General features: G+C 48.5%; 4 protein-coding genes and 2 long non-coding RNA genes across 6 annotated transcripts in view; 2 read left to right on the forward strand and 4 right to left on the reverse strand.

Moving 5' to 3' along the window:
• Positions 1-14,011: 14,011 nt before the first annotated feature.
• LOC117843034 (serine carboxypeptidase 24) lies at positions 14,012-15,073 on the reverse strand. Its single transcript, XM_034723592.2, has 4 exons — positions 14,963-15,073; positions 14,767-14,862; positions 14,545-14,653; positions 14,012-14,459 (listed from the first exon to the last, which is right to left on the reverse strand). The coding sequence occupies exons 2-4, from the start codon at positions 14,820-14,822 to the stop codon at positions 14,298-14,300; spliced, it is 327 nt and encodes a 108-aa protein (XP_034579483.2). The 5' UTR covers positions 14,823-14,862; positions 14,963-15,073; the 3' UTR covers positions 14,012-14,297.
• LOC140221915 (putative serine carboxypeptidase-like 30) lies at positions 14,959-15,439 on the reverse strand. Its single transcript, XM_072291870.1, has 2 exons — positions 15,299-15,439; positions 14,959-15,072 (listed from the first exon to the last, which is right to left on the reverse strand). Exons 1-2 carry the CDS (start codon positions 15,437-15,439, stop codon positions 14,959-14,961), a joined length of 255 nt encoding a protein of 84 aa, XP_072147971.1.
• Positions 15,440-15,539: 100 nt separating this feature from the next.
• On the reverse strand, positions 15,540-16,661 carry LOC140222069 (serine carboxypeptidase 1-like). Its single transcript, XM_072292248.1, has 3 exons — positions 16,155-16,661; positions 15,958-16,065; positions 15,540-15,853 (listed from the first exon to the last, which is right to left on the reverse strand). Exons 1-3 carry the CDS (start codon positions 16,549-16,551, stop codon positions 15,567-15,569), a joined length of 792 nt encoding a protein of 263 aa, XP_072148349.1. The 5' UTR covers positions 16,552-16,661; the 3' UTR covers positions 15,540-15,566.
• A 6,589-nt stretch (positions 16,662-23,250) lies between these two features.
• Positions 23,251-28,773, forward strand: LOC140222070 (uncharacterized). Its single transcript, XR_011897656.1, has 3 exons — positions 23,251-23,753; positions 25,652-25,729; positions 27,187-28,773. It is a non-coding gene; the product is annotated as an uncharacterized lncRNA (long non-coding RNA).
• Positions 28,774-50,298: 21,525 nt separating this feature from the next.
• LOC117842080 (uncharacterized) lies at positions 50,299-53,749 on the forward strand. The gene is made up of 10 exons (XM_034722429.2): positions 50,299-50,456; positions 50,525-50,647; positions 50,734-50,850; positions 50,951-51,424; positions 51,523-51,914; positions 52,084-52,183; positions 52,681-52,740; positions 52,850-52,933; positions 53,058-53,177; positions 53,276-53,749. Exons 2-10 carry the CDS (start codon positions 50,528-50,530, stop codon positions 53,582-53,584), a joined length of 1,776 nt encoding a protein of 591 aa, XP_034578320.1. The 5' UTR covers positions 50,299-50,456; positions 50,525-50,527; the 3' UTR covers positions 53,585-53,749.
• Positions 53,750-66,095: 12,346 nt separating this feature from the next.
• The window catches only part of LOC117842882 (uncharacterized), a 5,591-nt gene continuing 1,221 nt past the window's right edge, over positions 66,096-70,465 (reverse strand). Inside the window, exons 1-2 of the long non-coding RNA XR_004637578.2 lie at positions 70,411-70,465; positions 66,096-66,466 (exon numbers count right to left, since the gene is read on the reverse strand). The exon at positions 70,411-70,465 is cut by the window's right edge and continues 1,221 nt beyond it. This is a non-coding gene — a long non-coding RNA (uncharacterized lncRNA). The remainder of the gene's footprint in view (positions 66,467-70,410) is intronic.

A 70,465-nucleotide genomic window follows, 5' to 3' on the forward strand; every position in this document is an offset into this window, starting at 1 on the left:
GGTTCCTTGGCTCCTTTGCTTGCGCAATTGCCCCATTATTATCACAGTAGAGATTCAATGGGCTGGACGCATTCGGGAACACACCAAGCTTAATGAGGAAATTCCTTATCCAAACACCTTCTGTCGTAGAATCGGCCACCGTCTCCTGCTTGGAACTCTTCCAACTAACAGCACCACCATTCAGCGTGAACACAAATCCTGATTGTGACTTTGAATCATCTCTATCGGTATGGAAACTAGCATCGGTGTAACCTGTTACAACGAGCTCCTCCTCACCTCCATAGACGAGGAACATATGTTTAGTCCTTCTCAAGTACTTAAGAATGTTTTTCACCGCTGTCCAGTGACTCTCACCTGGATCAGATTGGTGTCTGCTTGTCATACTTAGCGCATATGAAACATCTGGGCGAGTACTTATCATTGCATCCATGATAGATCCAATAGCCGAGGCATATGACACTCTACTCATGCGATCCCGCTCATCAGCAGTCGAAGGACACTGAGTCTTGCTGAGATGTATGTCATGTGACATAGGCAAGAAACATTTCTTTGACTCTTCCATGCTGAACCGCTTCAACACTTTGTCAATGTAAGTATCTTGGCTTAAACCTATAAGCCTTCTCGATCTATCTCTATAGATCTTAATGCCCAGAATATATGCCGCTTCCCCTAAGTCCTTCATCGAAAAACTATTTTTCAGTGAAGTCTTTACGGACTCAAGCATAGGAATGTTATTTCCAATCAGTAATATGTCATCCACATATAAGATTAGAAATACTACAGAGCTCCCACTAACCTTCTTGTAAACACAAGACTCTTCTTCGTTCTTGGTGAAGTCAAACCCTTTGACCACTTCATCAAAAAGAATGGTCCAACTCCTAGATGCTTGCTTCAATCCATAAATGGATCTCTGAAGCTTGCATACCTTTCCAGCATTTTTCGGATCGACAAAACCCTCGGGCTGTATCATATACACGTCCTCAGCTAGGTTTCCATTCAGGAAAGCTGTCTTGACATCCATCTGCCATATCTCATAATCGAAATATGCAGCTATAGTTAGAATAATCCGAATGGACTTAAGCATCACTACGGACGAGAAGGTCTCGTCGTAGTCAACTCCTTGAACTTGTCGAAAACCTTTTGCGACAAGTCGTGCTTTATAGATGTGAACATTTCCATTCATGTCCTTTTTCTTCTTATAGATCCACTTGCACTCTATGGCTTTAACACCATCAGGCGGGTCAACCAAGTTCCAAACTTGATTGTCTCCCATGGACTCTATTTCGGATTGCATGGCATTCTGCCATTTTTCGGAGTCTGGGTCCATCATTGCTTCTGCATATGTCGCAGGCTCATCATTGTCCAACAATAATATTTCCCGCATTTCGCGGAGCCTTGCCGACCTTCGTGGTTGTGGCGATGCTTCTCTTGCCATTGGTATCTCAACTTGTTCTGCTACGTTAGCATCACTCATTGATTCTTGCCCGATCGGCTCATCTTGAACTTCTTCAAGATGCACTGTCTTTCCACTCTTTTCTCCTTTGAGAAACTCTTTCTCTAGGAAAACCCCATTCCGAGCGACAAACACTTTGCCTTCTGATCGGTTGTAGAAATAATATCCCAAAGTTTTCTTTGGATATCCCACGAAAATGCATTTATCCGACTTGGGTGTGATCTTGTCCGACTGAAGTCGCTTGACAAACACTTCACATCCCCAAATCTTTAGAAAAGACAAACTAGGAACCTTTCCAGTCCATATCTCATATGGTGTCTTAACTACGGATTTAGATGGTACCCTATTAAGTGTGAAAGCTGGTGTTTCTAGAGCGTATCCCCAAAATGACAACGGTAGGTCCGACTGGCTCATCATTGATCGAACCATGTCTAACAAAGTTCGATTACGTCGCTCGGACACACCATTTCTCTGAGGTGTTCCAGGCGGCGTAAGTTGTGGAACAATTCCGCAACTCTTTAGATGATTGCTAAACTCGTGGCTCAAATACTCGCCTCCACGATCAGATCGTAAGGCCTTAATTTTCTTGCCACGCTGATTTTCAACTTCATTCTGAAATTCCTTAAACTTTTCAAAGGTTTCAGACTTGTGCCTCATCAAGTAGACATAGCCATATCTACTAAAATCATCAGTGAAAGTTATGAAGTATTGGAATCCTCCTCTAGCCGTCGTGCTCATTGGTCCGCATACATCACTATGTACGAGTTCCAACAAGTCTACTGCTCTCTCAGGAAATCCTGTGAAAGGCGTCTTGGTCATCTTGCCTAGCAAGCAAGCCTCACATGTCTCGTATGATTCAAAATCAAACGAAGTTAGAAGTCCATCAGAATGGAGCTTCTTCATGCGCTTTTCACTTATATGACCCAAACGACAATGCCACAAGTAGGTAGGACTCAAATCATTAGGCCGAGGCCTTTTAGCACTTACATTACAGACAGGTGAACCATCAAGATTTAAAACAAATAATCCATTCACAATGGGTGCAAAAGCCATAAACATATTATTCTTAGAGATCACACAACCATTGTTTTCACTCGCAAATGAATAACCATCCTTCATCAAGCATGAAGGAGACAAAATGTTTCGACTTAAACTAGGAACAAAATAACAATTATTCAACTCCATAATAAATCCTGACGGGAGGTGGAGTTGCATCGTCCCGACGGTCAACGCAGCAACTCTTGCATTATTGCCCACGCGGAAATCAACTTCTCCTCTTTCCACGCTTCTACTTCTTATCATTCCCTGCATCGAATTGCAAATATGAGCAACCGATCCGGTATCAAATACCCAAGAATTAATAATTGTATCAGCGAGAAATATGTTGTCTATAACATTAACAACAAGCGTACCTGAGGTAGAAGTACTCTTACTTCCGCTGTTCTTCAACGAAGCTAGGTACTGCTTGCAGTTTCTCTTCCAGTGACCAAGTTCATGACAGTAAAAGCACTCTTTGTCTGGAGCAGGTCCAGGTCCAGCTTTAACCTTGGGCGCTGGGTTTGGCTTGGACGTTCCAGCCTTGCCCTTCTTCTTCCAATAATTGTCCTTCTTCTTAAAGCTAGGCTTGTTCTATATAGCCATCACATGGCTGGTACTAGCGCTTTTCTTGATGTCTACCTCTGCTGTCTTGAGCATACCACACAGTTCATTCAAACCCTTCTCCGTCCCATGCATATGGTAGTTCAAGATGAAGTTCCCATAGCTAGGCGGAAGAGATGAAAGAATGAAGTCAGTGGCCAACTCTTTGCCCATTGGGAAGCCCAGCTTCTCCCAATCGCTGAGTGTAACCAACCATCTTGATTACATGTGGTCCTACTGCTGCGCCTTCCGCTAACTTGCACTCCAGAAAGGCTTTGGACACATTGAACCTTTCGGTCCTAGCCTATTTCTGGAACATGTCCTTGAGCGCCACGATCATATCGTGTGCCTCATGATTTGTTTCGAACTGCATCTGCAGCTCGGGTTCCATGCAAGCAAGCATAAGGCAGCTTACCTCAAGATTAGCATCAAATGCCTTCTTGTAAACAGCCTTAACGGCAGCAGATGCATCATCAGCAGGTACTGGTGGTAGTGGGGTGTCTAGAACATCTTCCTTTTTATCGGCCCTGAGAACAATTCTTAGGTTACAGATCCAATCCGAGTAGTTTGTTCCATTCAACTTGTCCTTCTCAAGGACCGAACGCAAAGCAAACAGAGTTAGGCGTCCTAACGTTCCAAACTTCGGAGGCCCGAAACTCCATCTTCCAAGCTGAATTTGGGAAATCTAATTTCGCCGAAAACGGCAAAGCGGTTGAATTTCATGTGTAACTTTTTCTGTAGATCAATTTTCGTATAAAATTCGTCCCGATCCGAGATCGTACCGAAAAGTTACGGCTGATTTACCGAAGCATACGCATACGGCAAAAATCCCGACCCCGGCAGTAGATCCCATCTACTATTGCACATCTAATGCGCCTGGCGTATGATCCTGGATTTCGATTCGACCAATCATATTGATCTTCGCTCACTGCAACTGGATTTACGTGTATCACTTAACTCCGATGGCGAAAACCGACCGGTAGGAGTATGTCGTTACACTACCATTGCAGCAAGGGCACGAAAACATGACAGATCAAACGGAAAACTCGCATATCTCCATATGCACACATCCCGAATCAAAAGCTAAACAGCTACGGCTCATGATACCACTGTTGGGATACGAGGTAGGCTACACTAGCGCAATACAAAAAAATCTACCACGTATAACCAGGAATAACTGCCGTATAAGGATCACGGGATTATCACTCGACGCACTACTGGTGCGGAAGATGTAGATATGCGTCGATGCAGTGAAGACGATCACGTAGTCGTACGTAGTCGATCACGTCAAGCAACTCCTCAGCAGCTCGTCCACGTGCAGCAAGATCGCCTCCGGTGCCGCGGCTCGTCATCGGCTCGTCGTGGCTCGTCGACGGCTCGTCGGCGGCTCGTCCAAGTGTTGCAGGCGCAACACCTCCAAGGTATCCACACGTGCAGGGAGGAAGCGTCGCAAGCCGGACTGCTAGATCCACGAGTTGCAACAGGCGAGGGCGTGGGAGGCGCGGCAGGTGTGTTTCGCCAAAAAGGTGTAAACCCTAGGGCGCCCCCACCCCTCTATTTATAGAGGTTCCTGACGGGGCTCTGGATCCGAGGCCCATTAGTACTTCTAAACCTAATCCAACTCGGATCAGATCCGAATTGGGCTTCCAGCCCCTTAAGTGTGTGACCCTATGGGTTCGGATACGTATAGACATGGCCCGAGTACTCCTACTGGCCCAATAGTCGGTAGCGGCCTCTAGCAAGACGTGCCAACTCCTATACGCACACGAAGATCATATCAGATGAACCATCACAACATAATATACATGTTATTCCCTTTGCCTCACGATATTTGGTCTAGCTTCAAGCCGACCGCTCTTTCTCGATTCTGTGATCCGGAATCCCTTTGTAGGTTAACTCTTAACCGTACGTAGCATGGCCATGCATTTTCGGATCCGATCACTCGAGGGGCCCAGAGATATCACTCTCAATCAGAGAGGGGCAAATCCCATCTTGATTGACCATGTCTCATAGCATGCTTCTTGACAAACCCGAAAGCTACCTTTATAACTACCCTGTTACGGCGTAGCGTTTGATAGCCCCTAAGTAGGTCGATCCACATCTAGAATACATGCGACAATCTCAGGTCTAAGGACAAAGCGTATATGTTGTTTAAAGAGAGAACTACTTCTCGTGTTGGGTCAGTCCTAGCACATGTCTCCACATGTGTCCACATTATTAGTTCAACATCTCCATGTCCATGACTTGTGAAACATAGTCATCAACTAATACATGTGCTAGTCTAATATTCATGTGTGTCCTCACATGAACTCCGACTAGGGACAAAACTTTAGAATAACCATACAAGTAAAGAGTTTCACATACAATTCACATAATTGCAAATCAATTCAAGTAGCCTTTAATGGATATTCAATGAACACAATATACAAATCATGGATACAAATGGAATATCATCATCTCTATGATTGCCTCTAGGGCATACCTCCAACATTGTGCCGATGTTCTTAGAATCGAATAGAAGGATCGTTGTTCGAAAGATTTGAAGATTAAGAGTTTCAAGAGAACAAGAGCTGAAGAGCAGTAAGAGTAACTTTTCGTTGGAGCAAGGCAAGTGTCCTTAACCAACCTTTTACCTACGCTTTGTTAATAATATCATGATAATGTTAATTGGAACATGGAAAACTACCCAGGAAAACCATGCTACCACAAGAATAAATAGCTCTGGTCTTGGCTGAATAATTAGAAACTCTAGTCTGGGGTAATCTTACCGAAAGGGCAAGAGGGGAGGCGTTGATGGGGTATAGCACTTGTTCTCTTGGGAAGTGGGCTTTGCTAAGACACTGTACCCACAAGGGGACTGTTGTGCTCTAGTTCGGCCTGAAGCCTTAGCGGGTTACCACTTACTAGCGAATCTTTGTAAAGGCCTCGTAGCGTCCCTATGCAATCACACCTCGGAAGTGTGGTATGGTGCCTAGCTAGCACCGCATGGTTGGGTCCAAAGTTCTTTGAACTTTTACGCGACTTGTGGGTAAAGATGTGCAACCTTTGCAAAGTGTAAAACTGATCGATCAGCCGTGCTCACGGTTAAGCGCGGCCTGGACCCTCACATAATTAATTAAACTTGAATATGGACTCAAATCGTTATTCTAGTTATTTCTAGTAGGCTTGCTGAGTACCAACCATAAGTGTACTCACCCTTACTTACTGCTGCTCAGAAGGTGTGTGAAGTATTCTAGAGACAATGCTGAGTTCTAGGTGTACCCAACCCCCAGTCGATTGCCTGTGAAGTTTGGGACCTCCGTTTCCAGGATTAAGCTGTGTATCTCTGATGGTTTCGTAAGTCTTCATTTGTGTTCTTTTACGTGATATTGTTCTTGTTATTCACTGATAATGTCACTATATGTATGAAACTAGATCCTGGCATACATATAGGTAGCACTTGGTTTTGTCCTTAAAATCGGGTGTGACATAAACTTTAGCAGCTAAACTTTGTTAAACTTGAGTTGCTAAACTTTAGCCATGGCTGTTTGGATCCATGAGTAAAACAACCTTTAATGAGGTGTAGAAAGACATGTCTGCTCTTATTTAATGCGAGGGGGGAGAGAGAGGGTCCAGAAGAGGATGTCCAGCGCCAAGTTTAGCAAGGTTTAGCAACCAAAAAGTTGCTAAAGGGCTAAAGTTTAGCAAAGTTTAGCAAGGATGTTCGGCAAATTTGTTGCTAAACATTGTTAAACTTTAGCTACTAAAGTTTAGCAAGGGGTATCCAAACACCCCCTTATATTAGATTACTTCCTTCTAGATCCGGGATCTCCAAGCATTTTCCTGAAAACCTCATCTGTCTGTCTGGCATAACCGCCATTCAAACACTGCTATGGATACCAACACGCAAAGCTAATTTAACCCGCGCTCACCCCTTTTCTTCTCAGCGCTCAATCCGACCGGTCGCCTCCCCACGTGTGTGGACCCCACAGTCTTTACTCCGCAGAACCCAGCAACCTCATCCACCACTCGTTCATCTTATCTCTTTTCTCCTCATGAAAACAGAAGCACACCCAACCGGCGAGCGGCAGCACATAGGCCGACAGTGGCTTGGTCGCGTGCGCGGGAAGTGAGGTTCCCCTTGCCCTTCCCTTTCTCCACCGGGAAGTGGCTCGGGCTCCGCCCGCTGCGCGCTGCCGTGTGCGAGAAGCAGATGCGCGAGGGTGGCACCAGGCGATGCCACACTTCGGGTGAAGGAGATCTCCAGCGACGAATCGAGTGACGGCGGCACAACGAAGGTTGGGCGCGGCGGCGGATCCGTTGGGAAGGAGTTTCTCTGACGGCGGATCTAGGCGGAGCTTTTTGATAGCGGTGGGAGGAGTTATACAACGAGTTTTCTTAATTTTTGCTCTTTTTTTTTGCTGATTTTGCTTCCTGGTATTTCTTTCCAAAAGTTAGGAATACAACTTTTTCTCCTAACTTTTGCCCACAATTTTTGTTTTCCTTCGAATCTGATTCCAAAGTTCTATCTATAACTTTTTATTTTTTGAATTATGTTCCTAACTTTTGTTCATAATTTATGTTTCCTTCAAATTTGGTTCCAAAGTTGTCTCTATAACTTTTGTTTTTAGAATCATGTTCCTAACTTTTGCTTCTATTTTTTTCTAAATTTTGTTTCTCATATTTTTCAAAGAGTTGTTACCTAAAAAACAATTTGTCTACAAATTTCTTATACAAATTATGTGTGCATAATTTTTTTTAAAAAATGTTGTGTATATAACTTCTACACGTATGTTTTTGTCCATATTTATAGTATTTTTTTTATAAGGGCTACTTTGGAAGGACGTGGCTGATTAGCCCAGGGCACCCTTCCACCAGAGAGATTTGCTGCCCCCTCCCCCCGGTTGCTATTTGGAAGCTCTGACATGGGGCATGCACCACAGGGAGGGAATATATATCTAGCGGGAGGAATAATAATAGCAAGAGATACAAATAGTAGTGACGATATATACTTTGATGATGATATAGTGATAAATCAACCAAACTTTAGTCCACACAAATGGTACAATATCATAATACATCCAGCTCATGTAAAAGATAAAAAGTTGCAAATTTCTCGGCATGTTTAGTCACAAAACTACACTCTTTAACTTAACCATTGATACGATACGAGTTTTTTTAGTAAAAGAAGCTAAGGATTTTCCCCCAATCATTCTCTTCTTGCCTCTTGGTTCTCCTCAACACTCATAAATTCTGTCAAATAAACAATAAAATAAAAATTGAGATTAGTGTTGAGTAGATGCAACCAGGTGCAAAGTATGTTACACATATTTCTTATTCAACGCTCCATCAGTTTCTACAAAACCATGTGGAGCTATCAAAGCCATAAAACTAGGCGGTACAAACAGTTCCATACTTCTTGAATAGCATAAGTACCACAACAGAAGGTGAAGCAATACATGCTTTGAATCTACGTATTAGAAGGAGTAGCAAAACTAGAACAAAAGGTTGGTCATGGACGGCTAGGCTGATATTAGAAAGCAGATAGCAGATTACCAAAGAAAGGAAAAAAATATGTGAATCATCTCTAATCTATGCAGAATTGTTCGGTATGGTAGTGCAACCACTAAATAACAAGTATGGTAGTGTAGAACAAAGAAAAGTGCAACACTTCACCAAAGTATTCAAGCAAAGCACAAACAAGTCACTAGAATACGACTAAGTTACCTTGTTGAAATATAAACGGTGGCTACCAACCGGAAACAAAGGCCATTTTGGGTAAAAGAAAATATGAATTATTTGCACACACAAAATATGCATTGGAATTCAAGCACACATAAAAAAATATGTCAAAGTTCAGACTCAAAAGTCACGAAATGTCATGGCTGCTGTTGGAACCATAGTTCCTTTCATTCTTCAAAAGTTCTGTTTTGTTTCTTCTAAATGAAAGTTTTCTCCCACCAAAAGAAAAGAGAGTTTTCCAAAGGACTAAAGTATACTTTCTCAAATGTGCTTACAGTATGCTATGAACTGACAAAAGAGAAAGCAGTACTCTCTCACAGAGGATAAAAGGATGCATACCAATTGTCATGAGGTATCTATGTTCAGAGTTAACATTTGATTCAATAACTAAGAGAGAACTTGTTTGACAATATAGTGATTAGTGAGAGTGAGTGTAAATAAAACCACAAGCCAACAACACAGAGATAGCTACTATAATTACAAGCAAGTTTACAATAGTGTACTCACAGTCGCTGCTTATCTAGCAACATAGTTACTGTGTCAGATCTAGTATACTAATCTGCAAAGAAAGAATTCCACATTATACACTCCATGTGCTTGGATTTTTTATGTAATCAGTAGAACATCCAGTTCAGCTGGAGGTTTGTTCAAATTACTTGAGCACCTGGATGTACCTATGCTTAATCAATAGAACAGTGTGCTCTAGATGTACCTGTGTTCCAGAGAATAATTTAACCAACAGGTAGCAATAGGTTAAGAGGACTGACATGAGCATCCAAATTAAAACATTGATGCTTGCAGGCAAGTAAACATGGTTTATACATACCGCAAGATTACACATAATTCAAAAACAGGTGGCAATAGATTATACGCATGCAGATAGTGGGTAGAGCAGCCACATAATTAAAAAAATCCAATAATAAGTATATGAAGCAGACAAGGACATGATTTATACATACTGCAAGAGTATACAATTGTTGACAATAGCTTTAAAAAAAGAATAGCCACATGCAACATTCATAGGCTGACCTAAGTATCTTCAAATTACCTAAGCAGATAAAACAATATTGACTTCAAGTCTGAGCTAAAGTGACAAACCATTAAAGCACTTGGATATACTGATTACTGAACCATTAAAACACTTGCATGTGAAATGGATGGAATCTGCCTGCAGCACAGGTGAAAGAATGGAGATGTACTGAAAATCTGAACTTCTGCTAAAATAATTGCACATTCAAACTGTTATAATACTTTATTTTGCAGTAATTTGTGGACCTGAATTCCTTCTAGAATCGGTGGCACACAAATATGGAAAAACAGGGTGTACCGAATGTCTAAACTTCTGCTAAAATGATTTTGCACATTCAAACTAGTAATACTTTGCATCAGTTTGGACACATTGAAATGCGCTCTCGAACAGAAGTAAGCTTCATATTCAAGTAACCCTCTACATGCATGTGAAACAAATAAGACCCTGCAAACTCAAATCACAAGGACACAAGTTAAGAAACATCACAACAGATGTGCATTCCCATCTGCGAATGCAAGTGGTCTCTACATTAGGGAGGTGCAGCACAACTAGAATTCAAATCAAAGTTCCGACACAAGAATGGAGATGCTAACTTCAAGAAGTCACAACGTAGGCACGACGAGTACAAATCCTAGGCAAACCCAAGGCAACAGTTGAGGAGGAAGCAGAGAGAACTCACATCATGGATGCGGAGGCGGCGGCTGAGCTAGAGATCTCGTAGGTCAAGATGTCCACGGTGGCCGTGACAAGACGGCAAGAGACGGAGCCGCATGGCTAGGACGGAGACACGGTGCGGCCAAGACGGAGGATGCACGGAGTGGCTGGGACGGAGATGGAGCGCACGGCCAGGATAAAGATGGAGTGCACGGTCAGGACAGAGATGGAGCGGCGCGGCCTTGACGGACGTGGTTGGGACGACGGAAGCAGAACGACGGAGGCGGAGCGGTGCGGCCAGGATAGAGCGGCGCGGAGGTGGAGCAGAAGGGAGCCGCTCAGGGAAGAGACGCCCAGACTCGAGAGGTGGGAAAGTGCTGCCCCGAGGAAAATGTGTGGATAGGGTTCTCGTACCCTCGGGTGTGGACTTCTAAAGGGAGTGTTGATTTAGTCCGTGCCCAATTTTCCGCGTGGGCTTTCAGCCTAGGGAAAAGGTCGGATTTCTCGCGGGATCTGGGTTCCCAAATTAGACCTAAAGGGTACGGAGGGGGACGAGTGGTCCCGACATCCTGTCTCAAAACGTTTGTTATGCCTGATTAGTCCTCCCGATACCGACAACAATTTGTCTCTGCCAACGCCGTCTATGCCAAGGCTACGTGACATCTCTCGGGAACAATAATCCAAACGGATTTGATCGATGATCTGGAGATCCATGAGGTCATATTTTTATCAAATTCCGTTTTCCAAATAAGGATGGTGGGTTCCAATGGATTTTATTTGTGCGTTTGTTATGGGGCCACGGTACCTAAATTTAACGAAAGTTTTGTGAAATTTGTCCAAATTTATGTTATTTTTGTCATAGATAAGTGACGTTTTGGAATTATATTGAGTTAACCATCTCGAACTTATAGATTACTATCTTCTTTTATTTGCTTTTTTTTACTGAACACACAGGATACATGCCAACGCTAACAAAACACGCATGCATATTAACCCTATCTCTATTGGCAGTGGAATTTGTGGTGTGATACCTTTTATGGAGACGAAACCAGCTATTTTCATTACTTAATCAAAATAATAACATTGTTTGTATATAAAAAACTAATAAATAATTAATATTATGATTTTACTTTTTATTTTGAAACTAAAGGTAGGAGCACTGCCGCATCATTTAAGAACAAGTTGCCCCATATCAATTGAAATGAGGCCAAACCATATAGAGCTCAATTAATTAGGGAAATTGAGAAAAAACCACACACAACGCTTGCAACACCTGGTCCTTGTTTACTTCGCGAATTTGGGAGGTGCCAAATTACTGTAGCAACACTGTAGCATTTCGTTTGTATTTGTGAATTATTGTCCAAATATTGACTAATTAGGCTTAAAAGATTCGTCTCGCAAAGTACAACAAAACTGTGCAAATAGTTTTTGATTTCGTCTACATTTAGTACTTCATGCATGTACCGCAAGTTTGATGTGATGGGGAATCTTCTTTTTGCATAGTGTCAAAGTTGGGAGTTTGGAGGTAAGAGAACAAGGGCCTGGCTAAACTAGGCCTAGCACCGCAGTAGAAGACTTAACTACCTAGCTGAACTAGGCCTACAATGGTCGAAATCGTAGTCGAATCCAAACAAAACAATACAATGTCGGATCAAAGCTTGCAGCCGCGCAACCACCAACATGTATGGTTGGATCTCCAAAGCAATGTCTTCAAGAAGAACACGACGTAAATAGCGTCATCGTCGCCCGTCCGGCGAACCAAAGTAGATTTTCATCTGGAGAACCACCAGGCCATACAGAAGCACCACGACAACACCTTCAAGAAGGGAAATGACGCCCAAGGGCGTCGCCGTCGCCGACGCCAGCACGAGGCAAGCAAGGCTTTCGCCAGGCGCTCCAGCATGGGTGGGTGCTCACGCCCCAAGAGCAAGCCACGAGCGGCAGCATCGACGAAGCGCCGCTCGCCGCCTACTACGAAGCGACGCTCGCCGCCTACTGCTTGGCAGCGTCAGGCCAAGGCGCATGCCGACCCTCCCACCCCCCCTAGACCGCCTGTGGCGGCCACCATGGAGGGGGCGCTACACCAAGCTAGCGCCATGCCCATGGGTAAGCACAGTAGGGCCGGATCCGGCTCAGCTCGGGCGAAATCCGGCAATCTCGAAGCACCACAAGGCGAAGTATCGATGGACACCGAGAGGAGGCGCCCAACCACACAAGCAGCTGCAGACTGCACCCATGCCGTAGACCTGAAGCGCCAGTGCGAGCAAGTGCCACCGCAACAATGGAGAGCAGCTCGAGATCTGGATCTGCGAAATACAAGATGGAGAGGAGAAGGAAGATGGGAGAGGGAAAAGAGGAGGGAGGGAGCGGGAGAAGGGGAGGGCTGCCGCCACTGCCCAGGGCTGGCGACGACGGCGGCCTGCTAGGCTGCTGCTTGGGGGGCGGGCTGCAGGCGGTGGGTTTGCCCCCGAGTCGCCTCGATGGAGACGACACGGGGGAGAGGTAGGGGCTGTTTGGGAGGCATAGGCTAAACTTTAGCTCCTGTCACATCGGATGTTTGGACACTAATTAGGAGTATTAAACATAGACTAATTACAAAACTAATTACATAACCCCTAGGCTAAATCACGAGACGAATCTATTAAGCCTAATTAGTCCATGATTTGACAATGTAGTGCTACAGTAACCATTTGCTAATGGTGGATTAATTAGGCTTAATAGATTCGTCTCGCGATTTAGCCTAGGGGTTCTGCTATTATTTTTATAATTAGCTCATGTTTAGTCCTCCTAATTATCATCCGAACGTCCGATGTGACAGGACTAAACTTTAGCCCCTGCTATCCTAACACTCCCGTAGAGTCTCCGCCACTCCGCCCCTTCTTTCTCCTCCAATATGCAATGCTATGATTTTACTCCTTAGCCCTTAGGGTTTCAGGAAGTCCTAAGTCCATCAGGTCCATTTCGCTAGGTGGCATTTCAAAGCTTTGTTGCCACTTGTTTTGCCAGGAAAGGAAAAACGTGTTTGCTTTTCTTGTCGTGTTCTCTCGGGGCCTGCTCAAGCGACTTGTTGCTTGCTGCAGCGGGTGAACCAAATTGGCTCTCTGCGGCATGCAAGGCAAAGTTCACTTGTTAAAGCAAGGCGAGGCAAGGATTGCTTTGTAACCGAACATGTCGTTAGTTGTGAGTAGTGTTTTAGATTTTGATTTATATTTTTTTCTTTCACAATAAAGACCAAATCTTGTGAAATTTCATAAAAAAACCTTTGATCCGCGTTTCTAACTGTTTGTTGAGTATTTTCAATCTTGGCAAATGCTTAGCATGAACATAAGATGGGAGTGCTCCATTGGAAATAAAGTAGTACAAATGTTTTGTTAAAAAAAACACTCGTCCTATACTTAAGCTAGAACCTTCGCACCGTGAGTTGCTTTTTTATATATTTTTTTCTCAAGCAGCCGACAATTTTTTATTTACTTCGGTTATTCCTAGGGTGAATGTAAATTAGCACAAAGAAATCTCCGACCAACATTTTCCAACCATAAAAGATCGCAAGCTCTTCTCAGTTCTCTCGTCATTTGGGAAATAAATAGCTGTCGAGAAATGTCCCAATTTCATCTAAAAAAATCCTAGCTTGGTCATTTGAGAAAAGTACAAAGAAATTCAATAACCACCAACCATGACCATTCTCTAAAAAACACTTTGGAGATCATGTACTGTAAGTGCGTAGCGGAATTTTATTTGTATCTCCTCTTGGGATGTGGACTTCGAGCGAGCCTTGACTTTTTTTTAGAAAGCCAGCTCTTCTCACGACTGCGATAGTGAAACTGCAGGTGGCAGCATGCCTTTCAGGAAGGAGTAGAAGAGAACTAACGATCTCTTAGGCTGGAAACTGGGTACCAGGTGACCAGCTCCCCTCACCGACGCAAACGTGAATCCTCCCTTGTATTGCTGAACGTAGCCTCCAACCTGTGTGACAAATAAACCATCAAAGTTCATCAGCACATAGCGATCCTATTCCATCTTCATTCTCAGAGCTGAATCCTCGTGTTACCTCGTTGGCAGGGGTGTACCAGGGGCGCCATGGCTTTGTGACGGTAAGATTTAGATCGTTGACGGAGTACCTCGTCGCCGTAATCGGGCACACATCGTCCATGTCGCCACTGACAATGAATTAGCCACGGTATTGTGAAAAAGCAAAATCGAACCTTCCGATTTTTCTTCTTTTATGGTTCGAGTTGCATAGTGTGACAGAAGTGCAGACGATGGAGGTTACCTGTACAACCACACTCGCAACCCGGTTTTGACAAGCCACGAGAGCGTTGGCACCATGGTCACCGGCGCCGCTTCCCAGTCCCAGGACAGGTTACCACTGACCAAATGGCGGCACAAGGTTTAAGGCATACGGGCAGAGTTTGGTTTGACCAAGTCGGGTTGGCCAAAATCCTTATGGGACATATTACAGTACTCACGCGCAAGTGGACCAAGGTGTGTTGATCCGAGCATGGACGGCATTCTGCACCTCAAGCCTATTGAAGTAGTTTGGGACGTAGAACTCGATGCACGGATCGTAGCCAGGTAACTGTCTCAATTTCAGCAGCCAGCATGTCACCGAGATGGACCAAATTTATCAACCGTGGGTGCCTGGATTCTACTAAGAACTTGAGGGAAGAACACATCTTTACATACTAGTAGGATATGGTACTTACATAACCACTGGAGTAGGTCGTCCCATTGGGGGCCTGGATGCATATCGGAGCGTAAATGTTGTAAGGATCGATTTGGCCGGCGGTAGTAAAGAAGTTTACCGGGTCGAACGGCGACTTCGCCTCGTCGCACAGAACGCCGTCGGACGGGCCGAAGCTGCAGTGCTCGTTAATGTTGGCCCACATCTCGTCGGACATCACGCCGTGGTTCCACAAGAACTCGAGAGAGCCCTTGTCGTTCATGTAGTTATCAAGGAACGGGTTGCCAACCTGAAACCGATTGATCGAGAAGCGGCGCAAATAACTAGTATTGTCTTGCTTGTTGAATGAGCTGCAGCTGAAGTTTGCCTAAGTTGCCATAGTTATCGTCTTATCGACTTACGAAGATTCCCTTGAGGCTCGTGGGGTTTTTGCCAGTGAATTCGCGGACGGCCACGATGACGGCGGCAAGCTGCGGGGCGTAGTGCCCGGCGTAGCTCTCGCCGGCGATGTAGAAGTCGCGGCCCTTGTACTCGGGGAACCGCTCGAGCCAGTGAAGCAAGAAGTTGTACGAGTCCACCGCCGTCCTCGCGTCGCCGCTTTTATCGTAGTCCGATGACGTGTTAGAGTACGAGAACCCAACTCCGGCCGGCGACTCCAGGAAGATCACGTTGGCCACTGCGATTCATGCAAATAGACCAGCGGGTCGCAAACAATTTACCATAGTCACTGGGTTCAATGGCTCAAACTAGTATGACACTGATCGATCATCAGTCACGCACCATTGTTCCAAGCGTGCCTGTTCCTGCGCAGCGTCTTGCCGTCGGGGTTGACACGGAACGGGCCGAGCTCCCTCATCGCGCCGGCTCCCAGCGACGAGCACCCTGGCCCTGCGCGGGAGTGCAAGATCGAAAAACCGTATACACAGATTATATCGCTCGCGCCGAGCGCCAAATTACATACGGCAAACGCCCTTTACCTCCGTTGAGCCAGAGGACGAGGGGCTTGGAGGCGGCGTCGTAGGGGGACTCGACGAAGTAGTAGAAGAGCGCGCGGCCGTGCTCCTCGTTCACCGTGACGTAGCCCGAGTACTGCTCGAAGTTGACGCGAGGCGGCTGCCCTGGCAGCGCCTTGATCCTGTCGGCCTCCTTGCTGCCCTTGGGGTTCTTGCAGTACGTGGGAAGGTGGCCGAAGCTGCTCACGGGATCAGCCCATGGGTCCGTCTCGGCGGAGCCGTCCGAGCTCTGGACCCGGGACCGGGACTTGACGAACTGCCTCAGCAGCGCGGCTTGGTCCAGGGCGGCGGCACTCGTGATCGGTACGGCGAGTAAGAGGAACGTGAGGAGAACGCAGTATGAGTTGTACTTCCTCCCCATCTTGTTCGTCAGGTGATTAGTCTAGTGATCTCCTCGCTGAGAATGTAAAGACCGTTTGGTGTTTATATAGTGCTGTGGCATGGAGACATCAGACATTGTCTCCGGACATGTTACCGACCTGAATGTTGGTGCTTGGACTCTCCGAAATCCGAGCGGCATGAGCTAGCTATACTATACGTTGCTCATCGATCGATGTTCGACTTGTTCAACCATATTGCCAAGATTTGCGATTGCGTTAATTCCTTTCGGATTTCCAAGCATCTTCCTTACAGCCTCCAGCTGTCGGGCACAACCGCCAACCGGCGTTCAACAATGGAGCTTCCGACATCGACGAGACGACGACGATTTGTCTCTCCCGGCGACGCCGTCGATGCCGGGGTGACATCTCTCTCAGCAACAACCCAAACGATCAGATCGATGGTGTCCAGACCGAGGTGGCATTTCTGTCAAACCTGCAGGCTCAATTCTGCATTATTGTTGATATGCTAGCTGTCTTGGAGTATATTGCAATGGATGGGAAATGAGCTTGAAGTTTCGGTTCTGTTACTGAGATGGCAGCTGTACGTTTTTGTCCTGCGTTGTTTAGATTTGAATCGCAGTTCGTCGAGGGGGAATTTTGGCATATTGCTACTCGAAACCACTTGGGCTCAGACGGGCTAAGTTTAAGTTATTTTGGGCCACACTAAATGGTCAACCAATCCCGAACCTGGGCCAAGCTTAACATTCAGGCCCAAACGCTCAAAGAGGCGGCTGAATCTACTTTTATTATATTTTCTAATATGCTGAATGCTAGTGGGATCTTGGCATGTACGTACAAGTATAATGCGTACCCATTCCATTAAAAAAAGCATATCCATTTTGTGCATTAATGGTAGCCACTCAACTTTCAAAGTTATCATGTGCATGATAAGGCTGCTTGGACCGATTTATAAGCTGATTTCCATCAAGATTACAGGGGGTCTACTCATCTGAAACAGACGTCCGCATCAATAATGCAAGCGCGGGTACAGTGGTACCATCAGCTGCGTCTTCATAACAAACCTGTCGCATCGACTATTTTGTCTGCTTTCCTCAAATAACGCCCAGAATTTAGTCCGCTTCTGCATGCGGCATGCCTTCCAAAACCGCAATCCGCCAGTGCGGACAGTGCCCTCGCTTTGTCACCTCCTGCTTGGATCTGCTGGCGCTTGCGGTGGTACATATTTGGAAGGTGCATCAAAGCCGCATCCACCAAATTTTGGTTTTGGCAAGAACCGCTCGCTGTCACCTTTTGAAAATCGCTCTGATCAGTGGTAAATGTTCGTGAAGAGCAAAATGTGCTCGGCATCCTGTCGAGGTGAAAAAAACAGATACTAACAGGAAGATGAGCCAAGGGAGCTTTCGGATCTCAAGACTTCCACTAGAGTTTTGTGGTTTGTACGGTGGTAATGTGGACACGATGTCTTCGGAAGTGCTCTCCAGTGGCATGCATATACAGACATGCAGATCTTGCGGTGCAGAGTGGTCGCTGCACTGCACCGTGCCGATGACACCAACATCCAGCACTACAAGCACCGCACTAATATGAAAATCTTTATAGACCATATCATGGATCTGCATCTGCAGAAGAGAATCCGGCCTTGATCTTACCCTGCATCAGCCCTTGTCTGCCAAGACGGTCAGCATTAACCACATTCCTCGTCTCATCACCCTCCGCTGAAAATGAATCACAGATCACACATCACATGCCCTGCAACAACCCAAGAACCACATGCTCGGCGCCTCAGCTCACCACAAAAAGCAATGGATTATTCACCAGCAAGGCAGTCCCCGGGACGCGATCAATCAGGCAGAACCGGAGGACAAGCCGGGCCACCCTTTCCGGGCGACGCCCGAGAAACCAACCACCGTCTTTTCGGCGCAGATTCTAGCATCGAGAGGGCGATAAAGAGGATAATTATAGGAAGCCGCGGCTCGCTTTCCTCCGCTGATTTGAAGGCCACCGCAATTTGTCTGCTGGTGGATCGATCAATCCAATCCTCTTTGCGTCCGTACTGGGACAGGGCAATTGTTTTCCGGGATGTGCTTGCCGTACACACATGGTTTTTTTATATAAAACGCGCGAACAATAAGCATAACAGTATGCTTAAACTCTAGCTAGTCCTGTGTTAGGGCAGTCCCCACCCATCCCAACCCAGAGAACTACTCGGTGATTTCCATAGCTGCCATGTCAGCTGATCATCACCAAGACACTGTTATTAGAAACTACACCATCCAAACATAATTTCTTGACCTGGATCCACAATAAATTTTGTCCCTTCTCTCCCTCTCCTTTTCCTCTTCTCTTGCTGCCTGACGACATCGCCGTTGTAGGAGGCAGGGGCGCAAGGGCCTCCGCTCGGCCTCGTGCGGGCTGGGGCTTCACGCGGGCGAGCGGCGGCGGGGTGCACGTGGACGGTCGTGACGAGGCCAAGGCTCGTGCGGTCTATGGTGAGCCAACGGAGCGACGGTAGTGACTCCAGCATGTTTGAACGGAAGCAACGGACAAATTCCACTTCGGTCGCCGGCAAACTCCACCAGGAGGCACTCCGAAGGCCGTTGCGCACAAATTCACAATGGTAGCAATGGATCTTGAGTGGAGGACAGCTTCAGTTTGAATGATTCGTGACTCGATCTGTGAGATTTTACTTCCATGTGTTCGATTTGTACTCCAATTAGCTTTACTTTTGTCAATGTAGTGTCACTTCTATTGCAACAAGGTTGGCAAGCTCGCTTGCGTGGGGGTGTAGCAGGGCCGTAGGTGTGTGCGGAGCGCAGGCGATGCAGCGGCGGCTGGCTGCGTGCGTGGGGTTTAGCCAGGACGGTGGTGGGCGCGACGCTTTGCCGTGCAGTGCCTAGGCGCAACGACTGTCACGATGGCCACTTCCCCTTCTCTTCTCATCTTCATGCCACAAATCCTAGCAGTGTGGAGCTCAGGGTGGCGTGATCCGACATCGAGAAGGTCCAATGGCGAGGAGGATGATGGGTCCCACAAACCGCGTGGGGAGACATGACGCCCGGCCCCAACGTGTTTGCCATGGTTTCTTCGCTCGTTAGAGAATGAGCCGACAACGTTTCGTGCATGAGACCCACGGTCTTCATTTTTTTCCTTCTCCCCTTAACTCTCTTTGCCACATCATCATTTTACTTATGTGACCGTCCATTTAATGCTATAGAAACTAGCTGATCTGGAGAGTTCCCAATGGATAATTTCTAGATGAAGTTTCCAAGAGAGAAAAGGAACAATTAATATTGAGTAGAAACTATCCTTCACAGTCCATGATTTCTATAGCAGTTTCTACACAAATCAAAACTTAAATGCAGCACTAAAAAGAGTGTATCAGCTGTAGCAAGCAACCATGTAGCCTCCTTTGCACAGTTGACACTATCTGCAGGATCATTGCCACTCTTCTCTGGCGTAACCGGTGCCATATCCGCCTTCTTCAGAGATGCACGTGGCACATTGCCCTTTAGATCATCTGACGCCATCTCCATTTTCTCGATCTCTGTGAAATTGTCTAGCAAGTTCATCTTCAGATGACGCCATGATGGATGCACCGTTCTGCTTGGGTACGACGATCCAACTTTTGCTTAGTGATAGCTTCAAATAGCTTGCCAATAAGTTTCTCCATGCAAAATTATGCGGCCATCTTCACCTTGGTAAGATTCTACAAGCTTCGATACAATCTCAGTCTTCAACTGATCCCATACTCGAAGTTAACCATCGGATCAGAAAGGAAGAGATATGCAGGACTGATTAAGATGACGGAGCACATCAGAGAAAAAAAGTACCTCAAGATCCAAGACGGATCAGCTGCTTCCTCCTACTCCATATGCAAACGTGGTTGATCAGAGAAATTGGTGAGATTTTGGGTGGCGCAGGTGCTCAACTGCAGACGGGCAGTGGGACGCTCAGCAGGCGCACACGGACGCGCGCCAGAACCTGCTGCCCCCGCGCCTTGCCTGCTCCTTGCGCGCGGGAGGAGGTCCCCGGCGCGGAGGCCCGAGAAGGCGAGCGCAGACCGGCGTATACAGCGTATACCGGCGTATACCTAGACCCTAGGGTGTCGTCCGGCGGGGGCGCGGCGTCGGCGGCGGCCGTCGGGGAGGAGGCAGCGGGAGGTGGGTGAGCCCGTTGTGAGAGCGCGAGCGCAGACCGTCAGAGGAGGAGGCAGCGGCGAGAGCGCGAGCGCGAGCACGGCGGCGACTGCAACCTGCGCGGAGGAGCCTCGGCTGCGGTAGCGGTGAGGTCGGGGGAGAGGGCGTGCGGGAGAGGGCGGCGGGGAGGTTGGGGGAGATGGGGCGCGGAAAAGGGTGCCCGGCCGCGATGGCGCCCAGCCTGCGGACCGGATCCGGAGAGAAACCAGTAGTTTCTCCCCAACGCATTTTCTATCGTTTCTTCGTGCGTTGATCGGCGTGAGGATGTCGTTCCCTCGCGCTCTCACAACGGGCTCACCCACCTCCCGCTGCCTCCTCCCCGACGGCCGCCGCCGACGCCGCGCCCCCGCCGGACGACACCCTAGGGTCTAGGTATACGCCGGTATACGCTGTATACGCCGGTCTGCGCTCGCCTTCTCGGGCCTCCGCGCCGGGGACCTCCTCCCGCGCGCAAGGAGCAGGCAAGGCGCGGGGGGCAGCAGGTTCTGGCGCGCGTCCGTGTGCGCCTGCTGAGCGTCCCACTGCCCGTCTGCAGTTGAGCACCTGCGCCACCCAAAATCTCACCAATTTCTCTGATCAACCACGTTTGCATATGGAGTAGGAGGAAGCAGCTGATCCGTCTTGGATCTTGAGGTACTTTTTTTCTCTGATGTGCTCCGTCATCTTAATCAGTCCTGCATATCTCTTCCTTTCTGATCCGATGGTTAACTTCGAGTATGGGATCAGTTGAAGACTGAGATTGTATCGAAGCTTGTAGAATCTTACCAAGGTGAAGATGGCCGCATAATTTTGCATGGAGAAACTTATTGGCAAGCTATTTGAAGCTATCACTAAGCAAAAGTTGGATCGTCGTACCCAAGCAGAACGGTGCATCCATCATGGCGTCATCTGAAGATGAACTTGCTAGACAATTTCACAGAGATCGAGAAAATGGAGATGGCGTCAGATGATCTAAAGGGCAATGTGCCACGTGCATCTCTGAAGAAGGCGGATATGGCACCGGTTACGCCAGAGAAGAGTGGCAATGATCCTGCAGATAGTGTCAACTGTGCAAAGGAGGCTACATGGTTGCTTGCTACAGCTGATACACTCTTTTTAGTGCTGCATTTAAGTTTTGATTTGTGTAGAAACTGCTATAGAAATCATGGACTGTGAAGGATAGTTTCTACTCAATATTAATTGTTCCTTTTCTCTCTTGGAAACTTCATCTAGAAATTATCCATTGGGACTGCCCTAAGGACGCAGGGCGAGATGATTATACTACATTCATTCTGGCAGTTTGCGGTACATGGAAAGATGTGCCTGCTCGTGTCTAATTTTTAAGATCAGAGTTCAGGCCTTTATTGCTAGAAAAAAAAGTTAGTCTAAGGGTAATCCTGGTTTCCTAACATTAATTGTATTGGTACATAGGATTTTTAACTTATGTGGCATTATGAGAGAGAATGGAAAAGGTAAGAAACTGGATCTCATGCAAGACCCAACATCAACACAAGAACCTATGCACTAGACATTACCAAATCTTACATTGGGAGTAGATGATGCCTTCATAATTCATGATGAACAAATATAATTGGTTGAGAGGAGAGATAATGTATTTATCAAGGATCCACGCTAAGAAATCATGGGTTGTAGAGTGTAATTTCTAAAGTGCGATACTTAATTATATTACTTATGTGACAGTATCGACACTAATTATAGACATCATGGGTCAGACTGAAGCCATGTTGTCAGGTTAGCATCCAGTAGAATTAAGTCGTTAGTTCCGTACTAACTATCCCCTTGGAAATTCAACCATGTACTGTGCGGCAAGCATATTCCATCGAGGACATAAACTAAGCCTTTGCCTAATCAGAACGCAAAAATTGTACAAGCGGTACATGGAAAGAAAACCTCCGCCCACGTGCAGCGGTGGGCCTACCACTGGAAAGGGTATCAGCAAACTCAATTTTGTTCACATGTAAATCCAAATAATTATTATCCACTCCTTACATACTCCAATCCTACACATATCCAATAGATAATTAATTTTGTACCATATATATACATACATATCCAATTAATTAATTACAATTACCCTTCTTATTTTTAATGGATATATAATTTTCTACCTGGAAGTGGGTGTGGATTGAGAAAAATGTACGGATACCGGTAGCAGGCCTAAGAGCAGTCGTTCGTACCGCTGCTTCGGTGCAGTTGCAGCGCCACTTGCAGTTCGCACGGCGGCAAGGTGTCGTGTCGTGTCGTGGCGCTTTTTAGCTGATTATTGTGCAGGGCTAGCGCGCAGTAAACCACCACATGAAGAGAGGCAATTCGCCAATTTGGTGAGCAATGCACGGGGGTCACGCACGGATGGCAAGTATCCTTGCGAAAGTACACGCGCCACCTTGTCCTCCTTGTCCTTAGCTCCCTACCCTACCCTTTCACCCTTTGCCCATCGCCACCGCCGCCCTAGTGTCCACGGTCCACCCCCCATAAGAGCTAGTTTGGGAGCCCAACATCCCGACGTGATCCTGATCTTTTTCCCGGCTCGGCGTTTCCCATGAAAATGCGGCACGGGCCAAAAATTCTCATCATTTGGAAGTCCACGTCGAAGGGCTGGGCGACCTGTTTCCTCATATTTTTCACAGGGCAGGCCCTCCTAGCTCGAGGGACCAGCCGCCGCTTCCCCGTGCGGCTCCCGGAGCGACACGAGCGTCGTCGCCCGTGTGGCTCCCCCTCCTTGCGCCTCGCCGTTGCTGCTCCTCGTCACCTCCCCATCCTCCCCATCGCCTCCCCATCCCCGTGCTGGCTCGATCTCCACCACTGCTCTGTGACCGCTTCGCCTTGCCTTGTCCCAAGATCCGATGAGCCCGTCCTCTCTCCTCCTTGTCCTCTCTAGATCGAGCTCCTGCTACCTCCTTATCCTCCCTAGATCGAGCTCCTGCTACTTGGATCTGTGTGGTCCCCGACTTGCTTGTGCTAAGCTGTGCTCTGGTTTTGTAGAGACGGATCCTGAAAGCTTCAACAACACGGTCGCTGAGAAGCAGGTTAGCTCATTGCGCCATTTTGGTTCTGTGCTGCCGTTTTGTTTGCAGGATAACTCTCAATAAATTCTGTGATTCAATACTTATTGAACATTAGGGTCTGGCGGAACTTGGTTCGGGGGGATTACTCATCACTTGCCTGGTTGAATTTGCGAGCGGAACTAGTTAGATGCTGCCTTTTTTTTCCAGAAGATTCTTGATAGCTTGCATGTCTATATTGTATGCAGTTGGCTTTTGAACTGAGCGATGGTTGACTCCTACACTTTGAATCTTTTGTTATGATACCTTGACCGTCATGGTACAGAAAACTTGTTTGTAATACACCTAAGCTGCTATAGGAAAATATAGTTTTGGATACATTCTCTAGTTCTGTGTCCCCACTGGAATTCTGTTAGATGTTTGATACCTCCAATAGATAAAGTGTAACACCCAAAATTCCATCATGAAAATAATGTAAGCAACTTGCGGTCTAGTTTTTCTTCTCTAAGATTTTAAATAAAATACCTAAATTAAATTACGGCCTTTAAATAATTAAAGAACATTTGAATTTAATTTTAGAGTCAACAAGTGCTTGGTAGAGTTTCTCTTTGGCTTTAGTTTTCTTTGATGTTGTGTTTGTAAAAGTTTCCAAAAATAAAATCTCAATCTCTTTCTCCTTTCTCTTTCTAGTCCAGCTAGCAGGTCATTCTTTTTCCTTCTCTCCTTTTGGCCCAAACCAACCAGCAGGCCAGCCCACCTTCTTTTTCTTTGCGCCGGCCTAGCTCCTGGCTCGCCTCCCACTTTCCTCTCTTCGCAGTGGCCCACCAAGCATCGCCGGCCCAGCTCGCACCACCCTCCCTTCTTTTCTTTTCTGGGCCGCCACTTCCCTTCGCTTGTTAGCCCAGCTAGCCCGCCAGCCAGCCCGCGCCTCTCCTCCCACTGACAGGTGGGGCCCACCTGTCAGGGCTTTCTCCCACCTTCGGCTGGGTCTTCCACTCGCGACTAGAAACGGCCGCCGTCGCCGCTTGAATGGCGCCCCCTACACCTTCCCACCCCCTGCACCTCTTCAAGCACGTGCTGCCCCCATTATTCCCACGCGCGCGCACCGCATCACCCTTTCCCCTTCAATCCTCCCGGTAACGGATGCTCGTTACACCTTCGAGGCCTTCAATTGTCGGTCGGACCGTTGGCTTCCCCCGGGCGCCCCTTCCGCTCCTCCTCGCACCCTATAAAGCCCCCCAAACCTCTCCACCGGAGCTCCTCTTTCCATCCTGCCACTACCCCGCCACTACCTCGCCCCGAGCATCGCTGCCGCTGCCGCCGGGATCTCGCTCGGTTCCTGGCTCGTGTGCCTCTGTTCTCCACCGCCGGAGCCTCCCTCATCCGCAATCGACGCTGGTGAGACCTCCCGCACCCTCCTCTCTACTCTAGCCGCCTGGGCTACCCCCGCCGCGCCGGAGCGCCGGCCAGGCGCCAGCCGTGGCTGTGCCGTGCCTCTGGTAAAAGAAGGAAGAAGATGGGAATTTCGCGTTCTAGCCCCTGGAGTTTCTGTTTATTTATGTTCTTATCCTTGTGTCATGCCAGTCTTGTGGAAAACTCCCTGGAACTTTAAATTCTTTCATTCTAACCCGAGCCCTGCAAACTTTACCTATCTAACCTCGTGTTTCTCTATTTTCGCAAGCACTGTTCGCAGAGTCTTGTGAAACTTCTTTGCTAGCCCCTAAAGTATATAGTTAATTCTGTTTTAGTCCTTGAAACTTGTTTACTCCATATCTTCATCGTTTTAAATCCGATTTCAGCGATTCTCACGCTCACGTGATCGTCTCTGCATGACCGTTAGTTTTAGGAGTTTGTTTTAAGCTTTTAGTCATGTTTGGTGTACTGTTTTATTCATTGTTTGTGTTCCTTGTGTGGTCGTGTAGACAACATGCCGTTCGCGGAAGGACAAGTTCAGGAGCAGCCGTCGTTCGAAGAAGAGTACTCGCAGTTTGCCGAGGAAGGCAAGTGGTTATCTTCCCCTGCATATTCTTTTTGGTCCCAATAATATCATGATTTAATCACTTTATTAATTTCCTGTATGTGCATAATTTGACAGGAATACCTATTACTAGTTTTTAATCCGGATCCTTGAACACCAATTTAATCTTGTTGGGTAGAATTGTTTAGTTGCTTACTTTTGGGATGGAAATGTCATAATTTTGAGAATGTTAAACATGACTTTATTTTTATTGCTACACCTGGTTAATTGCAAGAACACTTGTTTTAATTGGAACATGGAGAACCATCCAAGAAAACAGTACAACCACAACATCACATGGCTCTGATCTTAGCCAACTAATTAGGCATGTGGTTAGCCGGTGGCCTTACCGAAAGGCCAAGGAGGGGGAAGGTGTTGGGTGCATGACTCGGAGCGGTAGCCTTTGCTAAGGTGCTGTCTCATTAACGGGTTGTGATCCGCATCGCTACTGAAACTCTAGCGGGCTACTAGTTAACTATGTGTCTTTGTAAAGGCTTCGTAGTGGACCCCCAGCCACTCACCAAAGGAAGTGTTTAAGGGCTTTGCAAACCCGGGCGACACGGGTAACACGAGTTGTGGGTAAAGGTACAACCTCTGCAGAGTGTAAACTGATATATCAGTCGTGCTCACGGTTATGAGCGGCTTGGACCCTCACATGATAATTGAACTTAAAGATCAGAATAAATCATGGTTCCTTGGTTTTTGGATGATGCTAATGCTTTATGCTTAACTTGGTTGGTATAAACTTACACCTAGTAATTAAGTGCTGCTAATTAAAATTTGACCAACTAAAATGCTAACCGCTTAAAGCTTGAGCCTCTCCTTGTTAAGCCTTGCATGTTTCCCCCACGTGCTGAGTACCAACCATAAGTATACTCACCCTTGCCCAAACACTGTTCAGAAGCTTGTGATGACACGGAGTTCTTCAATAAATTCGAAGAGTTCTAGGCAGGCGTTCACTAGTTAAGCCTGTGGAAAAGCTTCGCTGTGTGTGTGCGTGTTAAGTTATCGGTGAACGATTAAAGACCTTCGTGTCTACCTCTCGAAGTGTAATAAGTTATCTACTATTTTTATTTACGTTTTGAACACTATCTTTGATGTATTCACTTATGAAGTCAACATATATGTGAGAACGGATCCTGGCACACATATGCTATGCATTCGATTTTGTCCTAAAATCGGGTGTGACATAAAGATGGTTGCATGTCAATACTTCCTAATCCCATTTAGCACATTTGTTACTTTCTCGATTCTCAATAGTCAATATACTCTATTTTTCTATTTGAGGAGGTTTTCATGCTTACATTTGTTATGCTAGCTTACATTATATATTCTTGCAAGTATTCCAGTTTTCATAACCTGTGAGCTTTTTCTTTTTTTTCTAGACCATATGCATTTGAGTGACATAGTTTACTTGCCTTACCATATACATACATATAGATAATGGAATCTTGGGAGGATGAAGTTAGGAGATTCATGCTAGAGGAGAAAGAAGAGGATGATGAGCTATTCCTAGTTATGGTCCCCGCGCTTCAGTAGTGTCTATATGAGGAGAAAAGGTCAAAGCACACCTCAACTCTGCCTGGTGCTGAAAAGGTCAAACAAATCTTGGAAGGCCACGAGAATTGGTGCAAAGTGGAGTTCAGGATGGAGCCTGAGATATTTAGAGTTATAGCAAATTATCTTAGAGTGGAGAACTTGTTACGTGACACCCGTGGTGTTAGAGTTGAGGAGCAGCTGGGAATGTTTATATTCATGCTCTCTCATAATGCAAGCACCGATAGGCTAAAAAAACAATTCCAATACAGTGGTGAGACAATTCATAGGAAAATAATGGAGTTCTTCGATATAATTCCAGCATCTTGAAGCTCCCAAATGTTTAAAGGACTTGTGGATATTCTGAAAGAGCTTGTCAACATCCCAATGTTTAAGGGATAGAATAGGTGGACATTAGAAGGTTGGAGGAATATCACAAACAAATTCAATGATATGTTTCCACCACAAAGAACTGAGCTGCGAGCTGAACCCACTCCCCAAAGAAATGAGCTGCGAGCTGAACCCACTCCCCAAAGAAGTATCTCAGAGCAAAGCAATCATAGCATGCTTCTATTGATAGAAATCCACTCAGTTTTAATCTTGGTGGTGTAGAAAGCACAAAAGTTCAATCTGCTCCAGCCAGTCGTAATTCAGAGGACCAAGATGTGGAAAGAAACGCAAACAAAGTCAGATGGCAGCAAAACTTGGGGATTACATTGACGTTAGAAAGGATCATATTGAAAAAACTTTAGAAAAGTTAGAAGTGAAGAAGAGACGTGAAGAAGACTACTCAATTGAGAAATGTATTGACATTGTGGATGCCATGGAAGGGCTATCGGATGAAAAAAAAGCTAATGCAAATGAAGTTTTCCAAAGTGAAACGAACAGAAAAATATTGATGGGCACAAAAACCCAAGTGTCCGGCTGATTTGGTTGAAGAAAAAGATTGCTCGGGTATGTTCCCTTTCTTAGTATTATCTTGCTCGGGTATGTTCCTTTTCAATGTTGAGTAGATAGTTGCATCACTTGGTCTTGGTCTTTCAGTTCCATTTCATATGTGCATATCTCATGGCTCAGTACATGTCCTTTTTGGTATGGTCTCTAGTGTTAATTGAGCTAGTAGCCTAGCATCCTACTCGTTGAAACTAATGTCACTGATGTTACATGTTTTTATACTATATGTTACATGTTTTTACACTATAGTTGTCTGCCTCAAGTGCTGCTACAACTCCAACTGAACACCAAGAAGCCCCTTGTGCCCAGTAAATACAACTTCTGTTTCAATTGGACTTTTCAATATTAGCTACTATTCTTTTTTGTCAGAATCAATGAGTGTTGAGGAGCATGAAGAGATAGGATGTTGAATAGAAGTTCATTGGCTTATTTTAATAGCTAAATCTCTTTTACAAACTACAGATTGTACTTGCTTTGTGACTTGTGATGTTGCCTCATGGCAATTTGGTGGTTGATACAAGTTACAGATTGCACTTACTTTTGTGACTTGTGATGTTGCACTCATGGGATTTATTTTTGATTTGTTCATGATTTTTTGAGGTGGCAGATTAGCAGAGAACACCTGTCCCTTTTTTTTCTCTTGCATCAGCTGGATGTAATATGTTGTTCTACAGCTTGGTAATATTTTGTTGTCTGAAGCTTGCATCAGTCGGACAGTGCAATGTGAAATGACCCTCACGCTGGCCGGGCTGCGCTGTCCTGCCATGTGCTGCCAAACAGCAACGGGGAAGGAGGGGGCAACGCTGTCCCGCCATGGAAGGGATCCCGAAATAAAAAAAAATCTCATTGCATCCCGAGGCTAAGTAGTCATGTGCTGCCAAATTAGCCTAAACAAACTTTTTCAGCTTGCTCGATCTCTATCACGATGGAATCAAAGAGCGGAAATGAATTTGGGTCGTACGCGTTCTGGCATTTAAACGTTCTAACCTGTCGTACAGGCCCACGCCAGTAACTCGTAACCATCATCCATATCTCAACAGATCGTTTCTGATTCGGTTCGTTGTGCGTTGCGTGTTCTCCCATGAGTCGCCATGGCCATGAACGCGACCAGTTTGTTGGACGCGCGCATCGTCCACTGCCCACTGACCGGTCGCGCCGCGCAGCCAGCCTTGGATTCCGATACGAGACGGCAACCCCGGCCGCCGTGCGCGCGCGGGTGGGGCGCACGGCCAAGCTGCCAGCCGCCATCCACCGGACCCCGGCCCGGCGGGGGGCCGCGCCGAGGGGGTCACGACAACGCCAGGCCTTTTCAGACCGCCAGGACACGGCTACGCAAAAGCACCGACGCGCGGGGGCCGCCGGGGGGGGCGCCTGCGCGTCTTCGTTCGCCTGGCCCGACCGCTTTGGTTGCGAGCTCTCGATCGGGACACGGCGGCACGCAACACACGCGTGCATTGGCTGGGCTCGGGGCGCCCTGTGGCGCGCGCTCGATCGCCTCCGTTGGCATGGACCACGGCCGGCGCGCGAACGATCTGGTGGGTTGGTTGGTTGGATCTGGCGCGGTGGCTGCTCTCTGTTCGTTCCGGATACAACAGTGCGCGCAGGACGGTGACCCTTTTTCCTGTCCATGTGCTTCACTACCTCGATGATTTCTGCTAGCTGAATAGCTCTGCCACCGATATACCAGCCCTCTCGGCACTCATTTTTTTAGATGACCCGGATGTGCAAGCTAGAGGAGGAAAACAAGCAGTAGTGGTGCGACCTTTTTGTGCCCGGCTCCTAGTCACGTACTACTCGCTTTGCACCCACCGTCGTCACCTCCCTTTCACGAACAGTTTCAGAGTCCAACGAGACAGGAGTCTCACCTACAGTGATCTTCAATGTGTTATCGATTAACGTACGTGGATACAAGAGATGCGCCGGTCTCTCCAAAATCCGGTCGACTTCTTGTTGTTGTTGGGCGAGAGCGGGTCGGGAGACATCATCACTGCCATGGAACGGTCGTCGGGGCCGGGCGCCACCACTATAAAAAACGGTGTACAGGGACAGTTAAAATGACATTTGCAGGGGTATAATTTTTGCAGTTACAAATAGCTATTTGCAGGAGTAGGTAAAAGGCCTGTCCCAGTAAAACCGTTTCCAGGAGCGGGTGACGCCATCACCCGCCCCTGGTAACAGTGTCTCCAGGGGCGGCCCCAGCAAATGTCGTTCCCGTCAAAATTTTGTACCATTTTCGCGCCAAATTTTTAAAATGTGGTTCTCAATCAACTCATTCAGATCCAACACTCGAAGAACACTGTATATGCAATGAAGTTGTATAACCCGTTCCTACATTAATAAGAAAGAGTAGTGGTACATCCATGCCATAATACAATATAACCAGTTCTGATAATAGTGCATGTTCGTACATCAATACTTAAATGTCCTAAAGGTCCTAGAGAGAACAAGTTCAAATCTATAAGAAAAGGGTAGGGGTACAACCATGCATGTTACATATTTCATACTAATCCAGCTCACTTCTTTATATATGAAACATAGTTAAGGTCTTCAATCGTCCAGCCTATAACTTCATCAAAATAAGTTAGAGCACGGATAAGAGCGCTCTCCTTCGCTTCACATAGATGGTCACATACACTACTATAAAATCTCGAACAATGGAGACGTTAACTAATGTGGTCTATAGAAAGTGAGATGAGCCTGCAACTTCCAATCTCTGATGAATATCGGGTTTCCACCAATCTAAATCAAATCAGACACATCCAAGACTTAATCCAGAATCGCATGAAAGCTCACTGTCGTAATGGTAGTACCAAATATATCCTAAAAGATGATAATAACATGACGAATGTTGAAAGATGTAACATAACTAAAGTTAAGAATGATAAAAGAATGTTCCATACCATGTCATGTTGATTTAGCCGACAAAGCCTCTCAGTAGTCACAATCACATTTCCTTCTCCCTCCTCGAGCTGCTTTATTCGAAAATATGACAAGTCTGGCATAAAGTACCCATAATTCTTAAGCTGCTCTAGGCAGGCCTCCACGACGGTCCTCTCAAAAGTCACCCTATTTGGTGCTATTTGACCCCATGCGGCAATTGAAACCATTAGGATAACCTCTCTTGGTGACATCGAGGTAAAATCTGTATCTTGAATAGGTACTGGAGATATGTACTCTTTTAAAATGAGGTTCACCAACAACCTCGATTTGCACTACATGAGAAGTACCACCTATAGCTTCGACAACATCTTTGAGCCATCTAGTAGGGTTGATAAGCTACATTGTATGTAAGTAAATTTAGAATTTATTGATGTGTAGTAAAAAAATCAATTAAAAGAAGGAAAGAATATTACTATGTTGGGAACTGATCTGCTCCTTCGATCGCCTGTTGGCAAGTTAATAGCGTCATTAGGGAAGTGAAGTCCTGGATGACTAGAGAGAGGGTCCTCGAATATGTACAGTCCCCTGCTACCTCCACGGCTGCCATCACCATGGCGGCTACCTCCACGGCCGCCACCACCACTTCCACTTGTCATAGTTAGCCAAAATTATCCAAATAAAATTGTAATAAGATAGATTATTCCACAAATATCAATTTCAATGATAATTTAAACAAGATAGATTTTTCCACAAAAATCAACTTCAATGATTTCCAAAATAATGGAAGAAATTTACAATTGTTGGTTTACAAAATAATGGAAGAAATTTATCCGGCGGCTGGTAGGCAGTGGGGAGGAGGCTGGCCGGGCCCGGTGGGGTGGAGGAGGAGGCTGGGCAGGGAGGAGGAGGCGGCCCGGTAGGGAGGAGGCAGCTCAGTGGGGAGGAGGCTGCTTGGCCCCGCGGCGGTGGAGAGAAGGGGAGGAGGCGTGCCCCATGTTGCACGGCCCGGTGGTGGAGAGGCGGTGCGAGTAGGCGCCGTGACGGGAAAGGCGACGCTGCGGCCCAGCGGTGGTGGCAGCGTGGGTAGGCACTGCGACGGCGGAGCCCGCGAGGGAGGGGAGCCGCGCCGGTGCGGGGAAGGGAAGGGGGAAATTTTGGCAGCATATCGGCATCCCGCGGGCTTCTCAAAAAATTTGGCTAACTTCCCACGGGCGTTACCATATATAGGTGCCATTAGCAGGGACGGGTGACGCCATCACCTACCCCTCGAAATCGTTTCCAGGGGCAGGTGATGGCGTCACCCGCCCTTGGATATCGATTCTAGGAAATCCTTTATAGGGCGGGTGATGGCGTCACCCGTCCCTGGAAATCATTTCTCCATTTTTGTTTTTCTTTCAAAATATATTTTTGAGCTATTAAATGATCTCAAATGCAAAAGTTATCAACTACAAAAGTTAATGTCTCATTGAGCTCTACAATTTTGATATAAATTGTACTCATATGATATAATTTGTAAAAGTTTGTATTAAAAAATTACATCCACTAAACACGTTCACATGTACTCACATATATACTCATGCATTCAAATTCAAAAGTTATTGTGCTTCTCAAATGAAAAACATATATGCCAATTTCAAAAGTGTTAGGTAATTGATTCAGTTACATGACATAATTGATTCAAAGTATATGAGATAATTGATTCAAACTACATATTACATGAGTTAAATAGACTCAAACTAGCTATATATTATGCGTTAAAAATTCTTGATTCTCCATCCTTGCGTGCTCAGGATATTTCATCTTTCTTTATACTTGCTTCTAAAATCATCATCTTCTGTGGTAAGTCTGTGAAGAGGTTCATTTCATTGTACTGATTATATTCTTCAACGTCTTCGACACCATCAACTCCTAAGATTTCTTGTTTTCCAGGGACTACAACGTGCTTTGTATTTTTTGCAGGATCAACAACATCCATAACCTGTGCGACCTATGAAGCAAGTACCCAAGAGTTATCTTTGTAACCAACATTATTGAGGTCAACAATTGTGAGCCCATAGCCGCTTCAACACCTTTTGAGTGTTTGACCCAACTGCACCGAAAGACTGGGATCTGTATACTAGAACCATAGTGGACTTTCCATATATCATCTATAACGCCATAATATGTGGTACTTTAGCCGGTTCTCTCATCTAAGGCCTCAAGATGAACACCATTGTTCTGAGACACAGTCTTCTTGTCCTTCGCAACAATATAAAATAGATATCCATTAATATCATAACCTTGCTATGACATGACCTAGCTAGACAAGCCAGTTGCCAATCATTTGATCCTTTGATCTTCCATAGTTTTCCCATCTAGTAGATTTAGGTCCTTCAACCATGCGGTCAAACGACGCTTGTGCTCCCTCGTGATCCAACCTTCCGAGCGGTCCTTACTTTGAGCACGAATCACACTCAAGTGTTGACAGACTAAAGATGACATTATTGTGAGGTGTTGCATGATGCTATAATGGGCTTGTTGCACATCTTTGAAGTCCTTGTCAAGGTCTTCCTCCCTATTGTGCCGATCCCTTCCAACTTCCCCATAAATTGTGGAACAGGCAAACCAATTCGTACTTTACCCTTTAGGTAACCTAGGCAAGACTCGATGATTTCCTCTGTATTGTATCCCTCTATCATGGATCTCTTAGGATAAGCATGATTCAGAACGTACCGGTTGAGAACTGACATGAAACGCTCATACATCCAAATTTCGTGTAGGTAAAGTGGACCTAGTGCCCGCATCTGATCGACCATGTGAATCATGAGATGTTTCATAATATTGAAAAATCCTAGAGGGAAGCACATCTACAACTGCATCATAGTCTCTCCAATAAATTCTTGGAGGTGTTTCAATTCATCTTCATCGATAACCTTTTGAGAAATTTTGTTGAAGAAGTAACACAACCGAGTGATAACCATCTTCGCATATACATGCTTGATCGCTCTAATTGCAATTGGAAGGAACAACGTCAACATCACATGATAATCATGACAGTTGTAGCCGAATAGCGAGAGATCTTTCATCGAGACTAGTTTTCAGATGTTGGATGAGAATCGACTTGGTACTCTAATCCCCCGTAACGATTGGCACACTGCCTTCTTCTCATCTAATGTCAAGTTGTAGCTAGCCGGGGGTAGTTCATATCTTCCATTCCCCTTATCGATAGGGTGAAAGTCTTTCCTTATCTTCATGGCTACCAAGTCTTATCATGACTTCAGGGTATCCTTTGTCTTGGCTAATGTTTCCAGGAAGAGACCAATTATGTTACCAAACACATTCTTCTTAAGGTGCATACCATCGATGGCATGGCGGACTCAAGGTCCGGCCAATACGGCAAGTACTTGTAGAAGATCGACAGCTTCTTGAATGGCACACCATCGATAGGTGGCTTATCTCTATTTCTCTTCTTCCCATCTTTTGTCATCTTTCTATAAGGAACCTGGATGGTCCTCACCATGTTGAAAACATAGTGCTCATCTTATTTTTCTCGAGAAGATTCTAGGTCGGGCTTGCCGCCAAAAAAATTATAGAACTTCTTACTTCGGTACCTATATCCTTCCACTAAGAAACGTCTGTACCCAAGGTAAACTACCTTTCTAGAACCTTCTAGGAAAGACCATACAGTGTCATCAATGCACACCGTGCATCCTGTCTTACCTTTCACATATCTTGACAAGACAAACAACGCTTGGTAATCATTGATGGTGACGAAGATAATGGCTCTTAGATTAAATTTCTACCATGTAAAACCATCAATGATGTCGATACCATTCTTCCATAAAGTTTCCATCTCTTGCATCAAAGGCTCAAGAAAAATATCTATATCGATGCCAAGATGCTTTGGTCCTTGTATAAGGATGGATAGAAAATGGTACTTTCTCTTTTGGCACAACCATGTTGGCAGGTTGTACATCATCAAGATCACTGGCCATGTGCTGTGAGTGCTTATCCTTTCATCGAACGGATTCATTCCATCTGTACTTAGTGCAAATCGAAAGTTTCTTGTATTGTTTCCAAATTGTGGATACCGCTCATCGAATTTCTTCCACTGGCGAGCATCGGATGGATGTTGAAACTTTTCGTCACCCTTCCTGCACTTATCTGAATCCCACCATCGCATCAGTTCATCCTTTGGGTTTGAGCGCCTGAGGCAATCGGCAACAGGGAGGTACCACATGACTAAGGCAGGAATTCTACTCTGCTTCTCAGAAATGCCTAAATTAGTGTCTTCTGGCTCAACAGTGGCAACACTATTCCTTGCACCCTTCCTCTTCCTTTTATTCCCATCGTTGGACCTTGCATGTCATCATCACAATAACTGGAATTGTTTTTGTACCAACTTGCAGAACGTACAGGACATTTGTCCAAGCCTTTGAAAGTATCCCCGCAATACAAGATACAATGGTTTGGACATGCATGAATTTTTTCCACACCCATCGTGAACGGACTAACAAGCTTCTTTGCTCGATATGTGTTGGTGGGTACTCTATTTGGCTTTGGAAGCAACCAAGCCAAGATACGCAGCAGATCATTAAAACTACCATCGGACCAGCCATGGTTAGCCTTTAGAATCAACAGCTCAAGTATGAAACGAAGCACGATCCAGTATTTTGGACATCCCTTTAAACGCTCTTACACATTCTCCTCCGTTGATTTTTTCACTGTCTCGAAGTTTCCTAATGCCTTTGCACTACCAACCAATTGATCTGCTTTGGTGTGACACAATAACTCGCTCAGAAATTATTATCATCAAGTTCATCGTCGCCACTACTATCATAACCACCATTGTTACCACCACCACCATCGCCACCTTCGTCAACACCATCATCTCCATCGGAGCCACCACCACCATCATCGCCACCACCCTCATCAAAACAATCGTAAGCATCAAACATTCTATCAAACTCGACATCATCCATAATTTCACGATCGGATTTTGACGGGGTGCTTTCTTACCATGATATGTCCGGATCATATAGTCTTCAACGAAACCTCAAACCATCACGTGCGATCTTATTGTAGTTTTCTCTTTGAATACTTTCATGTTCTTGCAGGTTTTGCACGGATAATCCACCATCTTTGTCTTCTGAACCATTGCATTATTCTCCACACCTTTAATAAATTTGTTAAGTTCTCCACGGAAATAGGTGTTCGTTCTTTGTGCTTGGTACATCCATGTCCTATCCATCTCTCTGAACAGCAAAAATAATTACACCATATAAAAACACCATATATATATAATTACACACATGTAGTATTTCCTAATAAACAAATGAAAATATAGAAATCTTGGAAAAAATGAAAAAAAAATTATTCATCATCCATGTCAACTTGTTTTATCCCACAAAATCTTAGAAAAAATGAAAATTATATCATGCATGGTCAATATAGAAAAAACTAAATCTTCTTCTCTCTCCTCCATGGATATCTAGGAAATTCATCATTCAAGAATGAGACTAAAACATCAAAGTTGAGTACAAATGATTAGATAATCTTGTTCTCCTACCTAAATAACCTAACTTTATCAAAAGTTTGAGGTAAATGGAGCTCCAAATGGATAATCCACACCTTGGAGATCTAGATCTATTTAGAGGTATACGAAACTCCATATGAACCTAAAATCTATGCAATAAGCTTCAAAAAGATAAGGAATTAGCATCAACTTACCTCCTATAAGCTCCAACTCCAAGGAAACAAAGTTGAAAACCTTCCTCCACCTTTTTTGTTTTTTTCGATTTTCAGGCAGCACCTCCCGAGCAGTGATTGTGCTATCGGGAGGAGGAAGAAGCCCAACTGGCTATTTTGTCGCCCATTTACAGGGCGGGTTGTCCCGTGGCCCGGCCTTGGAGAACCATTTACAGGGCCGGGTGATGGTGTCACCCACCCCTACAAATAGGGGCTATTTCTAAGGGCAGGTGATGCCATCATGCGTCCTTCGAAAGTATTTCCGGGGGCCTGAAAATTGCCCCCATTTGCAGGGGTGGGTAACACCATCACCCACCCCTATAAATAGTTCTTCAGAGACGGTACCGCTCCTGACTCTCGAAAAAACGGGACGGCCCATGCACGCACCTGATCGGACCGGTGCCGCTGCAACCGTGGGGCTGCTGGGCGCGCTGGCATACTCTATCGCGCCGTGCATGCCTGCAGGCGCTAGGGCAGGGCCGGGGACGAAAAAGGCTCCAGGCTTTTTCAGAAAAGGTGACGCCACGATTTAGGTAGCCACTGGGGGCTGACGCAGCAGGCGCTCGACGCCGGCGTGATTACGCGAGCATCGGCAGGCGGCAGCTTCCGTTTCAAACTTAACGTACGCTGATGGTAGCCTGACACGCTCGGGCATTTTGCTGCGTTGCCTGCTGTTCTGTCACAGTGACGACACGTCGGTAGAAACCAACTGCATTGGCAAACGGCATCGTGGCGTTCATGGACATGTCACATCACTGATGCTGAGGGCAATGGCAGATCGGTTTCCCCCTGTTGATTTCAAGCAGATCGATTAGCACGTGATGGGCATGCAAATCTTGAACCTAATCTGTGAGTCTGTGACTGACTTTTTTTTAGCATCATAGAGCTTTCATTAATATGAAGCAGGAGTACAATCACTAGCCGCTAAACTGTAAGCCAGTCTGGAATAGTGTTTAGCCAGAAGCATGATTGTTCGGTGGGTAACATTGTACTCGTATAGGAGTGCGTCACTGAGTTAGCTTCTCTACGAACCTAAACACATTTAAAGGAAGAAAAACTCCTACTAAACTCCATGATATCATGCCAAAGGCCACCTATCGAGGAACGAGATCCATCAGTGGACTCCAAAGAAATCTTCAAGTTGTAGCAATCCACCTCAAGCACCACCGATTCCCGACCCAACTCCACCGCGACCTCCAAGCCTTCTTTCGCTGCCATTACCTTCGCAGTCAAGGCATCCAGTGTATGATCAAACTAGCATGCCACCTCTGCTACCACACCACCAGAATGGTTTCTTACTACCACACCACCGCTCCCTGTGCACGCCCCAATATCAAAAGTTGCGTCGGTGTTCACCTTCACCCAGCCCCCTCCGACGGCTTCCAAACTTCCGGTGTTCTCGATTGTTGTACCTTTGATGGAAACTTCAACGATGCTAGCTCCTCAAGCATATAAGATATGTATTGAACTGCAGCTCCCGGTTCCCAAGCCCTCTGGCCATGTCTTCTCACATTCTGCCCCGTCCACACGACCGAGCGCCGCAGACTACCAGGGCCGTAGCCGGAGAGCTGCACACGCCCGAGCGTAGCACATCTGTGGCCCAAGTGACGGGTGTAAGTCCAGAATTTTAATTCCCGTAAATTTCTTCACCTCCGCCCAGAACCTCCTAACTGCTGGACATAAGAATATCACATGATATAGGGACTCCTCCGGATCTCCGCAAAATTCGTAGTGGCTTTCCAAGATCACATGTATCCTCTTTAGCTCGATCTTCGATGGCAGAAAATTGTGGATCACTTGCCACCAGAAGATGTGAACCTTAGGTGGTACTTGCAGTTTCCATACTGTTTTCCACCATAGATCACTCCCCGACGATTCTGACTCGCCCGTAGTAGACATCGCCATTGCCATCTGTTCCTCCTTTAGCAGCCTATAAGCTGACCTGACCTATGCGAGTTAGCCCTGGTGAATCAATCACTATCTGGAATGACAATTGGATACCGGGACTGGGGTCGCTCCGGCCAGTGATCCGATTGCCGAATGTTGCATCAGAAGTGGTGAGCGAATTGTTTGTACCAGGCACACGGGTGGGGAATGAGGAGAGTACAAAACTAATTGTATAGATGGAGTCTAATTCGCGAGACAAATCTATTAAACCTAAGTAGTCCATAATTTGACAATATGGTGCTACAGTAACCATTTGCTAATGATGGATTAATTAGGCTTAATAGATTCATCTCGCAAATTAGACTCCATCTGTGCAATTAGTTTTGTAATTAGCTCATATTTAGTCATCTTAATTAGTATCCGAACATCCGATGTGACACTGCTAAAGTTTAGCACCTGCTATCAAACACCCTCTAAGACGACGCTTGCTCTCGAAGCCGGGGGTAGCAGCTGTGGTACAAAAACTGTACTAGTGTACGGCCTTCAGGAATGAATGTCCGAATACACTGCCGTTGCGTCCAGCCGTCCACTTTCGTCTTTACGAACGCATGCGGCGTCGTCTCAGTTGGTACGTACATGGTTGTCATGGTATGGTACTAGCACCGTAGGCCTGAAGAAAGCACCACAAAAATAGTGCGTACTGCAAGTTTGATCACTGAACTCGGGCCAAAAATGCCGTATCCACTGCCACATCAACACCACGACGTACTAATCCAACGCCACGCAGGCCACGCGTGGCACGAGGACAAAACAAAGCCACGGCCGCACGGCCTGATTTCTCAACCCCAAGCCAAGCAAGACGCTGGGAACCGAGCTGTATGGCATGGACGACAAAGCGCGGCAGGGAGGGATTGCTTGCACGCTCCGCGATCGGCATGTGGCTGCGTGCGTGCCCTCGCGCTCGGCCCCCAGCTCAACGCTCATGATCGACCTCGCTCTGTCTCGCTGCCACCCGCTTTGGACGCCCCGCGCCAATTGGCCGTTGGATTCCTACTCATTCCGCCAGCGTGCAATGTACTAGCCTTTCTTCTTCCTACGGCTGCTCCTTTTCATGTGCAACCACGACGCATGAGTTTGATTATTTGCGCAGTGCATTTCTTGAGCCCGTTAAGAATCCTGCTGGAATGGCACGAGAAGCCAGCGAAAGCAAAAGCAGGGGGAGAAATCAGAACGGTGCCCTTTCCCGGCTGCACGCACGCCCTGTATCGATCTCAGTCCGGCAGCCCGGCTGCAGAGACGTGCGTACGGCCAAACGAGTGGCAGCATACTGTTCGATCCTCGTTGTGCCCCTACCCAGTATCGCATCTCAGGGCCTACCATCCGGTACTAGTATGTTAATTACCCAGCAGTTTAGTCCAAAGAGGAAGTGAGTAATAATTTGTACACGGAAGAAATCACGGCAAGGAGGAGGAGAAGGAGGTGTACCTGCATTATCCGTCCCTCGAAGCTGGAAAAGTGAAAGGTCCCCGGCCGGGCCCGTGCACGCTACTCTGTATCATTTGCGCGAGGCCCGGGCCCATCTACAGCGCTCTCCGGCCGACACAGGAGCTGCGGGCCCCGCTGGGCCTAGTCGGTAGAAAAAAGAAGTGATCCGTGGTCCGTACGTGCGTGGTCCGTGAAAAATGTCACCAAGAAGTATTTTTCACTGCCTGATGGGCCCCAACGCGTCCATCGGCTAATATGTCACCTACACGATTCTATTAGGGCATCTCCAATGATATCTATACCTAATATTAACCGGTTGTTTCTTCCAACCACTCAACTTTTTTCAACTTTTTTCATAATCAACCCGCGGTCCTTACAATATATCATGATGATTTTTAAAAAGTTCCAAACTTTACTGCAATTGACTCGAGGTCCACCGAAGATGCCTCTTGCGGTCTTCCTTCCCTCCGGCTCGGTTTTCTTCGCTGCCGCTGGCGCCGCTGTGCGCCTGCGCTCGAGCACGGAGATGCTGCGGCGGTCAAGTAGACGCGCTCCGCCGCCTCGGCTTTCTCAACTCCTAGTTCTCCCCACCGGCGCCGGCCCCGAGGACGCCACCTCCGTCGTCCCCATCCACGTCGTGGCCTCAGGCCTCCACGCGATTCCTTGGTTCTTGCCCGGCGGGGCTATAGCTCTGCTGGCGCTGACACCCCCCACCCCCTCCCGTCTTTTGTACCGCCAAATCCAGGATCGACCAGCAAGAGCTACTATCACCGCTCCTACCGCCGATCTACCCGGACCGCTGGTGCTCCTGCTGGAAAACAACTACAGCTATCTTGGAACCACTCGTTATCTGTTGCAGAGATATATTAGTATCTTTGTTCCAGTTTGTTTCTAGGATGGCGATGCAAGCCATTAAAGGCTGTAGATAGTAGATGACGCCAACTTCACACCAAGCCACCTCACAGTCATCTGGAATTGAAGTGCAAGTCTACAACTATATTCATCTACTGTAGGAATTTTCCCTCATGGTGTTTTTCAAAAAAGTCCCTCAACTTTTTCGTAATGAACCCACAATCCTTGAAATATGTCTTGATGTTTTTTCAAAAAAGTCCCAACTTTACTGCAATTGATCCGAGGTCCACCGAAGACGCCTCTTGCAGTCTTGCTTCCCTCCGGCTCGGTTTTCTTTGCTACCGCTGGCACCGCTGAGCGCCCGCGCTCGAGCACGGAGATGCTACGGTGGTCAAGCAGATGCGCTCCGCCGCCTCGGCTTTCTCGACTCCTAGGCTCTCCCTAACGGCGCCAGCCCCGAGGACGCCACCTCTGTCGTCCCTATCCACGTCGTGGCCTCCAACCTCCGCGCGATTCCCTAGTTCCTGCCCGGCGGGGCTATAGCTCTGCTAGCACTGACTCCCCCTATCTTTTGCACCGCTAAATCCAAGATCGACCAGCAGGAGCTACTATCACTACTCCTGCCACCAATCTACCCGGGCCGCTAGTGCTCTGCTAGAAAACAACTACAGCTATCTCGAAACCACTCGTTATCTGTTGCAGAGATATATTAGTATCTTTGTTCCAATTTGTTTCTAGGATGGCGATGCAAGCCATTCAAGACTGTAAATAGTAGACAACGCTTACTTCATGCCAAGCCACCTCATAGTCATCTAGATTTGAAGTGCAAGTCTACAACTATATTAAAGGCAACGATTATTAGCTACTGTAGAATTTTTTTTTGGAAACGTACTAAGGACTTATTGTTGTTGCATTATTGCAAAGTTATGATCTCATTGTTTTCTTTTCTATAAATAAATTAAGAGATTATAGAGTTAACTATTGTACAAGATAACTTTGTAGACATACAGACTGTATATTAAGTCGTCTAAACATTAACATGTCAACATGCGTGAAATTAATTAATATACATAATCTAAACCCATATATGTGTTATCTTAGTGTATCCTCTGTGGAAGAATCCATCAACACTATGATTTTGAGTGGATTATAGAAGGGAGGTGGATGAAACGAGAAGAAGAGGAGAACGCACTCCTGCTCATGGTGGCTAGAGGTGCTGTGGCCTACCGCTCGAAGCGGGAATGAGGCTAGGCACGGGGAGGATGAGCGCTTGCCTGGGCGACGACGAGGACGACAAGATGCGCAGCGCCTGCGCGACGGCGAGGATGGGGCAAGATATGGGTGGCACCGATGGATGAAGAGGCAGCGACTGGCTGGATGACGATGAGTACAGGGGAAATCGAATGAATGGATAAAGCGGAGGTTAAGCGGTGATTTTTTTTATTTTCATGTGTAGGTCCACATAATAAATAGATGGCATCAAACCACCCACAAATATCTTCTACTACTATACTTGCAAAGAGAGGACTAATAGGGACAACGCACCAACATATTGTGTAGCGAAGCCAGCATATTAGGAACAAACAAATAATAATGTGAGAGCAAGTAAGGACCTGTAGCAACGCACGGACATTTCTACTTAGTATTCCATGTATAAAGCAGCTTAGAAGGTTGTGCTGTGAGAGAAAGCTACGTCGAAAAGTGAGCGAGACTAGCTTCATGCTATTCTCGTACATTTTGTACTATTCAGAGAGTAAAAAATTGATTCAGCTAGCTGGAGGTAAACCATTGAAGACCTCTTAGCAGCCGTGTGGGATGCATCGCCCGGCCGCCGCATCGCATTGCACCGGCTCCACCGGCAGGCCTCAGACGGGCAATTCTCTGCCCACAATCTGTACATAAATTTGCGCACGGCTGAAACTGGGAAAAACATTTATAAATTAAATTCGATGGAACCGGAATTGGTGCAACACTGCACTTAAAGCGCTACAGTCTCTTTCTGAGTTGTCCTATGTCTAACCAATCTACCGCAGTCTAGGTTCCTTGTGAAGTTCCCTCCAGAGTTAAACATTGTTGTCCCACGGTGCTGAACTAGTACAGCAATTAATTTTAACCAACGATAGTTTCATAATCTACATTAGCAGTACAGAAAGTCATATTGGTTGATTTGGCATGTTCAAACTTCGTAATCTTTTGACCAATAATTAACCTAATAATATGGAAACTCAATTAGGGGTCAAGACTCTGCCAAGTCAAACTTTCCCTTATATTTTAGGATGAAGGGAGCGTAACTTTATTATTGTATAGGATTTACATATAAGACAACAAAATTAGTGATGATTATTGCTCGGTATATCAAAAGTGAAGTATTGTGAAATTGTTTCTCTAACAGTGCGTGATTTCACTGATGTGACACGTGTGGATGCCAGCAGAGCACCTCGATCTAGCTCATCCCTAGTGTGCTTGCGTGTCCTGTCAACTGCACAAGAACAATTAGAGCTTGATGTTATCCATGGTGTGTGCGCCTCCTTTATCTACAGTTCTGCACCTGATCGGGTTCAGCAAATTACTTCCCACACTATTGAGATGAAAAATGACAAGTTGGTGGTAACCAATGACACACGTCAGGGAATAACACAACTTTCGTGTCTTGTAGGGTGTAGAACCAAAGACAACAAAATCATGGTGGATTTTTATGTTTTTCTTACCCAACATGGTTTACAAGACGGGAAAATGTCGGATCGCCTTAGGGCAACACTTTGGATAGCCTCTAGAACCTTTTCTCATGTCTGTGCGTTTCTTGCCAATATCTTATCAACTTGTGGGGTGCAAAAATGGCCAGTTAAATTTGAGTATAAAGTAAACAAGCATTAAGACCACAGTTCAAATTCCTCACTATTTTCTCCATCATTACCATGTATTTCTCTTTTGCTCTTTGCATGTACAACAAGATTGAGAAGCATGGGTAGGTGGTGCACGGGCTCCTCTCCTTACGATCCCAGCACAATCCAAGCGCAAAAGTATATTCTCCATGTTCTCCTTGTTCCTTCTCATCTATTTGTCTCCTTCCGTTTCTTACATGTGCGAGGAGATCGACCAGACGTGGGTGAGCGAAACGGTACACGCTTTATTTTTAATGGTATAGCAAATACATATCTATATGAGTTGCATGTGAGAAACGTAATGTTGCTTTAGAATTGTCAAAGTCATATTCCATAAGATGAAGAGAAAACATGTGGACCCTAAATTGTGTAGGCACAAAACTCGACAGCACATAATGAGCGACCAATGCTAAAAATCAGTTCGAGGGATAAGGGTACCCACGGTCCCCACCGACTAGGATACTGGTCGGCCCTGACAAGTGGGCCTGCTTGACCATGACATGCAGGCCAAGGCATGAAGATGCGTGGAGCACAAGCCAGGAGGCCGGGCGAATCAATTCAACCCGGATATCACGGGATACTCGTCGTAAACCGACTCAGATTGCTTTCCATGTAACAACCGACTAGGATTAGATACTATCCGATTGTAACCCTAGGTTGTCAACCTATATAAGGCAGCCAGGGGCGCCCCCCGAGGGTGACTCATCCCACCTCACGTTAACTCTTCACATCTACGATCAGCAATACAATCCACCAGCACACAGGATATAGGGTATTATTCTCCGGAGGCCCGAACCTGTCTAAACCTTATGCCCCCTATGTTACCATTTGAGTTCTTGGTCTTACAATCTCCTCCGCCTATAAATCTACCACCTGAGTAACCCCCTGGTGGACTGCCGGTCACCAAATCTGATAGTTAGCGCGCTAGGTAGGAGTGATCATGAGATCCTCCCCAGCGAGCTCGGTGGCATCCCCCCCCGGCGTAATCTTCCCCGAGAGCATGAAGGACTTCCTCGCCGATCCAATCCAGCTTCACTTTGGGAGCATGCCGGTGGACTCGGACTCCACCGCCTCCATCGTCGATTCAGTGTCCGCCGCCAGCTCGGCATCCGTCAGACCTGCATCGATGGAGCAAGGTCTTCACCCGAGGATCATCACGCATCTTGCCCAGCAGGTTGGTGATCTCTCTCTCTCTCTCTCTCTCTCTCTCTCTCTCTCTCTCACTCTCAGAGGATCCCGCGCATCCTCGCGGCATCCTCATGGTAACCCGCGCACCCAACCCCTCCGATCTAATGGCGGGGCTAGATCGCATCAGCAATACTATTGCTGAGTGCATCAACCTCTTCGAGGTGGCACTACGCCCCGGAAGGTCGACGTAGGGCTCTCCCCGCACCCCTTTTGGCATCAAGAACTTGGCTGCCGTGTTTTCTAAAAAACTTGTGCAGTCTTTCCAGATCCAATCTGACGACCCACCCAGACCCACCCAATTTCCGAACTATGGTGAACATCCAACACCTGCGGCGCTTCTACCCTTAGGACCTAAAAGCTATATAAATAAAACCTCAGAGGTTCTTGCTTACCTACTACCTGTTTGCTTTCTTATCCGAGCTCTTAATCACGCTCAGGGGTTGTCCGACCTGTTCGACAGACCACACCTCGCCTTTACGCTAAGGGGCTTCCCCTGCTATGTGCCGACCTTCGGGTCCCAGCTTTTCTCCTACCTCTCTTAAGGTTGTGCGACTAACTCGTGTGGACGGCGTCCTAGCATGCGAAACCTAGATAACCTTGCGTTCGTCCCCTCTACAAGCTCGAGATTCGCTCTCAGCAGAGTGCTGGCCAAGCAAGGCTAGGTGCTTAGCGGCTACAGGCCTAAGCCACACGGTGTCCTATCAAACATACCAAGGGATAGAAGGAGTTTTGCCTTTACATGAGTTAATCAACAAGTTTTCTTACCCCGGCACAGATTGATACATTTTATAGTTTTTTCATTACAGGTCCGGTTCCTTAACTACGTCATCCATGGCTTGTTGATATTTCTCGGCCAGCTCCGGGAGGTTACCAGCATCAAAGTCCTCGGCAACGCCCGTTCCGACACGCTCCATGGCCAGCCGGGGGAAGTGTGTCTTCAGAAACACCATGACATTCTTGGCGCACTCCACGGTGGTCTCCTTCATCAAGGCCTTTAGCCGACTTGGCGCATTCTTCGACTCGACCACAAACCAAACTAAGTCATATATTCATTTAAATATTTTACGGCCTCCGTATATCTCCACACGACTCAATTCTTCTATGTCTCCGTGACTTTCACCGACCACCCTGATCACACCTCCAACTGCTTATACAGCTTGGTTCGTCCACTCCATGGGCAATCGGGGGTTGCGCCCTATGAGTGCCCGGTACACGTTCTTTGCTTTTCCGCACAGTTTCGACTGCTTTGCGGCTTGTCCGTCTCTCTTAACGGTTACTTGGGTAGCACATGCTTTAATCCGTGACACCTCGACTCATCTTGTGATGCCCTGTCTACAAGCTCGAGATCCGCTCTCAGCATACTGGTGGCTAAGCAAGGCTAGGTGGTTAAACGTAACAGGCTAACTACCCGAGAAAATACATGGCCCACAAGAGCAGAACGCGCAAGGATTTATTTATACGTTGAACAAAACTCCAAGTTATTCAATTATTAAATATTCTACAGTATGCTACATAATGTTTGCATTCGACTTTTACAGCTCAGAAACTACTCGGCGTGCCCCCTGCCACCCGACCGACCTCCCAGACTCGGGGGCTGGGAACGGGAGGCGACTTGGAGTGCTTCCGCGGTTCGTCCGGCTCCCAGGCTTGGGGGCTAGGCGTTTATTTCAGAGCGCTATATTTGTATCCCTTTTACGACGGAAATAATATATCAGATTCTTGACCATTGGACCGATTACTTTAATCGCTTCAACGCTCGGGGGCTACTCCACTTGGAGTGCATCTTGCGACGCCCTCCATGTGCTTCCCTTCGATCTACAGGATGCCAGACATCCCAAAGCTCAGCAATCGCATAGCCATACGCATTTGGTCATACGCCTGTGGAAGTTTTAATTTTTCTTCCTTTTTTGAGCACTGCACAGCCTCTCCATCACTATAACGACACCACACCTTCAGCCGAGTACATGCTTCGTTGCGCATCCGTCAGGTTCCTACTCTACTCCACATCGCTCGGGGGCTTAAGGGATAAGGGTACCCATGGGTCCCCACCGACAAGGATATGGTCGGCCCAGACAAGTGGGCCCGACCATGCCATGCGGGCCAAGGTATGAAGACATGTGGAGCACAAGTCAGGAGGCTGGGCAAATCAATTTAGCTCGAATATCACGGGATACTTGTTGTAAACTGACTCAGCTTGCTTTCCATGTAACAACCGACTAGGATTAGATCCTATCCAATTGTAACCCTAGGTCGTCAGCCTATATAAGGTGGCCAGGGATGCCCACGGAGGGTGACTCATCCCACCTCATGTTAACTTTTCGTATTTGCGATCAGCAATACAATCCACCAGAACACAGGACGTAGGATATTACTCTCCGGAGGCCCGAACCTATCTAAACCTTGCGTTCTTGTGTTATCATTCGAGTTTTTGGTCTTACGATCTCCCCCACCTACAAATCTACCACCTTGGTAATCTCCTCCTAATGGACTGCTGGTCACCAAATCCGACACAGCATATCGAGTTCTAAGAACTCATATGCATAGATATGCCGCCGCCACAACTACGCTACTCCTGCAAGTTACACAACCCCAAACCAATTCCAATGAACTAAGGAAACATGTGCACCGCCATCACCCAATGCCACCGTCGTCGCAATCCCAATTCCTACACACACCTTCCGCATTCTACCAACCCCAATCAAAGGCACCACCGAATAGAACCCACTAGCCACACTCGTAGTCTGGTTGCGGTGACTGGACCCGCGCTCGACTGACGTCCATCCACACCTCAAAGTTCGCGGGGAATCTTAGGCCCTGTTGGCATGACTCCAGCTCTGTGTGGAGCTGCTCCACTCCAGAACTCCAGGTGGAGCCAACTCCACTCTAGAACTCCAGAACTAAAATGGGGTGTTTGGCTAGATGAGTGTTCTTAGCTCCAAAAAAGACCGATTTCAATATGAATTGTCATTGTTGCCCCCCAATTTAGACCCCACTTGTCACCCTCTCTATCCCATCTTCTTCATCCTCTCTATCCCGTACCAACAGATGTTGAGCTCGGCTGTTGGGACAAACGTCAATCCTTCGTTGCTACATCACCAGATAACAGTCGCGTGGCGTTGACGACGATGCCTGGGACCAGCGGCATGGAGGCGTCTTTCTGGTGCTTCGCGTGCAGCCGCCTCCATCGACCCCACACTCAGGACGAACCCATCGCCGGCTGCACCCGCTGCGGCACCCCCGCTGCCACGCTGGAGGGCATCATCGACCTGCGTCGCGCCGTGGCTCTAGGATCGTGGCACCTGCCCGCTCTGTCGGCCACCCGTCGCCGGCGCCAACGACCGCGACGGCCTCGTCACACGCCGATTTCCCGAGGCCCGTCACGATGCGGAGCGAGCGGCTGCGCGGTGGCCGCCGAAGAGGCGGCCCGTGAGGCCGGACGCGAACGGCAACGTCGGGCTGGGGCGTGGTCTCGGGGTCGGGTGGGAAGGGCGCAGCGGAGGGCTGCGGCCGTCGGCGGATCTCCGGCGGCGGCCGACAGAGGATCCAGCGGTGGGGGGCTGCGACAGGGGCGGCGCTGGGCGGCGGGGGGCTGCGACGGGGCCGGCGCTGGGTGGGAGGGCTGCGATGGGGGCGGCGCTAGACGGCGACGGGGACGGGGCTTGGGCGGCGGGCGGCGACATGCGGCGGGGTGGCTTGGGCGGCGACGGGGGCGGGGCTTGGGCTTAGGCGGCGAGGCGGCTTGGGCGGCGACGGGCGGCGGGGCTTGGGCGGTGACGGGCAGAGCGGCGACAGGAGGGGCTGGGGCGGTGAGTGAGGGCTCGGGAGAATAGAATGAACCGTTTTTTTTTTAACCAGTGGCATTGGTGGGTAATTACCCACCAACTCCACGAGGAGGTTCAAAAGAGGTTGTTTTGGAGCAGCAAAAGAGGTGCTCCAAAACTCCAGTTCCATTTGCACTACAGCTCCATAGAGTTGGCTGCTCCATAGAGTTTTGGAGTTGGGGTGTTTGGCTGGATTTGTTGGTGGAGTTGCTGGAGTTCTAGAGTGGAGCCATGCCAAACAGGCCCTTAAATGGCGTCAGAGTCGCACCGCCGGTTAGCCTGATTTGCCGAGGCGATCACTTCGCAAGTCGCCGCTCCTCTTGTCGCAGCGCATTTTGTTGTCTTGAGACGTGCATACGGCGCCGGAGATGAGTGGCCGGGCTCAGAGGCCAGTGGCGGCGCACGACGCGAATTCCGCCCCGAAGAGCGGCAACGAAGTACATGCTCCGTCAATTCCTCTCGGTTCATTGCGTGCTCTGTCTCTGGAGGAGTAGAAAGTTTGAATTGAGCATCCGGGAGGCGACAATGCCATGATTTCTCCGTTGTCGGAACAAAATTTCTGACATCCCTGACCATCAGCTGTTCGTTGCGGTGACGATATTTTGTATGACGAATGAATTAATGTGGCAAGAGTACAACGATGAATAGTGACATCTGGTGTTCTTGCGAGCAAAGAATGGTTGGTGACCTGCTAGCGTTTATGACAAATCTCGACGCGGGTTCATTGCTCTCTGGCATCAGTAGGAAGTTGCTTTAGGGCAGTTTTAACATTTAGTCATACAGGTGGTGCAAAGGAAGGATACATCGTTGACCAGCTACATGGAACAAAATGCTATAACATTTTAACCCCTGTCACGTCAAATATTTGGACACTAATTAGGAGTATTAAACATAGACTAATTACAAAATCAATTTCACAACCTCTAGGTTAAATCGCGAGACGAATCTATTAAACCTAATTAGTCCATGATTTGACAATATGGTGCTACAGTAAACATTCGCTAATGATGGATTAATTAGGCTTAATAGATTCGTCTCGCGATTTAGCCTAGGGGTTCTGCAATTAGTTTTATAATTAGCTCATGTTTACTCCTCCTAATTAGCATCCAAATATCCGATGTGGCACGAACTAAACTTTAGCTCCAGGATCCAAACACCCCTTTAAAATACTCTCCCCCGTCCAGTTTTTCCCGATTCCCCGCATGCAAGGCAAATAGTTTTTATACGTGAACTAACGGTGTCAAAATTTTCCAAGCTTTCTTTCAAAAGAAAAAAAAAATTCCAAGCTAACATCAGCGCTCCAATATTTGGTAAAGGTGCGATGGCCTTCTCTCTCCTCGTAGCACTCCTTAGAACACACGTTAAAACGCTGCCCTTAAGAGTCCTGCTCGCATTTGGCTGGAGTAGTATCTCTTCAATGCCCCCCGAGCCCCCATTTCTTCTTTAGTTTCCCTTTAAGCTTTATCTTTCGGAGCAGAGGAATCTGCGCTTTGCTTCCGTTAGTAACCTTCTTTCGCAGCTCAATGAGGCATCCTTTCCTCTTTTAATGATGGCGTTTGCGTTCAGGTGATGGAGAAGGATCCGAGAAAGGCCGCGACGCCGGTGAAGGGATCGGCCAGAGCTGGCACCGGAGGCGCCATGAACAGAATTCAGGCGAGGAGAGAGCGGAAGCTCGCGCTGCAGCAAGATGTACTTGAATTCTATGCCAAGCTCAATTTGTCGGATTCAGTTGCTTCCTGTACCTCGTTCTAACGTTTTGCGGTGCTGAATTCCAGGTCGATAAGCTGAAGAAGAAGCTGCGCCACGAGGAGAACGTCCACCGAGCTCTGGAGCGAGCGTTCACGCGGCCGCTCGGCGCCCTGCCTCGCCTGCCGCCGTATCTGCCGTCTCAGGTTAGCTCCGCAACTGCATTCTGTTCTAGCGATTCGCTCGTTTGCTCTGAATTGTGCTTTGAGTTGTTCTGAACTGCTTGCTCTGAATTGTGCTATGAAGACGCTGGCTCTTCTCGCGGAGGTGGCGGTGCTGGAGGAGGAAGTAGTCCGGCTGGAGGAGCAGGTGGTGAATTTCCGGCAAGGGATCTACAAGGAGGCGATCATCTTCTCCACCGCCAAGAACACCCATCCCTCCGGCGGCGAAGTTCCCGTGCCGGTGCAGCTCGTTCCGTCGAACCCGGTGCCCAATTCAGTAGTCTCTCCGACGGCAGCACGCCCAGGTTCAGACCATCCTCCCGCCCGTCCATCGCCGCACAACGGCGTCGTCAATGGCAAGCAAGCACCAAGAAAGCCCGTCCCTGGCTCGGGGAGCCAGGATGACCGGTCCGGGGCAGGGAAAGAGAATCAGTCGTGCAGCAACACGTCGAGCGCAAGCAGGAACAGCCGCCAGACGCCGTTGCAGCAGAAGACGCCCAGTAAGTCCAGGGCGACGCCGGCAGTGGCACCTGACAGACGCAGGGCAACTCCTGCTCAGGTAAAACAGTAAAAGCCTTTTCTTTTCTACTGCGGTTTAGAGCTGCCAGTGTCACTTGATCGGTGTTTTGATGCTCTGTGTTTGCATCGTCCGCGCAGACAACCAGTGCAGCAACGCCAGACCGTAAAAGGCCTGCGGACGCTTCCGCCAGCAACCGAAACAAAGCGACGTCCCAGGACGACTCGAGCGTGCCGAACAAACTGTCTGAGGAGCTGCTGCAGTGCCTGCTGACCATCTTCTCCCGGATGGGCTCGGCCGGCGGCGGCCATGGAGACGAGGACCAGCAGGCCCCGTCCCCGTCGGTGTCGGGCTCCAGCGAGAGCTCGGGCTCGGGCTCGGAGGATGCGTACCCGCAGGACCCCTACGGCATCCTGGAGCTCGGCGCCAGGGACATCGGCCCGTACAAGCGGTTCCACGTGGTCGACGCCGCGTCGTTCGATCGGAACGCGGTGGCCGGCGACGGCGACGCGTTCCACGCCCGGAGATTGAAGTGAGTTCCTGTGATTGTTTTCTATCGCAACAGATAATTCGGCACGGCTCAATTATTGCAAAAGCTAGATTTGGCTGCCTGGCAAGTGGGTGGCGGTTTGACTTGAACACGCGCAACGGCGCGATGCTGATCGGAATGGCGCTCGCCTGTCTGCCTGGCAAATCTGCAGGACCTTGCTACGGAGGCTGTCGTCGGTTGACCTGGCGGGGCTCTCGCATCAACAGAAGCTGGCGTTCTGGATCAACGTCTACAATTCCTGCATGATGAACGTAAGTTGTTGCCTCTCATAATTGCGGCTTGGCCGCCCTCTGGTTCCTGAATTCTCACCATCTACATTCTATCTTTGGGAACCTTTCCGTTATCGATGGGTTACATTTCAGTGACTGATTAGTATCACCGTAACTTATCAGTGTTCGCTTTAATTTGATACAGTTATTGCATGATGGAGCTTTTCTTAAAGAAAAGAAAGCTCACAGTCACAGCTTTGTTTATCATACGGCACCCACAGCCTGGCCATATGGTTTTGAGATGCGTCTTCTTTAAGTCTGAAGTCTGAACATCTGGCATGTCTGCACTATTTCACACTGTAGGCTGTTCCGCCATTAAACTTTGAATAAAGAAAATGCTCCATGTCCCCTTGGTCATTAGCAACGGCCTAATCAACTCTAATATCGCCACTGTTAGCTCAGATCTTTGGATTAGGCAGACGGGGGTGCCACGGCCCGTGCTTGATGATGTCTGCCTTTAATACCACTCTGTACTGCAGGCGTTTCTGGAGCAAGGGATACCTACCACCCCCCAAATGCTCGTGGCGATGATGCCGAAGGTACCCGCACCGCTCCACCTGCCGATCCTTTCCAGATACGCGCAAGGAATTAACTGGAACCCATGCCGCTGGTCTGACGGCCGTGGATATGTGTCTGGTGTTTTTTCAGGCGACCATAAACGTTGGTGGGCGCGCGCACAGCGCCATGTCCATCGAGCATTTCATCCTCAGGCTGCCCTACAGCGTCAAGCAGGTGAGTGAGGCCTCAGGCCTTGTCGTGCTCGATACAGCCACGCATGGCAGTGTGGCCTGTTGCAGTGGTTAGTTACGACACGCATGGCGCTAGCTGAACATATGACTCGTGACCGATCGAGCAGGTGAATCCGGAAGGGGCGAAGGCCGGCGACGACGTGACGGCGCGCGGAGCGTTCGGGCTGGAGTGGCCTGAGCCCCTCGTCACGTTCGCGCTCTCCTGCGGCAGCTGGTCCTCACCCGCGGTAAGTTCCTGCATGGTTAATTGGTTACGACAGTAGCAATAACCTGCAAACAGTAACGCGATCGTTAACGATGTCGTGGTTGGTGACGTGTTCTTCAGGTGAGGGTATACACGGCGGCGCGCGTGGAGGAGGAGCTGGAGGCGGCGAAGCGGGAGTACCTGCAGGCGGCCGTGGGCGTGACGTCGCCGGGGAAGCTGGCGGTGCCGAAGCTCCTGCACTGGTACCTGCTGGACTTCGCCAAGGACGTGGACTCGTTCATGGACTGGGTGTGCCTGCAGCTGCCGGCGGAGCTGCGCCAGGAGGCGATGCGGAGCGTGGAGGACGGCCGGCGCGGGGGCGCCGAGCCCCGGCGCATCCAGGTCCTGCCGTACGAGTTCAGGTTCAGGTACCTGTTGGCCTCCTCGTGACGCGTACTGTACTAGCGCCAGTAGTAACTGAAGGCGTGCGTGGTACTGTAGTCTGTACACAGGTTTTGCAATAAAGGCAAGACTGTCGAGATGCAGTTCGGCCTTTGTATAAAAGGACAGAAGTATAAGAGCTTCTGGTTGATAATTCAATCGTTATTTGTGCTTCGCGAGAAGTATTTTACTGTGCTCCGCAGCTAACGGAGGGGCCGTTGCCGGAAAGCGAAAAAAGACGCCACTGCACGCTGTCGCCTGTCACTGATGATTAACCTGGACGTGCAGCTTTTGCCTTTTACCTTCCATCCCGGCATGTTTCAGCCCTGGTGATGACTGGGGAGTGAGGACCCTACCCAAACGGTAAAATCTACCCTTCCCTACTCACGGCGATACGAGTCGTTGGGGACGATGCAAATTGCAAAAGCAGCAGTGGAGTGACCATTTTGCTTCGCATCGCAGTGCTTACTCATAATGTCACCGTCGTTGGGGACGACAGAGAAGCTGCGTCGCCGTCGTACGTATAGCCCAGATCCGTGGGGACAGGGACCCAACCAATAATAGTAGGACCCCGATGGCCGGAACTGACGGGGCTTCTGTTGTGCCGTATAAAGGCTGACAGCGTGGCCGGCCGGTGCTGTTCTTCCCCAGACAGATGGAATGGCCTGCGTCAACGTGTACGTGCAGCAGAGGCCTCGCCTCCGAGTCACCACCCAACACCACTGCCGCAATGCGGTCACCACCACCCGTACTACTATCACTGCCGCCACTCGCGCCCTGCAGGCTCGCTCGTCGATCGCCGTGCCTCCAGGAATCCCCTTCCGCTCCATGCGCGTGCGCGTCCCTCCCCCCGCGATCCCACGAACCAGACGCCAATGCACCGGTGCGCCGTAGCTGTCGAGCACGCACGCGCAGGGCGCAGGCACAGGCTAGCGCCCGCTCATCGCTGACACCGAGACCTGCCAGGCACTGAATCCCGCGCGCGGTCGCTGCGGCGATGACGTCGTCGCGTTCGGGGGGCTCGGGGCGCGGACCCGCGGTCAAATTGGATGGATGCGCTCTCGCTCGCGCCTTGGGGCTTGTCCAGACTGGTTGCGGGTGTCGTCTTGCACGGTGGGCGTGTTGCAGTGCGGCCGTGGCGCCACGTGGGGGAGACGACCGGCACTGGCATTGGCAGCATGATTGCGCGCTGTCCCGTGCAACCAACCAACCAACTGCGCGCCCGCTCCTCCTCCTACCGCGCGCTCGGCCAGTTCGCCCCGGACAAGGAAGTCGCAGGGAAAAATCTGTCCGGGAGCTCGGGCCATCGATCGGATCTTCGTGGGCGCGCGTGCATCGATCTGCGACTGTGTAGCGATCGACCTACTAGGGCGGCGCTGGGCCGCTGGCTGCCTGTCGTCCCGTCCGTAGTCCCCCCCCCCCCCCCCCCCCCCCCCCCCCCCCCCCCCCCCCCCCCCCCCCCCCCCCCCCGCGAGTTGAGGCTAGAGGCGCGCTGTCCCGTGCAGCAATGACCTTTTGCTTTTTGGAAAGAGGAAAGCGGGGACATGGAGGGTTATGTGTGTTCCTGTAAGGATGGAATCGTGGAAGAACAACTGTGGATCTATCGGTCCAGCGGCAGATTAGATCCCTCCTCCTGTCTTCGAACGAAAGGGGGAAAAAAGGAGCCTGGCAATTAATCGGGATCGTGTCGCTTTGTACTGCCCATTGTTAGCTCTAGCAGCGTAGCTACCTAGGTGATCAATCAACAATGCAATAGATGGTAATTTCAGTAGACCGTCCATAGATTTGAGCCTGTGCTTGCTGTGCGCCGCAGCGTTCTACTTCTACCTGCCTGTGCTTCAGGTGTAGTGTTTTTCCAGACGGAAACGCTATGGTCAGGACGTCTGGACGGTCGGACGCTCCCCACCGTTCCGTTCCTTATCTGTTTCTACTGTTTTTTCTTCCCCATCTCTTTTCTTCTTCAACTTTCTATCCCGACGTATTCCTCATCCATCCCGGCGGGCCGTTTTTTTCTTCCCCATCCCTTTTCTTCTTCAACCTTCCATCCCGACGTATTCCTCATCCATCCCAGCGACGGCACTCTCCCCAACCCCGGCAGGCTCGTTCCGCACCCCGGTGGCCTCGTCCCCCACCCCAACGGCGGCGCGCTCCCCACCACGGCGTCTTCCTCGTCCACCTCGGTGGCGGCGCGCTCTTCCACTCCGGGAACCTCGTCCCCCACCCTGGCGGCGCCCCTCCCCCCACTCCGGCATCCTCAACCAACCGGAGCGCCCAACGCCCCCGGATCCGGTGGCCCTCTCCCCGACCCCGGCGAGATCCGAGCGGGGAAGGATCAGGAGGCGGCCATGTTGCAATAGGTATCTTACGATGTTGCAGTATGGATTCTTGGATGTTGCAAGTGCTGTAGATGCACACGGGTGTTGCGGATGAACGTATCGTCTGATGTTGCATGATTGATTTTCTAAGATGTTTCAATGTTGCAATAGTTGTCTTTTATTGTTTCATCTGTCAATTTTTCATGTTGCAATATTTCTTCCCGTACGAGCTCAACCCCAACTCAACATATGATGATTTTTTGGAAATGTTGCATGAAACATGTGTTCAATGTTGCAGTGGGAATTTTTCCTTACGAATATTATGTTTACATTGAGCTATTTTTTTGCATCTTTTTCATGTTGCAACCATAGATTTTCGATGTTGCAGCTATTTTGTTTCGATGTTGCAATGGAATGTCGGATAATTAGTGGTATTTATTATGGTACTACTGTAGCCGTCAGATTTAAAACGGATGGTGATACATGCGTCCAATGGAAGTTGCTCCTGCCGGACGTCCGGACGCTAGCAAGTCCCGTTTTTCATAAGCATGATTTGTTTTTGAAACGATTTGAGTGGCATTCTTTGCCAGCGGCAGATCATGCCGACATACCGTGCGCCGCATGCCCGCATCGGTGCCGGCAAGGTCCGCCTCGTCCGCCGCGTGCCTCCGGTTACGAGTCTCCCTCGCCTTACCACCCATGACCGATTGTCCGATTCACCGCCCGTGCCGGCGCACCACATCCTTGTCGCGCGTGCTTCTCTTTATTTTCCTCGCTCGTGGAGTCGCAGTCGTCGTGCTTGCGCAGAGTGGAGCCGGCGGCCTAGTAGTACTAGAGATGGGAGCAGGCGATTGGACCGGGCCTAATATGATTTCTGTTGTTTGCCGCCTCGCGGCGGCACTGGGCCTAATATGATTTCTGTACGTTTGCTTTGGAGGAAGAGAAGTTCGGCCCAACAGGAAGGATCGACCCCGATGATGCAAACAAATCAACAGGAAGGGCGCGTGTCCCTGTCTCCAGAACTGCGCGACGAAGAATCAAATCATCTGGACGTGTTTCACGGCCGATCGAGCACTTCAGCGAACACACAACATCACTTCATTTTTGGCTCATCGATCGCCTGTGAGCTACAATTAACAATGATTCTATCTTGTTTCGAAAGGTATTAATTTCCAACGCGGTTTCTCCACAACCGAATGCGCGCGCCCGTTCTATCGTGTGAACGGCACCTCTTCAAAGGGGGTGTTTGGTTTGGACGCTTGCGGACTAAAGTTTAGTACTTTTTAATCCTTAAACTGCTAAACAGGGTGAGTAAAAGTTGCTAAACTTTAGTCCCTAAAGTTTAACCCTTTAGTCCCTAAGAGGTTGCTAAAAGGGACTAAAGGAGACTTTAGACATTAATGCCCCGTCCCTCCCCCCACCCCTCCCGATTAGTGATTAAAACGGACGGAAACGATCGGGAAAACCTTTCTCCCGTGTCCGCTCCCACACTTCATCGTCGGGAGCGGGACAGCCGGGAGCGGAAATGGGAGCAGGTTATACGGGTGTACGGAAACGAATCAATACAGCTGGAAACTTGACGGAAACGGACGGGAACAGGAAATTTTAATCGGGACACACAGACTGTTGTTGCCATACTGTTGCCTGTTGCTGCGCGTGTGCTGGCGTGCTGTTGTGCCTATGCAGTGCAACAGGCAACAGCCAACAGCAACAGGCCACAACACCAGGCATTCAGGCAACAAGTCCAAAGACCAGCTGTGTCGCGGTCTCGCGGATGCCCACCACTCCATTCAGGCATTCAGGCAACAAGTTAGAAGACCTGCTGTGTCGCGGATGGCCTTCCCGACGACCTGACCGCTGCACCCCAGGCCACGCCGCCTGCGTCCTGGTCCTGCCTCCTGTCAAAACGCCACCGCCCCACGCGAAAATCAACTAAGCCATCCCCGCGGGTGAACAGCGAAAGGCATCGTCTTGTGACTTGCTTACTCGTCGCTGCCTGCTCAGCCCGTCGTCCCCCGCTGGCCGCCGCCTCGCACCCGGCCCGGTCTCGTGCGCCCTTGACCCTTCCCCGGTCCTCGCCTCCGCCGCAGCCGAGGCCCCAGGCCAGTCCGACCGCGCCCCACCACCACGGGCACTGGATGATGCCGCCTCCTCGTCCTCATCCTAGGCACTACAAGCCAGCTCGCAGCTTAGTCGGTGGTCCCGAGGGTGGGCGCTACGCTCGGGCCAGCAGCTGAGGCTAGCGGAGACCGGGGAGGCGGGGAGACGGCGTGTCGGTGCCGATGTGGGCGCAAGACGGCCGCCGGGCAGGCGTAGTGGGCGAGGGCGGAGGGTGACGCAGAGCGCGCGGGCGATCGGGGCCGGGTGGCGAGGGTCAGGAGCGGCGCGGGGGGTACCTTCGGTGGCGTGGCGGTGGAGGAGAAGGGGTGGTAGCGTGGTGCCTCAGCGGGATTGCGGGAGTCGGACTGAGGAGAAGGGGTGGCGGCGCGAGTGGGGGTGGGGCGGTGAGCGGTGACTCTGAAGGATAAGGTTAGGGTTAGTTGTTGAGCTGTTGGGCTGTTTTTAGTTCATGGACCGAATATCCGGGTTAAATTCGGGTTAAATCTAGGTCCATCCCGATCAAATACGGGATCTCAAGAATCCGAGCGGGATGGAGCCTCACCCGTTTTCGTCCTGCTTCTGCAACTCGTCGACTCGTGATCCATCCCGGACCCGGATTTTTCCGGAAAAACGAAAACGAATGGGTAAAATGTGGAAAACGGGATGGGTCGGGATGGGAATTTACCTGTCCATTTTCAACCTTACTCCCGATCCAATCCACCTTTGCACCCACCCCGCCGCCGGCCCCCGTCCTCCCCGGCACCCGCCCCGCCGTCGACCCCCGCCGCCCCCGGCCACCCGCTCACCGCTCCAGCCCGCCGTTGCTCCCGACCCGCCGGCCGCTCCCGCTTGCCCACTGCCGCTCCCGCTCCCGCCCGCCTACCCGGTGCCACCCCCGGCCACCCACCCACCCGCCACCGCTCCGCTCCCGCCCGCCCGCCCACCCTACTACCGCGCCTTGCCCCGAAGGCCAGCGGCAAGGCATGGCGGCAGCGCTGGGTGTCGGGGGCAGAAGAAAGGGCAGCAGGAGGCATTGATTAGTTTTAGTTTTATCTTCGTTCAATATCCTTAATGACTGTTAGTCACTAGAACCAAACAAGGGGGACTAAACTTTAGTCCAGTAAATAAGGGGGGACTAAAGTTTAGTTTAGTCCCTAAAGGAACTAAACAGGGCCTGAAAGATTCGTGGGACCACAATACTGTGGGAATCAAAAACTTGCAGGGGAAATGTGAGCGTGAGCGGGAATGAAAATTCCAACCCTAAACCCATTCACGAGTGCCCCCAGTCGCCGCCACTCTATTTCCTGTGACTGTACGACACTCTTCCTCCCCCGTCTCTCTCCATTGACGAGTTCTGGGAGCTCTCCTTCAGCTCCCCAATGGAGGAGCTGACACGTAGATCGACCGCTGCTCTACCTCCAGCATCTCTCCCCATTGACGCGAGGTGCGAGCTCTCCGTCCTACCTCCAACGGAGATGACAGCTATAGATCTCCCACCGGTTCTTCATCCATCTATCTCCATTTCTCCGTTAACTCTAGGTCTGAGCTATCAATCCTAGCTCCAATGGATCCCTGGGCGGGAGGTGGAGTCCAACAGCGGATGTGGCGAGACCCCCGCGCTTGTGTTATCATGGTGGCGACTGCGAGGCAGCCTGCGAGAGGTCCGGATTCGGTGGTATCACTCCATCAAGTGGAGTGTGGTGCTGCAGCGGTACTATAGCGAAGGGTCCTGCATGGCGGTGGCCTTCTCGGTGCGGTGCAGTCTGCTTCTATCGGTTTCCTATCATCATAGGGCCACCTTAAGGTTTTGGCAAATACGTGAGCGTGAATGTTGGTGGGTGCTGCCATGGTGTGTGGAGTGGGGAGGCCGCGTTGACGTCCCAATCCAACCGGTCGGGTGTAGCGGTTTTTTGAGTCGAGTGGTTACCCGCGTTGATGTCTCAATCCAACCGAGCGAGTCTTTTTAATTTCTTTCTTTTCCTTTTCTTGCATATGACCTCTGTAGCCTTATATTTTTCTGCTATATCAATGAAACACGCACTATCTTGTGCGTCGTTCTTAAGGGGGTGTTTGGATATACACCCCTAAACTTTAGTACCTGTCATATCGGATGTTTGGATACTAATTAGGAGTATTAAATATAATCTAATTACAAAACTAATTACATAGATGGAGTCTAATTCGCGAGATGAATCTATTAAACCTAATTAATCCATGATTTGACAATATGGTGCTACAGTAACCATTTGCTAATGATGGATTAATTAGGCTTAATAAATTCATCTCGCGAATTAGTATAGGGGTTCTGCAGTTAGTTTTATAATTAGCTCATGTTTAGTCCTCCTAATTAGCGTCCGAACATCCGATGTGACCCTCCTAAAGTTTAGGACCTCGCATCCAAACACCGCTAAAAAAAATTGATCCCTGGGCGGCTAGTTCATCCACAAATCTCCGTGCGTCCTTCCCACCGTTTGCTGCGGCAGGAGATAGGACACCTAGTGCCAATCCAGTGCCTGCGTTTGGATTTAAAGAAGGTATTATTTCTCAGTTCCACCGATATGCATCTCTTGAAACGTATTTGTTCAACTATATAAAGTACAAGTCGAATGTTGCCTATGATATTTCGAGCTACCACTTTGTATCTTGAATATCTATTCATTGTTTCAGATAGACTAGCTGAACAAGCTCGTTTAGTACTAGGCTACTAGCTGAACAACCATCCCGTTTGTGTGTTTAAGTCTATGGGACATCCCATTTCTTTTTAGCAGTTATCTTTCTTTTTTGGATGACACAGTTGTGAAAATAGTCGTTCCATTCACTACGGAAAGCTAAAAATTGCCGAGTGTTTTTTCTTTACCGAGTGTTTTTTTTGAACACTCGGCAAACAAGCTCTTTGCCGAGTGCCAAGATAAAAACACTCGGTAAAGACAAAACACTCGGCAAATTGGTCAAAAAAAAAAACACTCGGCAAACCCCCCTCTTTGCCGAGTGTCAAAAAAAACACTCGGCAAAGAGGGGGTTTGCCGAGTGTTTTTTTGACACTTGGCAAAAAAATATTTTATTTTCCTCTTTTCACCTTGAAATTTTTTCTACTCCCCACATACAACATGTGGTCCTCCATGTTAAAATTTGGTATATTTTTGGATTTATTTGCTATATTTATTTAATTAATTGCATTTCAAGGAAATTTTTGTTATAAGTCAAATTTGAACTGCAAGTGATTCAAATTATGGAACAAAATGAGTAGAAAAATGATATTCATAGTATTTGGCCCAATTTGAGACGTGACCCATGAAATGAAAAGAAATTTCGAACATCTTGTTCAGGAAACACAACTATGAACGTGTGGCAGTAGTATTTTTAAATTGTAGAAAAAAATAAGCAAAGTCTGAAAATCATGAGATTTGTCATGATGTGATGATATAATACGTGGAGGCTGTGGAAAAAAATTGAGAAGGTTTTGCACATTTCATCATGTACGATGATTACAAACCGAAGCATCTCAGAAGAAGAATAGTAACTTTGAGAAGGATTCGATAAGATTTAGAGTCAAAGTGACGGTCGAGTTTGGTTTGACTACAAAACTTTTTGTATAGTCAGTAGAGAACATATATTGTTTCATGTGAAAATTTGGTATTTTTTTGAAACTGTTGGATTTTTTTATTTTTTTTTAAATTTTTTTTTGCCGAGTGTTCTAGGTTAGACACGCGGCAAAGAAACCCTTTACCGAGTGTCCACATAGGACACTCGGTGATTTTTTCCCGTACCAGGCCCGCCTCCCCTCACACCGCCCCCCTCAAGACACCCCTACGCCCCCCCCCCCCCCGTGCCTCCCCTCATGCCGCCCCCCCTCCCCTCACGCCGCCCCTTCCCTCCCGCCGGACGCCGCCTCCCTTCTCCCCTTCTCCCCCGGCGGGGGCCAGATCCGGGCGAGGATGGGAGGCGGCCCTCCCTCCCCCGGCGGACGAGCTAGATCCGAGCGGCGGGGGCCAGATCTGGGTGAGGATGGGAGGCGGCCCTCCCTCCCCCGGCGGCCGCCCCCTCCCCTTATCTCCGGCGCCTCTCCCCTCCAGGTCGGATGCGGCGGTGGCACCTCCCCTCCAGGCCAGATCCGACGGCGGCTCCTCCCCTCCCGGCCGGATCCCCTCCCCTCACGGCCGGATCAACTCGACGATAGGTGGCGTGGCGGCGGGTGGCCCCCTCCCCTTCTCCTCGGCGGGTGGCGGTGGGTGGTCGGGCGCCCCCTCCCCTTCTCCCCAGCGACGCGCGGCCCGCCCCTCCCCTTCTCCTCGGCGGATGTGGCGGCGTGGTGGGCGGCGGCCGTGGTGAGGCTGCGTGGTGGGTGGCGGCCGTGGCGAGGCAGCGTGGTGGCGGGTGGCGGTGGTGGAGGCCCGTGGTGGTAGTCGGCAGTGGTGCCGGTGGTGGAGGCTGGTGGTGGTGGCGGCCGGCGTTTTGGTTTTTTTATTTTTTCAAAAAATATGTTTGCCGAGTGTTTTTTGGGCACTCGGCGAAAGGTTCGCCGAGTGCCCGACATAAAACACTCGGCAAAGTTAACTTTGCCGAGTGTATTTTTGCCGTGTGCCGTTTGCCGAGTGTTACACTCGGCAAACGTTTCGCCGAGTGTTTTTTGTCCTTCGCCGAGTGCCCCCGACACTCGGCAATTTTCCTGTGTCCCGTAGTGATTGTTGTTCTGCATCATCGATCCAGTTGTGAAAAATACTCCTTATTTTTGTTGGATGTCACAGTTTCACGATTGTTAATCAGAAGGTCTATCAAACACCTCAACTGTTTCAGCATCCCTCTTTTTGTATGCAAGTACATGTCCACTCATCTTATTTGCCATATCACTTGAAGAGAAAGGTGCATTAAGTTTTTGTCAAGCTAAATTGTAAGACATGAAACTTAAATTTTGCCTAAACAAATGACCTGACCTTCTGCGTTGTTCTTAAGCCGTGTTTGTATAGCTTAAGCCGTTTTTTACATTAGCTCTTGATAGTCTAATCTATCTCATGTTCATATTTTTGCTTGCAAAAACACTTGTATGTATTTTTCCTGTTATTCTCTTAAAAGCTATTTGAGTTGTTGTGTGGTACATGCCAAATATGATTAGACCGCAAATGTATTATATAAGTTTGTAATTGGCGCATCAACCATGCCATGCCATTTATATCTAAATACTTGTCATGTATTTGTACATTTGTTTCCTGTGAATAATTATCAATGCTAACTACTTACGCTTATCTTAGTGCTACAGTGCTTGGGCTAAGTACTACAGTGCTAGCTACTTATGCTTATCTTAGTACTGCACTACTACTACCGAAGCACTAGTACTGCACTACTGCTACTTGGATAAGTAGTGAGACTATATCCTTACTATGAAGTACTACTAAGAAATACGACATGGTTCTCTTTCTATAATGCTACTTTTTATATAATGCAACTGGCAAGTAACGAATACTGCAACGACTACTGCTATTTTTTATATAATGCAACTTCAACTGGCAACGAATATATGATATAACTCCATGTTGCTAGGTGCATGTTTTTCAATATCATTCTCAAGTCCTATAAGTTTGGCAAGAAACGAGAAGCAATGAACTAAAAATTGACAGTTCTACTTGCTTTATAATGCATCTAACGAATATTTGTGATGCCTTTTGTTTTACTTATAATACACCTGCATTAGTTGGACATAACAAAAAAAAAAACTTTTCCCTAATCTGCAGTCATTTGTGCAAATGTTTGGAGCAACTACAAATAAACAATATCTTACTCTGTTACTTGTTTTGATGCTGCACATGCTCTTACAGATTTCATAGTAGTAGTAGTTTTAGTCTATTGATGTTCAAAAACATTAGTGTGCAATTATATCTTGGTGCTCAAAATAAGTAGTATCGATATATTAGTCTTTTGAACTGAAGTTAGCTAGGACTTGATTTGTTTATCTCGGTTGCCAGTGCGTCTTACTATTATGATGTAGAGAAAAATATGCATTTCAAGTATGCACATGACTTGCACCTCTAATTGTGCGTGGCAGTAAATTATCATTGATAGTTCCTCAGCACAACATAAGAAACTGATGTTATTCTTCTGTTCTCCTTTTCTGTGCAGACTAATTTGTGAATATCGAGGATGCATCATGCTAACTGTAGAAAAAAAAGGATGCATCATGTTGGATACAATTTATGCTTTGTTATTTCCATCTGTTTTCCCCATCTCTTCATTTGTGTTTGGTTGAAGAGAAACTATCCTTATAAGAAGGCTTTACTGAAGGTAGCAGAAATGTTGATGAGATTTACTAGCGAACGGTTCCCGATAGCGTTCCGTCTTCCGTGCTGGGAATCGTTCTCTCCTGATTGCCCACGATACGAGCTCCCGTCCTGGCCTCCGCCGCCTCCCCCGCTCGCACCATGCGCGTGCTCACTCATTCACTAGTTTGGTGGCTGTATTTTTACATTTTTTGATTGAAGAATTACTACATTTTTTTTTCTAGCACATTGTAGTATTTGTGTTGATGTTCAATAAAATGTGCAAATGTACCATACTTTTTGGAATGTATCAACTGAAAGGTACCGAACTTTTTGACAAAGCATTTTGGAAGGTAGTGGTTTAAATGTTAAAAGAAGTTACCACATATCCTGGTTACACCCTACTTCTGCAATAAGTTGTTGGCCTGTTTCCTGGTGGTGCAGCGAAGGACTCCCTCCGTTCCAAATTGTAGGTCGTTTTAACTTTTTAGTTCATAGCTATTATTGTGCATCCAGATATAGTGTATGTAGTGTATGTCTAGTGCATAATAATATCTATAAACCTAGAAAAGTTAAAACGACTTACAATTTGGGATGAAGGGAGCAGTACATTTCATTTCATTTCATAGTAGTGAAACTATATCCTTACTATGGACCAAGACAAAGGAAGAGGAGAATATTGAACTCATCTCTCCTCATGGTAGCATGGATAGGACATAGTATGGCAAGCTGTAGCTAGGAGGTGTTCCTTGAGGTGAGAACTGCTCAATAGGACTCGCCTCATGTCCAGGGTGACAAATTCATTACGTCCCTTCAGTTAGTGGAATATATCCAACTCAGTTCCCTGGATGTGACCATTGCAACTAGCTAAATTATCCAAAATTTCACTTGGATGAATAACATCTACGTAGGAACTAGCTTATCTGACCATTGTTTGCAACATTCAGATTGAGCTGCAGACTCCCCACGCGGCCACACCTCTTTTCGTGAAGCCAAACAGGCATGGGCTAGAGCTGCAGGCCTGCAGCCTGGGCACCTGACACATGGCACAACTAACTGAAACGATTCAATGGAGTACGAAACGTTGTACTCGATTGAGTATGATGCAATTTTAAACCCCCACAGCACTGAGCTGTGCACTGCTGCCCATGCCAAGAAACCTGTTAGCTGTTACATTCCCAATGCATACTAGTTTTCTTATTTCCTCTTACACCTGCCCATACAATACTAGAAGTGAAATGACCCAACCGGAAATTTCAGTACCTTTTATGAAGTGTGGTAAACAAAATGTCCCAACCGAAACTCTGGACACAAAATGATGTCACGGAACTTTTGTTAGTCAATTTTGTCTTCACTACCATCCATAGATTCGTCATGTGGTGCCATCGTTTATTCGTTTTGAACATTTCAACTTTTCAAGTAGTACTACCAGGACATTTAAGGTAGTGCTACTGCTGCTAAGGGACATTTTGCTAGCTACGTATAGTAACGAAATGCAACTGGAACTCCCATGATCGGTCACAGGCTGGCAAGGCAGATTCCATAACTGGAGTACTGCATCAATAGTGTTCGAAACTAATCCAAACCATTGGTACAACAGAAAGTGCCTAGACATTTGACAACTAGCATAGAAGCTGAAAAGTCCCTAGCTAGATCATACAATATAAATGGTGGAATAATTCAAGGAACACCTCAGTTAAACACCTCCTAGCTCCTAGCTCAAGGAACACCTCAGTTAAACACCTCCTAGCTCCTAGCTCAAGGAACACCTTAGCTGCTGATGTAGCAATAATTTGTGATAGTCCTTTCTAGCCCTGTTTGGTCACCAAATCATCGAAAACATGGGAGTAGTATGGATTGAAGATTGTATCAAGAATTATATTAGTGCATTAAATTGGTTGTCAAAACTGAAGAGTAATTGCTATCAAATTAATTACAGGCTGAGATTAACATCAAGTCGTCAGCCCGAAACAAGCACTTCCACAACCCAAATTGAGCATAGGAAAAGTAACAAAAACTTATAGAATCTAGTATGCCTGTGGTTTGCGGCAACATCTTCTTGATGAATGCATCTGTCCATCCGAGAGACCCTAGAATACTTCAGCGGTTCAGCCTCCAGAGAAGCTATTTGTATTTGCAGTTACTTTACTTCTCCATCAGTGTAACTGACGGTTCATGACTTCAACGTACTTATTAAATGTATCCTCCCATATCCATAGCTTACCTATCTAACAATTAGAGAGGATGAAAAGAGTTAGCAACTTACATGGTTGTCTGAAACTGGAAATCTTAAAATGATTTTCTGAAACAGGGTTAAGGTCAAGCTTATGTGATCAAAACATGTACCGAAATGAAAAAAATAACTGAATTCCTGAAACTTCAATCTTAAAATGCATCGAACAGAATTAATGGACGATTGTTCTGCAGCTCTACTTGCAAAAGAATGAAAATCGACCTGTGCAATAGAAGAACAAACGACTCTGGTGAGCCATCTGTTAGAGTTAAGTCCTGATGGTGATAGAATAATGTATTAGTAGTGCTTGTGTGCACTTGTATCCTGGGTGGTTCGTGCCTACGTGCACCTTATCACCAATTACTGCTTTAGATGCTCTTTAGATGTTTAGATGCTTTTTAGATGCTTTGCTCAACTTGTAAGCCACCTTGTACATATGTACCCCAAGCTGCCTTTGTGGCTGTGGTTAATGGAAAATATCATTTTGAGCCAACAATTGGTATTTAGAGCCTAAATCTTTCCCACCTACCCCTCTCTCTCCTTTGACCCATGCTCCAGCCCCTCACCCGGCCGAAACCCTAGTCAGTGTGGCACGGGCCCACCCCAGCAGTGGCGCGACCCTCCTCGGCCAGATCCGGCCAGCGGCCTGCCCCTCTTCCCTCCCTCCGCGTAGATCTGACGCGGGAGGCAGCGAATCGGGTGCAGCGGCGGTGAATCGGCGCTCGGGCGACGGGTGGCGGCACCACGCGTGCAGGCAGCGGCGGCGGCAGCAGAGCAGCTGCGCACAAACAACTCCCATGGCAGGCTCCAGGGGCTCTAGACGGCCAGTGGGAGTGAGCAGCGCGGGCCCCGTAGATGTCGTGGCTCTGGTGGTTGGCGCGCCACCGCCGGCCGGCGAGGTGCCGGCGCTCCCGGCCAGCTCCAAGACCTCATCGCGGGTCTCCTCCTCCAGCAGCTCGATTACTTCGAGTGCGCGACATCGCAGGGCCACGGCTGAGGAGGAGGAGCAGTGCATGGCGGCTGAGGAGGAGGCAGCAGCGGAGCGAGGCCAAGCACGACGTGCGGCTGCGGCGTGCGAGGAGGAGGAGGAGCGGTGGGTGGGAGCCGCATGGTGAGAGGACCGGCGGCGGTGCGCGACGCCAAGTGGCAACAGGCGGCTGCGGCTCAGGCAGCGCGCGCAGCCGAGGCAGCCTGCCTCGCCAACAAGGAGGCACAGGCGGCAACAGCGGTTGCTACCTAGCAGCGTCTAGAGGCAGACCGGCTACGCGAGGAGGCGGAGGTGACGTATGAGATGGCGCGACGCGACGAGGAGGAGCTGAGGCACGCGCGCAGGGTAGCCATCCCAAACCATAGGATGCGGCAACGCAGATGTGGATCGGTGGGTCCAAGACCCGCATCGAGGCGAGGACGCCAAGCACGACTCTGACTACGACTTCGACCTCGACTCCACATCCCCGAGGATCGTTAAGACCATCATCCGGGAGTCCATCGGCAGCATGCAGTGGCCAATGTCGATGAAGACCAACTACATCGAATGGAGTTCGGTGATGAAGGTGAAGCTCCAAGTGCAGCAGATGTGGGACGCGATCCCATACGGCGACATCGACAGCCACGAGGACCGGCGAGCGCTCAAGGCGTTGCTCGCCATGGTCCCGATGGAGATGGAGGCGAACCTCACAGGGAAGAGGACCACCAATGCCGCTTGGGACGCATCCCAAGTTGGCAGCGACCGCACCCGCAAGTTCACTTTGCAGAAGCTTCGGCAGGAGTGGGATCTTCTGGCTTTCAAGCCGGACAAGGACATCGACGACTTCACCCTCCGCCTCTCCAGCCTGATGCAGCGGCTGGAGCAGTACGATGATGATGAGATCAACGAGGAGAAAGCTGTTGTGAAGTTTCTGCGCGTCATTCCGAAGAAGTACTCGCAGCTCGCCATCTCCATCGAGACGCTGCTCGACCTCTCAGCGTTGTCTATCGAGGAGCTGATAGGGCGGCTCAAGGCAGTCAACGACCGTGATGAGCCTTCTTCTAGCAGGGAGGTCACCATCGGTGGTCAGCTCCACCTCACTGAGGAGAGGTGGCTCACTCGTCAAAAGGAGCGAAAGAAGGGGGAGTCTTCTTCCTCGACAAGCGGTCGCAAGCGCGGCAAGCCACGCAAGGCGTGAGGAGGCGCTGAGGGTGCCGCAACTGGCAAGCGCGAGGCCGCACGAGATGACACCTACCACAATTGTGTCAGGACTAGCCATTGGGCTAGGGAGTGCTATCAGCCGAGGCACGACTAGGCCCACATTGCGCAGGCTATGGAGGAGGAGGAGTCAGCTCTGTTCCTTGCTCACGGTACCATCGAGCTTTTTCCCGCGGCACCGGCCGCGACAGCTCTCCTCCACCTCGACAAGTCGCACGCACACGTCTCCCTCGCTGACGGTACTAGCGATGACAAGATCGATGGCTGGTTCCTGGACAGTGGTGCCACACACCACATGACCGGGTACCGAGAGTACGTCTCCGACTTGAACGTCGACGTGCGTGGCTCCATCAAGTTCGGCGACTCTTCGGCCATGGAGATCAAGGGCGTCGACTCCGTCATCCTCGTCGCCAGGACTGGCTAGCACTGGCTCCTCACCGGTGTCTACTACATTCCCGCGCTGAGGAACTCGATCATCAGCCTCGGGCATCCGGATGAGAACGGGTCACGCGTGGAGATCGACAGCGGAGTGCTCTGCATTTGGGATCGACACCGCTGCCTCCTCGCCAAGGTGGATAGGGGGAATAACAACCTCTACGTCCTCTACGCGGAAGTGGCACAGCTCGGCACCAAGGAGATGGTGCGGGGCAAGATGGTGGACGGCGGCTTGACTTTGACGTACAATGACTACGTCCACTTATGGGAGCTAGGGGAGTGGGCAGCTCTTCTTCACCGAGCGTGTGTACCCCAGTCCGCGGGTCTCCACCAACTATGGCGAGCTCTACACCGACGCCGATGAGTCCTCCACTGACTTCGGCGAGTACTCCTCCGGGTGCGGCGATCTCCACCGCCACCACCACAGCCGGCCACGCCACACACTCCAGCGTCAACAGACACTCCTCCGAGCACAGCTTCATCGACACCAGCTAACGATGAGCCCCGCTCGGTGGAGTTCACCACTCCGCTCCCTCACGACGAGGACCGCATCGATGCGTACCACGATGGCGAGCCACTGTGGTACCACACCATGGCGGATATTCTCAGCGACCAGCCGGTGTCGGGATGGGTGCCTCACAACCGCGAGGTTGTGCTTCACCTAACGTGCGATGACGCCGAGTCTCGCTCTTTCGCTGAAGCTGAGGGACACGCGGTTTGGTGCGCTGCGATGCAGATGGATGCGGATAGTAAGTCCGCTCAAGCCCCGACGAAGAACCCTATCTTTCATGAAGCGGCTGCTTGGAGGACGGGAGCATCAAGGCAACTACATCAACACTCAAGAAGAATCAAGTTCCAAGAACTCCGAACCAAACTTGAGAATATAAGAGTTAAGTCCTAATGGTGGTAGAATAATGTATTAGTAGTGCCTATGTGCACTTAGTGCCTGTGAGCACTTGTATCCATGGGTGGTTCGTGCCACCTTATCCCAATTACTACTTTAGATGCTATTTAGATGCTTTGTTTAGCTTGTAAGCCACCTACCCAAGATTGGCTATAAATATATACCCAAGCTACCTTTGTTGCTGTGGTTAATGGAAAAGATCATTTTGGGCTGACACCATCTAGACGGAGTCGATGTGGACCGGACAAAGAACGAGGAAGAACGAAACAAATCGACCTAAATGGAGAACCACATGCTAGCAATATACCATCGATTCAAGAATACGCGCGCCGGATCCATGAGTCTCCAAAGAAGAAGATAGAAGCATGAACAAACAAAAAATCAACGAAAAAACACACAAAAATCGACAGCATACCAGATCTACGCATCTTTGGTGAACTGAACAGAGAAGAAGAAGATGGGCAGAAGCC

The sequence above is a fragment of the Setaria viridis genome, chromosome 2 (assembly GCF_005286985.2).
Source record: "Setaria viridis chromosome 2, Setaria_viridis_v4.0, whole genome shotgun sequence".
In the NCBI taxonomy this organism is placed as follows: Eukaryota; Viridiplantae; Streptophyta; class Magnoliopsida; order Poales; family Poaceae; genus Setaria; species Setaria viridis.

Coding starts and splice junctions, on each gene's coding strand:
- LOC117843034 (XM_034723592.2), bottom strand. CDS start 14,822: ATGGTGCCAACGCTCTCGTGGCTTGTCAAAACCGGGTTGCGAGTGTGG. Junction 14,654..14,766: donor TTGCGAGTGTGGTTGTACAG/GTAACCTCCATC, acceptor ATTCATTGTCAG/TGGCGACATGGACGATGTGT. Junction 14,460..14,544: donor GGTACACCCCTGCCAACGAG/GTAACACGAGGA, acceptor TTTGTCACACAG/GTTGGAGGCTACGTTCAGCA.
- LOC140221915 (XM_072291870.1), bottom strand. CDS start 15,439: ATGAACGACAAGGGCTCTCTCGAGTTCTTGTGGAACCACGGCGTGATG. Junction 15,073..15,298: donor CGAAGTCGCCGTTCGACCCG/GTAAACTTCTTT, acceptor AAATTGAGACAG/TTACCTGGCTACGATCCGTG.
- LOC140222069 (XM_072292248.1), bottom strand. CDS start 16,551: ATGGGGAGGAAGTACAACTCATACTGCGTTCTCCTCACGTTCCTCTTA. Junction 16,066..16,154: donor CGTCCTCTGGCTCAACGGAG/GTAAAGGGCGTT, acceptor ACTCCCGCGCAG/GGCCAGGGTGCTCGTCGCTG. Junction 15,854..15,957: donor CAGGCACGCTTGGAACAATG/GTGCGTGACTGA, acceptor CATGAATCGCAG/TGGCCAACGTGATCTTCCTG.
- LOC117842080 (XM_034722429.2), top strand. CDS start 50,528: ATGGAGAAGGATCCGAGAAAGGCCGCGACGCCGGTGAAGGGATCGGCC. Junction 52,934..53,057: donor TGCCCTACAGCGTCAAGCAG/GTGAGTGAGGCC, acceptor CCGATCGAGCAG/GTGAATCCGGAAGGGGCGAA. Junction 53,178..53,275: donor GCAGCTGGTCCTCACCCGCG/GTAAGTTCCTGC, acceptor CGTGTTCTTCAG/GTGAGGGTATACACGGCGGC.